Here is a 72,089-nt window from a genome sequence, read left to right as displayed (position 1 = left end):
TTTCTCACAAAATAAAATTTTTGTCGCGAAAGACATTTATAGGGGAAAGGCTAACATTTTAAAAGTAATTTTGAATATATTTATATCATTGAACTCAGAATTTAATTCTCTATCCAAAACCGCTTAGATGTATTTTTAATTTCCGGTTCACAAAATAAATATTTTGTCGCGAAAGACATTTATAGGGGAAAAGCTAACATTTTAAAAATAATTTTGAATATATTTATATCATTGAACTCAGAATTTAATTCTCTATCCAAAACCGCTTAGATGTATTTTTTTACGTTTTCTCACAAAATAAAATTTTTGTCGCGAAAGACATTTATAGGGGAAAGGCTAACATTTTAAAAGTAATTTTGAATATATTTATATCATTGAACTCAGAATTTAATTCTCTATCCAAAACCGCTTAGATGTATTTTTTTACGTTTCCGGTTCACAAAATATATTTTTTGTCGCGAAAGACATTTATATGGGAAAGGCTAACATTTTAAAAGTAATTTTGAATATTTTTATATCATTGAACTCAGAATTTAATTCTCTATCCAAAACCTCTTAGATGTATTTTATAACGTTTCCGGTTCACAAAATAAATATTTTGTCGCGAAAGACATTTATAGGGGATTGAATATATTTATATCAATGAACTCAGAATTTAATTCTCTATCCAAAACCGCTTAGATGTATTTTTAATTTCCGGTTCACAAAATAAATATTTTGTCGCGAAAGACATTTATAGGGGAAAGGCTAACATTTTAAAAGTAATTTTGAATATATTTATATCATTGAACTCAGAATTTAATTCTCTATCCAAAACCGCTTAGATGTATTTTTAATTTCTGGTTCACAAAATTATTTTGTCGCGAAAGACATTTATAGGGGGAAAGGCTAACATTTTAAAAGTAATTTTGAATATATTTATATCACTGAACTCAGAATTTAATTCTCTATACAATACCGCTTAGATGTATTTTATAACGTTTCCGGTTCACAAAATAAATTTTTTGTCGCGAAAGACATTTATAGGGGAAAGGCTAACATTTTAAAAATAATTTTGAATATATTTATATCATTGAACTCAGAATTTAATTCTCTATCCAAAACCGCTTAGTTGTATTTTTAATTTCCGGTTCACAAAATAAATATTTTGTCGCGAAAGACATTTATAGGGGAAAGGCTAACATTTTAAAAGTAATTTTGAATATATTTATATCATTGAACTCAGAATTTAATTCTCTATCCAAAACCGCTTAGATGTATTTTTTTACGTTTCCGGTTCACAAAATAAATTTTTTGTCGCGAAAGACATTTATATGGGAAAGGCTAGCATTTTAAAAGTAATTTTGAATATATTTATATCATTGAACTCAGAATTTAATTCTCTATCCAAAACCGCTTAGATGTATTTTTAATTTCCGGTTCACAAAATAAATATTTTGTCGCGAAAGACATTTATAGGGAAAAGGCTAACATTTTAAATGTAATTTTGAATATATTTATATCATTGAACTCAGAATTTAATTCTCTATCCAAAACCGCTTAGATGTATTTTTTTACGTTTCCGGTTCACAAAAGAAATCTTTTGTCGCGAAAGACATTTATAGGGGAAAGGCTAACATTTTAAAAGTAATTTTGAATATATTTATATCATTGAACTCAGAATTTAATTCTCTATCCAAAAGAGGTTAGATGTATTTTATTACGTTTCCGGTTCACAAAATAAATTTTTTGTCGCGAAAGACATTTATATGGGAAAGGCTAGCATTTTAAAAGTAATTTTGAATATATTTATATCATTGAACTCAGAATTTAATTCTCTATCCAAAACCGCTTAGATGTATTTTTAATTTCCGGTTCACAAAATAAATATTTTGTCGCGAAAGACATTTATAGGGAAAAGGCTAACATTTTAAATGTAATTTTGAATATATTTATATCATTGAACTCAGAATTTGATTCTCTATCCAAAACCGCTTAGATGTATTTTTTTACGTTTCCGGTTCACAAAATAAATATTTTGTCGCGAAAGACATTTATAGGGGAAAGGCTAACATTTTAAAAGTAATTTTAAATATATATATATCATTGAACTCAGAATTTAATTCTCTATCCAAAACCGCTTAGATATATTTTTAATTTCCGGTTTACAAAATAAATATTTTGTCGCGAAAGACATTTATAGGGGAAAGGCTAACATTTTAAACATAATTTTGAATATATTTATATCATTGAACTCAGAATTTAATTCTCTATCCACTACCGCTTAGATGTTATTTTTTACGTTTTCGGTTCACAAAATAAATCTTTTGTCGCGAAAGACATTTATAGGGGAAAGGCTAACATTTTAAAAGTAATTTTGAATATATATATATCATTGAACTCAGAATTTAATTCTCTATCCAAAACCGCTTAGATGTATTTTTAATTTCCGGTTCACAAAATAAATATTTTGTCGCGAAAGACATTTATAGGGGAAAGGCTAACATTTTAAAAGTAATTTTGAATATATTTATATCATTGAACTCAGAATTTAATTCTCTATCCAAAACCGCTTAGATGTATTTTTAATTTCCGGTCCACAAAATAAATATTTTGTCGCGAAAGACATTTATAGGGGAAAGGCTAACATTTTAAAAATAATTTTGAATATATTTATATCATTGAACTCAGAATTTAATTCTCTATCCAAAACCGCTTAGATGTATTTTTTTACGTTTTCTCACAAAATAAAATTTTTGTCGCGAAAGACATTTATAGGGGAAAGGCTAACATTTTAAAAGTAATTTTGAATATATTTATATCATTGAACTCAGAATTTAATTCTCTATCCAAAACCGCTTAGATGTATTTTTTTACGTTTCCGGTTCACAAAATATATTTTTTGTCGCGAAAGACATTTATATGGGAAAGGCTAACATTTTAAAAGTAATTTTGAATATATTTATATCATTGAACTCAGAATTTAATTCTCTATCCAAAACCTCTTAGATGTATTTTATAACGTTTCCGGTTCACAAAATAAATATTTTGTCGCGAAAGACATTTATAGGGGATTGAATATATTTATATCAATGAACTCAGAATTTAATTCTCTATCCAAAACCGCTTAGATGTATTTTTAATTTCCGGTTCACAAAATAAATATTTTGTCGCGAAAGACATTTATAGGGGAAAGGCTAACATTTTAAAAGTAATTTTGAATATATTTATATCATTGAACTCAGAATTTAATTCTCTATCCAAAACCGCTTAGATGTATTTTTAATTTCTGGTTCACAAAATTATTTTGTCGCGAAAGACATTTATAGGGGGAAAGGCTAACATTTTAAAAGTAATTTTGAATATATTTATATCATTGAACTCAGAATTTAATTCTCTATCCAAAACCGCTTAGATGTATTTTTTTACGTTTCCGGTTCACAAAATAAATCTTTTGTGGCGAAAGACATTTATAGGGGAAAGGCTAACATTTTAAAAGTAATTTTGAATATATTTATATCACTGAACTCAGAATTTAATTCTCTATCCAATACCGCTTAGATGTATTTTATAACGTTTCCGGTTCACAAAATAAATTTTTTGTCGCGAAAGACATTTATATAGGAAAGGCTAACATTTTAAAAGTAATTTTGAATATATTTATATCATTGAACTCAGAATTTAATTCTCTATCCAAAACCGCTTAGATGTATTTTTTTAAGTTTTCGGTTCACAAAATAAATTTTTTGTCGCGAAAGACATTTATATGGGAAAGGCTAGCATTTTAAAAGTAATTTTGAATATATTTATATCATTGAACTCAGAATTTAATTCTCTATCCAAAACCGCTTAGATGTATTTTTAATTTCCGGTTCACAAAATAAATATTTTGTCGCGAAAGACATTTATAGGGAAAAGGCTAACATTTTAAATGTAATTTTGAATATATTTATATCATTGAACTCAGAATTTAATTCTCTATCCAAAACCGCTTAGATGTATTTTTTTACGTTTCCGGTTCACAAAATAAATATTTTGTCGCGAAAGACATTTATAGGGGAAAGGCTAACATTTTAAAAGTAATTTTGAATATATATATCATTGAACTCAGAATTTAATTCTCTATCCAAAACCGCTTAGATATATTTTTAATTTCCGGTTTACAAAATAAATATTTTTTCGCGAAAGACATTTATAGGGGAAAGGCTAACATTTTAAACATAATTTTGAATATATTTATATCATTGAACTCAGAATTTAATTCTCTATCCAATACCGCTTAGATGTTATTTTTTACGTTTTCGGTTCACAAAATAAATCTTTTGTCGCGAAAGACATTTATAGGGGAAAGGCTAACATTTTAAAAGTAATTTTGAATATATATATATCATTGAACTCAGAATTTAATTCTCTATCCAAAACCGCTTAGATGTATTTTTAATTTCCGCTTCACAAAATAAATATTTTGTCGCGAAAGACATTTATAGGGGAAAGGCTAACATTTTAAAAGTAATTTTGAATATATTTATATCATTGAACTCAGAATTTAATTCTCTATCCAAAACCGCTTAGATGTATTTTTAATTTCCGGTTCACAAAATAAATATTTTGTCGCGAAAGACATTTATAGGGAAAAGGCTAACATTTTAAAAATAATTTTGAATATATTTATATCATTGAACTCAGAATTTAATTCTCTATCCAAAACCGCTTAGATGTATTTTTTTACGTTTTCTCACAAAATAAAATTTTTGTCGCGAAAGACATTTATAGGGGAAAGGCTAACATTTTAAAAGTAATTTTGAATATATTTATATCATTGAACTCAGAATTTAATTCTCTATCCAAAACCGCTTAGATGTATTTTTAATTTCAGGTTCACAAAATAAATATTTTGTCGCGAAAGACATTTATAGGGGAAAAGCTAACATTTTAAAAATAATTTTGAATATATTTATATCATTGAACTCAGAATTTAATTCTCTATCCAAAACCGCTTAGATGTATTTTTTTGCGTTTTCTCACAAAATAAAATTTTTGTCGCGAAAGACATTTATAGGGGAAAGGCTAACATTTTAAAAGTAATTTTGAATATATTTATATCATTGAACTCAGAATTTAATTCTCTATCCAAAACCGCTTAGATGTATTTTTTACGTTTCCGGTTCACAAAATATATTTTTTGTCGCGAAAGACATTTATATGGGAAAGGCTAACATTTTAAAAGTAATTTTGAATATTTTTATATCATTGAACTCAGAATTTAATTCTCTATCCAAAACCTCTTAGATGTATTTTATAACGTTTCCGGTTCACAAAATAAATATTTTGTCGCGAAAGACATTTATAGGGGATTGAATATATTTATATCAATGAACTCAGAATTTAATTCTCTATCCAAAACCGCTTAGATGTATTTTTAATTTCCGGTTCACAAAATAAATATTTTGTCGCGAAAGACATTTATAGGGGAAAGGCTAACATTTTAAAAGTAATTTTGAATATATTTATATCATTGAACTCTGAATTTAATTCTCTATCCAAAACCGCTTAGATGTATTTTTAATTTCTGGTTCACAAAATTATTTTGTCGCGAAAGACATTTATAGGGGGAAAGGCTAACATTTTAAAAGTAATTTTGAATATATTTATATCACTGAACTCAGAATTTAATTCTCTATACAATACCGCTTAGATGTATTTTATAACGTTTCCGGTTCACAAAATAAATTTTTTGTCGCGAAAGACATTTATAGGGGAAAGGCTAACATTTTAAAAATAATTTTGAATATATTTATATCATTGAACTCAGAATTTAATTCTCTATCCAAAACCGCTTAGTTGTATTTTTAATTTCCGGTTCACAAAATAAATATTTTGTCGCGAAAGACATTTATAGGGGAAAGGCTAACATTTTAAAAGTAATTTTGAATATATTATATCATTGAACTCAGAATTTAATTCTCTATCCAAAACCGCTTAGATGTATTTTTTTACGTTTCCGGTTCACAAAATAAATTTTTTGTCGCGAAAGACATTTATATGGGAAAGGCTAGCATTTTAAAAGTAATTTTGAATATATTTATATCATTGAACTCAGAATTTAATTCTCTATCCAAAACCGCTTATATGTATTTTTAATTTCCGGTTCACAAAATAAATATTTTGTCGCGAAAGACATTTATAGGGAAAAGGCTAACATTTTAAATGTAATTTTGAATATATTTATATCATTGAACTCAGAATTTAATTCTCTATCCAAAACCGCTTAGATGTATTTTTTTACGTTTCCGGTTCACAAAAGAAATCTTTTGTCGCGAAAGACATTTATAAAGGCTAACATTTTAAAAGTAATTTTGAATATATTTATATCATTGAACTCAGAATTTAATTCTCTATCCAAAAGAGGTTAGATGTATTTTATTACGTTTCCGGTTCACAAAATAAATTTTTTGTCGCGAAAGACATTTATATGGGAAAGGCTAGCATTTTAAAAGTAATTTTGAATATATTTATATCATTGAACTCAGAATTTAATTCTCTATCCAAAACCGCTTAGATGTATTTTTAATTTCCGGTTCACAAAATAAATATTTTGTCGCGAAAGACATTTATAGGGAAAAGGCTAACATTTTAAATGTAATTTTGAATATATTTATATCATTGAACTCAGAATTTGATTCTCTATCCAAAACCGCTTAGATGTATTTTTTTACGTTTCCGGTTCACAAAATAAATATTTTGTCGCGAAAGACATTTATAGGGGAAAGGCTAACATTTTAAAAGTAATTTTGAATATATATATATCATTGAACTCAGAATTTAATTCTCTATCCAAAACCGCTTAGATATATTTTTAATTTCCGGTTTACAAAATAAATATTTTGTCGCGAAAGACATTTATAGGGGAAAGGCTAACATTTTAAACATAATTTTGAATATATTTATATCATTGAACTCAGAATTTAATTCTCTATCCAATACCGCTTAGATGTTATTTTTTACGTTTTCGGTTCACAAAATAAATCTTTTGTCGCGAAAGACATTTATAGGGGAAAGGCTAACATTTTAAAAGTAATTTTGAATATATTTATATCATTGAACTCAGAATTTAATTCTCTATCCAAAACCGCTTAGATGTATTTTTAATTTCCGGTTCACAAAATAAATATTTTGTCGCGAAAGACATTTATAGGGGAAAGGCTAACATTTTAAAAGTAATTTTGAATATATTTATATCATTGAACTCAGAATTTAATTCTCTATCCAAAACCGCTTAGATGTATTTTTAATTTCCGGTTCACAAAATAAATATTTTGTCGCGAAAGACATTTATAGGGAAAAGGCTAACATTTTAAAAATAATTTTGAATATATTTATATCATTGAACTCAGAATTTAATTCTCTATCCAAAACCGCTTAGATGTATTTTTTTACGTTTTCTCACAAAATAAAATTTTTGTCGCGAAAGACATTTATAGGGGAAAGGCTAACATTTTAAAAGTAATTTTGAATATATTTATATCATTGAACTCAGAATTTAATTCTCTATCCAAAACCGCTTAGATGTATTTTTTTACGTTTTCTCACAAAATAAAATTTTTGTCGCGAAAGACATTTATAGGGGAAAGGCTAACATTTTAAAAGTAATTTTGAATATATTTATATCATTGAACTCAGAATTTAATTCTCTATCCAAAACCGCTTAGATGTATTTTTTACGTTTCCGGTTCACAAAATATATTTTTTGTCGCGAAAGACATTTATATGGGAAAGGCTATCATTTTAAAAGTAATTTTGAATATTTTTATATCATTGAACTCAGAATTTAATTCTCTATCCAAAACCTCTTAGATGTATTTTATAACGTTTCCGGTTCACAAAATAAATATTTTGTCGCGAAAGTCATTTATAGGGGATTGAATATATTTATATCAATGAACTCAGAATTTAATTCTCTATCCAAAACCGCTTAGATGTATTTTTAATTTCCGGTTCACAAAATAAATATTTTGTCGCGAAAGACATTTATAGGGGAAAGGCTAACATTTTAAAAGTAATTTTGAATATATTTATATCATTGAACTCTGAATTTAATTCTCTATCCAAAACCGCTTAGATGTATTTTTAATTTCTGGTTCACAAAATTATTTTGTCGCGAAAGACATTTATAGGGGGAAAGGCTAACATTTTAAAAGTAATTTTGAATATATTTATATCACTGAACTCAGAATTTAATTCTCTATACAATACCGCTTAGATGTATTTTATAACGTTTCCGGTTCACAAAATAAATTTTTTGTCGCGAAAGACATTTATAGGGGAAAGGCTAACATTTTAAAAATAATTTTGAATATATTTATATCATTGAACTCAGAATTTAATTCTCTATCCAAAACCGCTTAGTTGTATTTTTAATTTCCGGTTCACAAAATAAATATTTTGTCGCGAAAGACATTTATAGGGGAAAGGCTAACATTTTAAAAGTAATTTTGAATATATTATATCATTGAACTCAGAATTTAATTCTCTATCCAAAACCGCTTAGATGTATTTTTTTACGTTTCCGGTTCACAAAATAAATTTTTTGTCGCGAAAGACATTTATATGGGAAAGGCTAGCATTTTAAAAGTAATTTTGAATATATTTATATCATTGAACTCAGAATTTAATTCTCTATCCAAAACCGCTTATATGTATTTTTAATTTCCGGTTCACAAAATAAATATTTTGTCGCGAAAGACATTTATAGGGAAAAGGCTAACATTTTAAATGTAATTTTGAATATATTTATATCATTGAACTCAGAATTTAATTCTCTATCCAAAACCGCTTAGATGTATTTTTTTACGTTTCCGGTTCACAAAAGAAATCTTTTGTCGCGAAAGACATTTATAAAGGCTAACATTTTAAAAGTAATTTTGAATATATTTATATCATTGAACTCAGAATTTAATTCTCTATCCAAAAGAGGTTAGATGTATTTTATTACGTTTCCGGTTCACAAAATAAATTTTTTGTCGCGAAAGACATTTATATGGGAAAGGCTAGCATTTTAAAAGTAATTTTGAATATATTTATATCATTGAACTCAGAATTTAATTCTCTATCCAAAACCGCTTAGATGTATTTTTAATTTCCGGTTCACAAAATAAATATTTTGTCGCGAAAGACATTTATAGGGAAAAGGCTAACATTTTAAATGTAATTTTGAATATATTTATATCATTGAACTCAGAATTTGATTCTCTATCCAAAACCGCTTAGATGTATTTTTTTACGTTTCCGGTTCACAAAATAAATATTTTGTCGCGAAAGACATTTATAGGGGAAAGGCTAACATTTTAAAAGTAATTTTGAATATATATATATCATTGAACTCAGAATTTAATTCTCTATCCAAAACCGCTTAGATATATTTTTAATTTCCGGTTTACAAAATAAATATTTTGTCGCGAAAGACATTTATAGGGGAAAGGCTAACATTTTAAACATAATTTTGAATATATTTATATCATTGAACTCAGAATTTAATTCTCTATCCAATACCGCTTAGATGTTATTTTTTACGTTTTCGGTTCACAAAATAAATCTTTTGTCGCGAAAGACATTTATAGGGGAAAGGCTAACATTTTAAAAGTAATTTTGAATATATTTATATCATTGAACTCAGAATTTAATTCTCTATCCAAAACCGCTTAGATGTATTTTTAATTTCCGGTTCACAAAATAAATATTTTGTCGCGAAAGACATTTATAGGGGAAAGGCTAACATTTTAAAAGTAATTTTGAATATATTTATATCATTGAACTCAGAATTTAATTCTCTATCCAAAACCGCTTAGATGTATTTTTAATTTCCGGTTCACAAAATAAATATTTTGTCGCGAAAGACATTTATAGGGAAAAGGCTAACATTTTAAAAATAATTTTGAATATATTTATATCATTGAACTCAGAATTTAATTCTCTATCCAAAACCGCTTAGATGTATTTTTTTACGTTTTCTCACAAAATAAAATTTTTGTCGCGAAAGACATTTATAGGGGAAAGGCTAACATTTTAAAAGTAATTTTGAATATATTTATATCATTGAACTCAGAATTTAATTCTCTATCCAAAACCGCTTAGATGTATTTTTTTACGTTTTCTCACAAAATAAAATTTTTGTCGCGAAAGACATTTATAGGGGAAAGGCTAACATTTTAAAAGTAATTTTGAATATATTTATATCATTGAACTCAGAATTTAATTCTCTATCCAAAACCGCTTAGATGTATTTTTTACGTTTCCGGTTCACAAAATATATTTTTTGTCGCGAAAGACATTTATATGGGAAAGGCTATCATTTTAAAAGTAATTTTGAATATTTTTATATCATTGAACTCAGAATTTAATTCTCTATCCAAAACCTCTTAGATGTATTTTATAACGTTTCCGGTTCACAAAATAAATATTTTGTCGCGAAAGTCATTTATAGGGGATTGAATATATTTATATCAATGAACTCAGAATTTAATTCTCTATCCAAAACCGCTTAGATGTATTTTTAATTTCCGGTTCACAAAATAAATATTTTGTCGCGAAAGACATTTATAGGGGAAAGGCTAACATTTTAAAAGTAATTTTGAATATATTTATATCATTGAACTCTGAATTTAATTCTCTATCCAAAACCGCTTAGATGTATTTTTAATTTCTGGTTCACAAAATTATTTTGTCGCGAAAGACATTTATAGGGGGAAAGGCTAACATTTTAAAAGTAATTTTGAATATATTTATATCACTGAACTCAGAATTTAATTCTCTATACAATACCGCTTAGATGTATTTTATAACGTTTCCGGTTCACAAAATAAATTTTTTGTCGCGAAAGACATTTATAGGGGAAAGGCTAACATTTTAAAAATAATTTTGAATATATTTATATCATTGAACTCAGAATTTAATTCTCTATCCAAAACCGCTTAGTTGTATTTTTAATTTCCGGTTCACAAAATAAATATTTTGTCGCGAAAGACATTTATAGGGGAAAGGCTAACATTTTAAAAGTAATTTTGAATATATTTATATCATTGAACTCAGAATTTAATTCTCTATCCAAAACCGCTTAGATGTATTTTTTTACGTTTCCGGTTCACAAAATAAATTTTTTGTCGCGAAAGACATTTATATGGGAAAGGCTAGCATTTTAAAAGTAATTTTGAATATATTTATATCATTGAACTCAGAATTTAATTCTCTATCCAAAACCGCTTAGATGTATTTTTAATTTCCGGTTCACAAAATAAATATTTTGTCGCGAAAGACATTTATAGGGAAAAGGCTAACATTTTAAATGTAATTTTGAATATATTTATATCATTGAACTCAGAATTTAATTCTCTATCCAAAACCGCTTAGATGTATTTTTTTACGTTTCCGGTTCACAAAAGAAATCTTTTGTCGCGAAAGACATTTATAGGGGAAAGGCTAACATTTTAAAAGTAATTTTGAATATATTTATATCATTGAACTCAGAATTTAATTCTCTATCCAAAAGAGGTTAGATGTATTTTATTACGTTTCCGGTTCACAAAATAAATTTTTTGTCGCGAAAGACATTTATATGGGAAAGGCTAGCATTTTAAAAGTAATTTTGAATATATTTATATCATTGAACTCAGAATTTAATTCTCTATCCAAAACCTAGATGTATTTTTAATTTCCGGTTCACAAAATAAATATTTTGTCGCGAAAGACATTTATAGGGAAAAGGCTAACATTTTAAATGTAATTTTGAATATATTTATATCATTGAACTCAGAATTTGATTCTCTATCCAAAACCGCTTAGATGTATTTTTTTACGTTTCCGGTTCACAAAATAAATATTTTGTCGCGAAAGACATTTATAGGGGAAAGGCTAACATTTTAAAAGTAATTTTGAATATATATATATCATTGAACTCAGAATTTAATTCTCTATCCAAAACCGCTTAGATATATTTTTAATTTCCGGTTTACAAAATAAATATTTTGTCGCGAAAGACATTTATAGGGGAAAGGCTAACATTTTAAACATAATTTTGAATATATTTATATCATTGAACTCAGAATTTAATTCTCTATCCAATACCGCTTAGATGTTATTTTTTACGTTTTCGGTTCACAAAATAAATCTTTTGTCGCGAAAGACATTTATAGGGGAAAGGCTAACATTTTAAAAGTAATTTTGAATATATTTATATCATTGAACTCAGAATTTAATTCTCTATCCAAAACCGCTTAGATGTATTTTTAATTTCCGGTTCACAAAATAAATATTTTGTCGCGAAAGACATTTATAGGGGAAAGGCTAACATTTTAAAAGTAATTTTGAATATATTTATATCATTGAACTCAGAATTTAATTCTCTATCCAAAACCGCTTAGATGTATTTTTAATTTCCGGTCCACAAAATAAATATTTTGTCGCGAAAGACATTTATAGGGGAAAGGCTAACATTTTAAAAATAATTTTGAATATATTTATATCATTGAACTCAGAATTTAATTCTCTATCCAAAACCGCTTAGATGTATTTTTTTACGTTTTCTCACAAAATAAAATTTTTGTCGCGAAAGACATTTATAGGGGAAAGGCTAACATTTTAAAAGTAATTTTGAATATATTTATATCATTGAACTCAGAATTTAATTCTCTATCCAAAACCGCTTAGATGTATTTTTTTACGTTTCCGGTTCACAAAATATATTTTTTGTCGCGAAAGACATTTATATGGGAAAGGCTAACATTTTAAAAGTAATTTTGAATATATTTATATCATTGAACTCAGAATTTAATTCTCTATCCAAAACCTCTTAGATGTATTTTATAACGTTTCCGGTTCACAAAATAAATATTTTGTCGCGAAAGACATTTATAGGGGATTGAATATATTTATATCAATGAACTCAGAATTTAATTCTCTATCCAAAACCGCTTAGATGTATTTTTAATTTCCGGTTCACAAAATAAATATTTTGTCGCGAAAGACATTTATAGGGGAAAGGCTAACATTTTAAAAGTAATTTTGAATATATTTATATCATTGAACTCAGAATTTAATTCTCTATCCAAAACCGCTTAGATGTATTTTTAATTTCTGGTTCACAAAATTATTTTGTCGCGAAAGACATTTATAGGGGGAAAGGCTAACATTTTAAAAGTAATTTTGAATATATTTATATCATTGAACTCAGAATTTAATTCTCTATCCAAAACCGCTTAGATGTATTTTTTTACGTTTCCGGTTCACAAAATAAATCTTTTGTGGCGAAAGACATTTATAGGGGAAAGGCTAACATTTTAAAAGTAATTTTGAATATATTTATATCACTGAACTCAGAATTTTATTCTCTATCCAATACCGCTTAGATGTATTTTATAACGTTTCCGGTTCACAAAATAAATTTTTTGTCGCGAAAGACATTTATATAGGAAAGGCTAACATTTTAAAAGTAATTTTGAATATATTTATATCATTGAACTCAGAATTTAATTCTCTATCCAAAACCGCTTAGATGTATTTTTTTAAGTTTTCGGTTCACAAAATAAAATTTTTGTCGCGAAAGACATTTATAGGGAAAAGGCTAACATTTTAAAAGTAATTTTGAATATATTTATATCATTGAACTCAGAATTTAATTCTCTATCCAAAACCGCTTAGATGTATTTTTTTAAGTTTTCGGTTCACAAAATAAAATTTTTGTCGCGAAAGACATTTATAGGGGAAAGGCTAACATTTTAAAAGTAATTTTGAATATATTTATATCACTGAACTCAGAATTTAATTCTCTATCCAAAACCGCTTAGATGTATTTTTTTACGTTTCCGGTTCACAAAATAAATTTTTTGTCGCGAAAGACATTTATAGGGAAAAGGCTAACATTTTAAAAGTAATTTTGAATATATTTATATCATTGAACTCAGAATTTAATTCTCTATCCAAAACCGCTTAGATGTATTTTTTTACGTTTCCGGTTCACAAAATAAATCTTTTGTCGCGAAAGACATTTATAGGGAAAAGGCGTACATTTTAAAAGTAATTTTGAATATATTTATATCATTGAACTCAGAATTTAATTCTCTATCCAAAACCGCTTAGATGTATTTTTAATTTCCGGTTCACAAAATAAATATTTTGTCGCGAAAGACATTTATAGGGGAAAGGCTAACATTTTAAAAATAATTTTGAATATATTTATATCATTGAACTCAGAATTTAATTCTCTATCCAATACCGCTTAGATGTATTTTTTTACGTTTTCGGTTCACAAAATAAAATTTTTATCGCGAAAGACATTTATAGGGGAAAGGCTAACATTTTAAAAGTAATTTTGAATATATATATATCATTGAACTCAGAATTTAATTCTCTATCCAAAACCGCTTAGATGTATTTTTAATTTCCGGTTCACAAAATAAATATTTTGTCGCGAAAGACATTTATAGGGAAAAGGCTAACATTTTAAAAGTAATTTTGAATATATTTATATCATTGAACTCAGAATTTAATTCTCTATCCAAAACCGCTTAGATGTATTTTTAATTTCCGGTTTACAAAATAAATATTTTGTCGCGAAAGACATTTATAGGGGAAAGGCTAACATTTTAAAAGTAATTTTGAATATATTTATATCATTGAACTAAGAATTTAATTCTCTATCCAAAACCGCTTAGATGTATTTTTAATTTCCGGTTCACAAAATAAATATTTTGTCGCGAAAGACATTTATAGAGGAAAGGCTAACATTTTAAAAATTTTGAATATATTTATATCATTGAACTCAGATTTTAATTCTCTATCCAATACCGCTTAGATGTATTTTTTTACGTTTTCGGTTCACAAAATAAAATTTTTGTCGCGAAAGACATTTATAGGGGAAAGGCTAACATTTTAAAAGTAATTTTGAATATATATATATCATTGAACTCAGAATTTAATTCTCTATCCAAAACCGCTTAGATGTATTTTTAATTTCCGGTTCACAAAATAAATCTTTTGTCGCGAAAGACATTTATAGGGGAAAGGCTAACATTTTAAAAGTAATTTTGAATATATTAATATCATTGAACTCAGAATTTAATTCTCTATCCAAAACCGCTTAGATGTATTTTTTTACGTTTTCGGTTCACAAAATAAAATTTTTGTCGCGAAAGACATTTATAGGGGAAAGGTTAACATTTTAAAAGTAATTTTGAATATATTTATATCATTGAACTCAGAATTTAATTCTCTATCCAAAACCGCTTAGATGTATTTTTAATTTCCGGTTTAATAAATATTTTGTCGCGAAAGACATTTATAGGGGAAAGGCTAACATTTTAAAAGTAATTTTGAATATATTTATATCATTGAACTCAGAATTTAATTCTCTATCCAAAACCGCTTAGATGTATTTTTAATTTCCGGTTCACAAAATAAATCTTTTGTCGCGAAAGACATTTATAGGGGAAAGGCTAACATTTTAAAAGTAATTTTGAATATATTTATATCATTGAACTCAGAATTTAATTCTCTATCCAAAACCGTTTAGATGTATTTTTAATTTCCGGTTTAATAAATATTTTGTCGCGAAAGACATTTATAGGGGAAAGGCTAACATTTTAAAAGTAATTTTGAATATATTTATATCATTGAACTAAGAATTTAATTCTCTATCCAAAACCGCTTAGATGTATTTTTTTACGTTTTCGGTTCACAAAATAAAATTTTTGTCGCGAAAGACATTTATAGGGGAAAGGCTAACATTTTAAAAGTAATTTTGAATATATATATATCATTGAACTCAGAATTTAATTCTCTATCCAAAACCGCTTAGATATATTTTTAATTTCCGGTTTACAAAATAAATATTTTGTCGCGAAAGACATTTATAGGGGAAAGGCTAACATTTTAAAAATAATTTTGAATATATTTATATCATTGAACTCAGAATTTAATTCTCTATCCAATACCGCTTAGATGTATTTTTTTACGTTTTCGGTTCACAAAATAAAATTTTTGTCGCGAAAGACATTTATAGGGGAAAGGCTAACATTTTAAAAATAATTTTGAATATATTTATATCATTGAACTCAGAATTTAATTCTCTATCCAAAACCGCTTAGATGTATTTTTAATTTCCGGTTCACAAAATAAATATTTTGTCGCGAAAGACATTTATAGGGAAAAGGCTAACATTTTAAAAGTAATTTTGAATATATTTATATCATTGAACTCAGAATTTAATTCTCTATCCAAAACCGCTTAGATGTATTTTTTTACGTTTCCGGTTCACAAAATAAATCTTTTGTCGCGAAAGACATTTATAGGGGAAAGGCTAACATTTTAAAAGTAATTTTGAATATATATATATCATTGAACTCAGAATTTAATTCTCTATCCAAAACCGCTTAGATGTATTTTTAATTTCCGGTTCACAAAATAAATATTTTGTCGCGAAAGACATTTATAGGGTAAAGGCTAACATTTTAAAAGTAATTTTGAATATATTATATCATTGAACTCAGAATTTAATTCTCTATCCAAAACCGCTTAGATGTATTTTTTTACGTTTCCGGTTCACAAAAGAAATCTTTTGTCGCGAAAGACATTTATAAGGGAAAGGCTAAGATTTTAAAAGTAATTTTGAATATATTTATATCATTGAACTCAGAATTTAATTCTCTATCCAAAACCGCTTAGTTGTATTTTTAATTTCCGGTTCACAAAATAAATATTTTGTCGCGAAAGACATTTATAGGGGAAAGGCTAACATTTTAAAAGTAATTTTGAATATATTTATATCATTGAACTCAGAATTTAATTCTCTATCCAAAAGAGGTTAGATGTATTTTATTACGTTTCCGGTTCACAAAATAAATTTTTTGTCGCGAAAGACATTTATATGGGAAAGGCTAGCATTTTAAAAGTAATTTTGAATATATTTATATCATTGAACTCAGAATTTAATTCTCTATCCAAAACCGCTTAGATGTATTTTTAATTTCCGGTTCACAAAATAAATATTTTGTCGCGAAAGACATTTATAGGGAAAAGGCTAACATTTTAAATGTAATTTTGAATATATTTATATCATTGAACTCAGAATTTAATTCTCTATCCAAAATGGCTTAGATGTATTTTTTTACGTTTCCGGTTCACAAAAGAAATCTTTTGTCGCGAAAGACATTTATAGGGGAAAGGCTAACATTTTAAAAGTAATTTTGAATATATTTATATCATTGAACTCAGAATTTAATTCTCTATCCAAAAGAGGTTAGATGTATTTTATTATGTTTCCGGTTCACAAAATAAATTTTTTGTCGCGAAAGACATTTATAGGGAAAAGGCTAGCATTTTAAAAGTAATTTTGAATATATTTATATCATTGAACTCAGAATTTAATTCTCTATCCAAAACCGCTTAGATGTATTTTATTACGTTTCCGGTTCACAAAATAAATTTTTTGTCGCGAAAGACATTTATATGGGAAAGGCTAACATTTTAAAAGTAATTTTGAATATATTTATATCATTGAACTCAGAATTTAATTCTCTATCCAAAACCGCTTAGATGTATTTTTAATTTCCGGTTCACAAAATAAATATTTTGTCGCGAAAGACATTTATAGGGGAAAGGCTAACATTTTAAAAATAATTTTGAATATATTTATATCATTGAACTCAGAATTTAATTCTCTATCCAAAACCGCTTAGATGTATTTTTAATTTCCGGTTCACAAAATAAATATTTTGTCGCGAAAGACATTTATAGGGGAAAGGCTAACATTTTAAAAGTAATTTTGAATATATTTATATCATTGAACTCAGAATTTAATTCTCTATCCAAAACCGCTTAGATGTATTTTTAATTTCCGGTTCACAAAATAAATATTTTGTCGCGAAAGACATTTATAGGGAAAAGGCTAACATTTTAAATGTAATTTTGAATATATTTATATCATTGAACTCAGAATTTAATTCTCTATCCAAAACCGCTTAGATGTATTTTTTTACGTTTCCGGTTCACAAAAGAAATCTTTTGTCGCGAAAGACATTTATAGGGGAAAGGCTAACATTTTAAAAGTAATTTTGAATATATTTATATCATTGAACTCAGAATTTAATTCTCTATCCAAAAGAGGTTAGATGTATTTTATTATGTTTCCGGTTCACAAAATAAATTTTTTGTCGCGAAAGACATTTATAGGGAAAAGGCTAGCATTTTAAAAGTAATTTTGAATATATTTATATCATTGAACTCAGAATTTAATTCTCTATCCAAAACCGCTTAGATGTATTTTATTACGTTTCCGGTTCACAAAATAAATTTTTTGTCGCGAAAGACATTTATATGGGAAAGGCTAGCATTTTAAAAGTAATTTTGAATATATTTATATCATTGAACTCAGAATTTAATTCTCTATCCAAAACCGCTTAGATGTATTTTTAATTTCCGGTTCACAAAATAAATATTTTGTCGCGAAAGACATTTATAGGGAAAAGGCTAACATTTTAAACATAATTTTGAATATATTTATATCATTGAACTCAGAATTTAATTCTCTATCCAATACCGCTTAGATGTTATTTTTTACGTTTTCGGTTCACAAAATAAATCTTTTGTCGCGAAAGACATTTATAGGGGAAAGGCTAACATTTTAAAAGTAATTTTGAATATATATATATCATTGAACTCAGAATTTAATTCTCTATCCAAAACCGCTTAGATGTATTTTTAATTTCCGGTTCACAAAATAAATATTTTGTCGCGAAAGACATTTATAGGGGAAAGGCTAACATTTTAAAAGTAATTTTGAATATATTTATATCATTGAACTCAGAATTTAATTCTCTATCCAAAACCGCTTAGATGTATTTTTAATTTCCGGTTCACAAAATAAATATTTTGTCGCGAAAAACATTTATAGGGGAAAGGCTAACATTTTAAAAATAATTTTGAATATATTTATATCATTGAACTCAGAATTTAATTCTCTATCCAAAACCGCTTAGATGTATTTTTTTACGTTTTCTCACAAAATAAAATTTTTGTCGCGAAAGACATTTATAGGGGAAAGGCTAACATTTTAAAAGTAATTTTGAATATATTTATATCATTGAACTCAGAATTTAATTCTCTATCCAAAACCGCTTAGATGTATTTTTTTACGTTTCCGGTTCACAAAAGAAATCTTTTGTCGCGAAAGACATTTATAAGGGAAAGGCTAAGATTTTAAAAGTAATTTTGAATATATTTATATCATTGAACTCAGAATTTAATTCTCTATCCAAAACCGCTTAGTTGTATTTTTAATTTCCGGTTCACAAAATAAATATTTTGTCGCGAAAGACATTTATAGGGGAAAGGCTAACATTTTAAAAGTAATTTTGAATATATTTATATCATTGAACTCAGAATTTAATTCTCTATCCAAAAGAGGTTAGATGTATTTTATTACGTTTCCGGTTCACAAAATAAATTTTTTGTCGCGAAAGACATTTATAGGGGAAAGGTTAACATTTTAAAAGTAATTTTGAATATATTTATATCATTGAACTCAGAATTTAATTCTCTATCCAAAACCGCTTAGATGTATTTTTAATTTCCGGTTTAATAAATATTTTGTCGCGAAAGACATTTATAGGGGAAAGGCTAACATTTTAAAAGTAATTTTGAATATATTTATATCATTGAACTCAGAATTTAATTCTCTATCCAAAACCGCTTAGATGTATTTTTAATTTCCGGTTCACAAAATAAATCTTTTGTCGCGAAAGACATTTATAGGGGAAAGGCTAACATTTTAAAAGTAATTTTGAATATATTTATATCATTGAACTCAGAATTTAATTCTCTATCCAAAACCGTTTAGATGTATTTTTAATTTCCGGTTTAATAAATATTTTGTCGCGAAAGACATTTATAGGGGAAAGGCTAACATTTTAAAAGTAATTTTGAATATATTTATATCATTGAACTAAGAATTTAATTCTCTATCCAAAACCGCTTAGATGTATTTTTTTACGTTTTCGGTTCACAAAATAAAATTTTTGTCGCGAAAGACATTTATAGGGGAAAGGCTAACATTTTAAAAGTAATTTTGAATATATATATATCATTGAACTCAGAATTTAATTCTCTATCCAAAACCGCTTAGATATATTTTTAATTTCCGGTTTACAAAATAAATATTTTGTCGCGAAAGACATTTATAGGGGAAAGGCTAACATTTTAAAAATAATTTTGAATATATTTATATCATTGAACTCAGAATTTAATTCTCTATCCAATACCGCTTAGATGTATTTTTTTACGTTTTCGGTTCACAAAATAAAATTTTTGTCGCGAAAGACATTTATAGGGGAAAGGCTAACATTTTAAAAATAATTTTGAATATATTTATATCATTGAACTCAGAATTTAATTCTCTATCCAAAACCGCTTAGATGTATTTTTAATTTCCGGTTCACAAAATAAATATTTTGTCGCGAAAGACATTTATAGGGAAAAGGCTAACATTTTAAAAGTAATTTTGAATATATTTATATCATTGAACTCAGAATTTAATTCTCTATCCAAAACCGCTTAGATGTATTTTTTTACGTTTCCGGTTCACAAAATAAATCTTTTGTCGCGAAAGACATTTATAGGGGAAAGGCTAACATTTTAAAAGTAATTTTGAATATATATATATCATTGAACTCAGAATTTAATTCTCTATCCAAAACCGCTTAGATGTATTTTTAATTTCCGGTTCACAAAATAAATATTTTGTCGCGAAAGACATTTATAGGGTAAAGGCTAACATTTTAAAAGTAATTTTGAATATATTATATCATTGAACTCAGAATTTAATTCTCTATCCAAAACCGCTTAGATGTATTTTTTTACGTTTCCGGTTCACAAAAGAAATCTTTTGTCGCGAAAGACATTTATAAGGGAAAGGCTAAGATTTTAAAAGTAATTTTGAATATATTTATATCATTGAACTCAGAATTTAATTCTCTATCCAAAACCGCTTAGTTGTATTTTTAATTTCCGGTTCACAAAATAAATATTTTGTCGCGAAAGACATTTATAGGGGAAAGGCTAACATTTTAAAAGTAATTTTGAATATATTTATATCATTGAACTCAGAATTTAATTCTCTATCCAAAAGAGGTTAGATGTATTTTATTACGTTTCCGGTTCACAAAATAAATTTTTTGTCGCGAAAGACATTTATATGGGAAAGGCTAGCATTTTAAAAGTAATTTTGAATATATTTATATCATTGAACTCAGAATTTAATTCTCTATCCAAAACCGCTTAGATGTATTTTTAATTTCCGGTTCACAAAATAAATATTTTGTCGCGAAAGACATTTATAGGGAAAAGGCTAACATTTTAAATGTAATTTTGAATATATTTATATCATTGAACTCAGAATTTAATTCTCTATCCAAAACCGCTTAGATGTATTTTTTTACGTTTCCGGTTCACAAAAGAAATCTTTTGTCGCGAAAGACATTTATAGGGGAAAGGCTAACATTTTAAAAGTAATTTTGAATATATTTATATCATTGAACTCAGAATTTAATTCTCTATCCAAAAGAGGTTAGATGTATTTTATTATGTTTCCGGTTCACAAAATAAATTTTTTGTCGCGAAAGACATTTATAGGGAAAAGGCTAGCATTTTAAAAGTAATTTTGAATATATTTATATCATTGAACTCAGAATTTAATTCTCTATCCAAAACCGCTTAGATGTATTTTATTACGTTTCCGGTTCACAAAATAAATTTTTTGTCGCGAAAGACATTTATATGGGAAAGGCTAACATTTTAAAAGTAATTTTGAATATATTTATATCATTGAACTCAGAATTTAATTCTCTATCCAAAACCGCTTAGATGTATTTTTAATTTCCGGTTCACAAAATAAATATTTTGTCGCGAAAGACATTTATAGGGGAAAGGCTAACATTTTAAAAATAATTTTGAATATATTTATATCATTGAACTCAGAATTTAATTCTCTATCCAAAACCGCTTAGATGTATTTTTAATTTCCGGTTCACAAAATAAATATTTTGTCGCGAAAGACATTTATAGGGGAAAGGCTAACATTTTAAAAGTAATTTTGAATATATTTATATCATTGAACTCAGAATTTAATTCTCTATCCAAAACCGCTTAGATGTATTTTTAATTTCCGGTTCACAAAATAAATATTTTGTCGCGAAAGACATTTATAGGGAAAAGGCTAACATTTTAAATGTAATTTTGAATATATTTATATCATTGAACTCAGAATTTAATTCTCTATCCAAAACCGCTTAGATGTATTTTTTTACGTTTCCGGTTCACAAAAGAAATCTTTTGTCGCGAAAGACATTTATAGGGGAAAGGCTAACATTTTAAAAGTAATTTTGAATATATTTATATCATTGAACTCAGAATTTAATTCTCTATCCAAAAGAGGTTAGATGTATTTTATTATGTTTCCGGTTCACAAAATAAATTTTTTGTCGCGAAAGACATTTATAGGGAAAAGGCTAGCATTTTAAAAGTAATTTTGAATATATTTATATCATTGAACTCAGAATTTAATTCTCTATCCAAAACCGCTTAGATGTATTTTATTACGTTTCCGGTTCACAAAATAAATTTTTTGTCGCGAAAGACATTTATATGGGAAAGGCTAGCATTTTAAAAGTAATTTTGAATATATTTATATCATTGAACTCAGAATTTAATTCTCTATCCAAAACCGCTTAGATGTATTTTTAATTTCCGGTTCACAAAATAAATATTTTGTCGCGAAAGACATTTATAGGGAAAAGGCTAACATTTTAAACATAATTTTGAATATATTTATATCATTGAACTCAGAATTTAATTCTCTATCCAATACCGCTTAGATGTTATTTTTTACGTTTTCGGTTCACAAAATAAATCTTTTGTCGCGAAAGACATTTATAGGGGAAAGGCTAACATTTTAAAAGTAATTTTGAATATATATATATCATTGAACTCAGAATTTAATTCTCTATCCAAAACCGCTTAGATGTATTTTTAATTTCCGGTTCACAAAATAAATATTTTGTCGCGAAAGACATTTATAGGGGAAAGGCTAACATTTTAAAAGTAATTTTGAATATATTTATATCATTGAACTCAGAATTTAATTCTCTATCCAAAACCGCTTAGATGTATTTTTAATTTCCGGTTCACAAAATAAATATTTTGTCGCGAAAAACATTTATAGGGGAAAGGCTAACATTTTAAAAATAATTTTGAATATATTTATATCATTGAACTCAGAATTTAATTCTCTATCCAAAACCGCTTAGATGTATTTTTTTACGTTTTCTCACAAAATAAAATTTTTGTCGCGAAAGACATTTATAGGGGAAAGGCTAACATTTTAAAAGTAATTTTGAATATATTTATATCATTGAACTCAGAATTTAATTCTCTATCCAAAACCGCTTAGATGTATTTTTTTACGTTTCCGGTTCACAAAATATATTTTTTGTCGCGAAAGACATTTATATGGGAAAGGCTAACATTTTAAAAGTAATTTTGAATATATTTATATCATTGAACTCAGAATTTAATTCTCTATCCAAAACCTCTTAGATGTATTTTATAACGTTTCCGGTTCACAAAAAAAATATTTTGTCGCGAAAGACATTTATAGGGGATTGAATATATTTATATCAATGAACTCAGAATTTAATTCTCTATCCAAAACCGCTTAGATGTATTTTTAATTTCCGGTTCACAAAATAAATATTTTGTCGCGAAAGACATTTATAGGGGAAAGGCTAACATTTTAAAAGTAATATTGAATATATTTATATCATTGAACTCAGAATTTAATTCTCTATCCAAAACCGCTTAGATGTATTTTATTACGTTTCCGGTTCACAAAATAAATTTTTTGTCGCGAAAGACATTTATATGGGAAAGGCTAACATTTTAAAAGTAATTTTGAATATATTTATATCATTGAACTCAGAATTTAATTCTCTATCCAAAACCGCTTAGATGTATTTTTAATTTCCGGTTCACAAAATAAATATTTTGTCGCGAAAGACATTTATAGGGGAAAGGCTAACATTTTAAAAATAATTTTGAATATATTTATATCATTGAACTCAGAATTTAATTCTCTATCCAAAACCGCTTAGATGTATTTTTAATTTCCGGTTCACAAAATAAATATTTTGTCGCAAAAGACATTTATAGGGGCAAGGCTAACATTTTAAAAGTAATTTTGAATATATTTATATCATTGAACTCAGAATTTAATTCTCTATCCAAAAGAGGTTAGATGTATTTTATTACGTTTCCGGTTCACAAAATAAATTTTTTGTCGCGAAAGACATTTATATGGGAAAGGCTAGCATTTTAAAAGTTATTTTGAATATATTTATATCATTGAACTCAGAATTTAATTCTCTATCCAAAACCGCTTAGATGTATTTTTAATTTCCGGTTCACAAAATAAATATTTTGTCGCGAAAGACATTTATAGGGAAAAGGCTAACATTTTAAATGTAATTTTGAATATATTTATATCATTGAACTCAGAATTTGATTCTCTATCCAAAACCGCTTAGATGTATTTTTTTACGTTTCCGGTTCACAAAATAAATATTTTGTCGCGAAAGACATTTATAGGGGAAAGGCTAACATTTTAAAAGTAATTTTGAATATATATATATCATTGAACTCAGAATTTAATTCTCTATCCAAAACCGCTTAGATATATTTTTAATTTCCGGTTTACAAAATAAATATTTTGTCGCGAAAGACATTTATAGGGGAAAGGCTAACATTTTAAACATAATTTTGAATATATTTATATCATTGAACTCAGAATTTAATTCTCTATCCAATACCGCTTAGATGTTATTTTTTACGTTTTCGGTTCACAAAATAAATCTTTTGTCGCGAAAGACATTTATAGTTGAAAGGCTAACATTTTAAAAGTAATTTTGAATATATATATATCATTGAACTCAGAATTTAATTCTCTATCCAAAACCGCTTAGATGTATTTTTAATTTCCGGTTCACAAAATAAATATTTTGTCGCGAAAGACATTTATAGGGGAAAGGCTAACATTTTAAAAGTAATTTTGAATATATTTATATCATTGAACTCAGAATTTAATTCTCTATCCAAAACCGCTTAGATGTATTTTTAATTTCCGGTTCACAAAATAAATATTTTGTCGCGAAAGACATTTATAGGGGAAGGGCTAACATTTTAAAAATAATTTTGAATATATTTATATCATTGAACTCAGAATTTAATTCTCTATCCAAAACCGCTTAGATGTATTTTTTTACGTTTTCTCACAAAATAAAATTTTTGTCGCGAAAGACATTTATAGGGGAAAGGCTAACATTTTAAAAGTAATTTTGAATATATTTATATCATTGAACTCAGAATTTAATTCTCTATCCAAAACCGCTTAGATGTATTTTTTTACGTTTTCTCACAAAATAAAATTTTTGTCGCGAAAGACATTTATAGGGGAAAGGCTAACATTTTAAAAGTAATTTTGAATATATTTATATCATTGAACTCAGAATTTAATTCTCTATCCAAAACCGCTTAGATGTATTTTTTTACGTTTCCGGTTCACAAAATATATTTTTTGTCGCGAAAGACATTTATATGGGAAAGGCTAACATTTTAAAAGTAATTTTGAATATATTTATATCATTGAACTCAGAATTTAATTCTCTATCCAAAACCTCTTAGATGTATTTTATAACGTTTCCGGTTCACAAAAAAAATATTTTGTCGCGAAAGACATTTATAGGGGATTGAATATATTTATATCAATGAACTCAGAATTTAATTCTCTATCCAAAACCGCTTAGATGTATTTTTAATTTCCGGTTCACAAAATAAATATTTTGTCGCGAAAGACATTTATAGGGGAAAGGCTAACATTTTAAAAGTAATTTTGAATATATTTATATCATTGAACTCAGAATTTAATTCTCTATCCAAAACCGCTTAGATGTATTTTATTACGTTTCCGGTTCACAAAATAAATTTTTTGTCGCGAAAGACATTTATATGGGAAAGGCTAACATTTTAAAAGTAATTTTGAATATATTTATATCATTGAACTCAGAATTTAATTCTCTATCCAAAACCGCTTAGATGTATTTTTAATTTCCGGTTCACAAAATAAATATTTTGTCGCGAAAGACATTTATAGGGGAAAGGCTAACATTTTAAAAATAATTTTGAATATATTTATATCATTGAACTCAGAATTTAATTCTCTATCCAAAACCGCTTAGATGTATTTTTAATTTCCGGTTCACAAAATAAATATTTTGTCGCAAAAGACATTTATAGGGGCAAGGCTAACATTTTAAAAGTAATTTTGAATATATTTATATCATTGAACTCAGAATTTAATTCTCTATCCAAAAGAGGTTAGATGTATTTTATTACGTTTCCGGTTCACAAAATAAATTTTTTGTCGCGAAAGACATTTATATGGGAAAGGCTAGCATTTTAAAAGTAATTTTGAATATATTTATATCATTGAACTCAGAATTTAATTCTCTATCCAAAACCGCTTAGATGTATTTTTAATTTCCTGTTCACAAAATAAATATTTTGTCGCGAAAGACATTTATAGGGAAAAGGCTAACATTTTAAATGTAATTTTGAATATATTTATATCATTGAACTCAGAATTTGATTCTCTATCCAAAACCGCTTAGATGTATTTTTTTACGTTTCCGGTTCACAAAATAAATATTTTGTCGCGAAAGACATTTATAGGGGAAAGGCTAACATTTTAAAAGTAATTTTGAATATATATATATCATTGAACTCAGAATTTAATTCTCTATCCAAAACCGCTTAGATATATTTTTAATTTCCGGTTTACAAAATAAATATTTTGTCGCGAAAGACATTTATAGGGGAAAGGCTAACATTTTAAACATAATTTTGAATATATTTATATCATTGAACTCAGAATTTAATTCTCTATCCAATACCGCTTAGATGTTATTTTTTACGTTTTCGGTTCACAAAATAAATCTTTTGTCGCGAAAGACATTTATAGGGGAAAGGCTAACATTTTAAAAGTAATTTTGAATATATATATATCATTGAACTCAGAATTTAATTCTCTATCCAAAACCGCTTAGATGTATTTTTAATTTCCGGTTCACAAAATAAATATTTTGTCGCGAAAGACATTTATAGGGGAAAGGCTAACATTTTAAAAGTAATTTTGAATATATTTATATCATTGAACTCAGAATTTAATTCTCTATCCAAAACCGCTTAGATGTATTTTTAATTTCCGGTTCACAAAATAAATATTTTGTCGCGAAAGACATTTATAGGGGAAAGGCTAACATTTTAAAAATAATTTTGAATATATTTATATCATTGAACTCAGAATTTAATTCTCTATCCAAAACCGCTTAGATGTATTTTTTTACGTTTTCTCACAAAATAAAATTTTTGTCGCGAAAGACATTTATAGGGGAAAGGCTAACATTTTAAAAGTAATTTTGAATATATTTATATCATTGAACTCAGAATTTAATTCTCTATCCAAAACCGCTTAGATGTATTTTTTTACGTTTCCGGTTCACAAAATATATTTTTTGTCGCGAAAGACATTTATATGGGAAAGGCTAACATTTTAAAAGTAATTTTGAATATATTTATATCATTGAACTCAGAATTTAATTCTCTATCCAAAACCTCTTAGATGTATTTTATAACGTTTCCGGTTCACAAAAAAAATATTTTGTCGCGAAAGACATTTATAGGGGATTGAATATATTTATATCAATGAACTCAGAATTTAATTCTCTATCCAAAACCGCTTAGATGTATTTTTAATTTCCGGTTCACAAAATAAATATTTTGTCGCGAAAGACATTTATAGGGGAAAGGCTAACATTTTAAAAGTAATTTTGAATATATTTATATCATTGAACTCAGAATTTAATTCTCTATCCAAAACCGCTTAGATGTATTTTTAATTTCTGGTTCACAAAATTATTTTGTCGCGAAAGACATTTATAGGGGGAAAGGCTAACATTTTAAAAGTAATTTTGAATATATTTATATCATTGAACTCAGAATTTAATTCTCTATCCAAAACCGCTTAGATGTATTTTTTTACGTTTCCGGTTCACAAAATAAATCTTTTGTGGCGAAAGACATTTATAGGGGAAAGGCTAACATTTTAAAAGTAATTTTGAATATATTTATATCACTGAACTCAGAATTTAATTCTCTATACAATACCGCTTAGATGTATTTTATAACGTTTCCGGTTCACAAAATAAATTTTTTGTCGCGAAAGACATTTATAGGGGAAAGGCTAACATTTTAAAAATAATTTTGAATATATTTATATAATGGAACTCAGAATTTAATTCTCTATCCAAAACCGCTTAGATGTATTTTTAATTTCCGGTTCACAAAATAAATATTTTGTCGCGAAAGACATTTATAGGGAAAAGGCTAACATTTTAAAAGTAATTTTGAATATATTTATATCATTGAACTCAGAATTTAATTCTCTATCCAAAACCGCTTAGATGTATTTTTTTACGTTTTCTCACAAAATAAAATTTTTGTCGCGAAAGACATTTATAGGGGAAAGGCTAACATTTTAAAAGTAATTTTGAATATATTTATATCATTGAACTCAGAATTTAATTCTCTATCCAAAACCGCTTAGATGTATTTTTTTACGTTTCCGGTTCACAAAATATATTTTTTGTCGCGAAAGACATTTATATGGGAAAGGCTAACATTTTAAAAGTAATTTTGAATATATTTATATCATTGAACTCAGAATTTAATTCTCTATCCAAAACCTCTTAGATGTATTTTATAACGTTTCCGGTTCACAAAAAAAATATTTTGTCGCGAAAGACATTTATAGGGGATTGAATATATTTATATCAATGAACTCAGAATTTAATTCTCTATCCAAAACCGCTTAGATGTATTTTTAATTTCCGGTTCACAAAATAAATCTTTTGTCGCGAAAGACATTTATAGGGGAAAGGCTAACATTTTAAAAGTAATTTTGAATATATATATATCATTGAACTCAGAATTTAATTCTCTATCCAAAACCGCTTAGATGTATTTTTAATTTCCGGTTCACAAAATAAATATTTTGTCGCGAAAGACATTTATAGGGAAAAGGCTAACATTTTAAAAGTAATTTTGAATATATTTATATCATTGAACTCAGAATTTAATTCTCTATCCAAAACCGCTTAGATGTATTTTTTTACGTTTCCGGTTCACAAAATAAATCTTTTGTCGCGAAAGACATTTATAAGGGAAAGGCTAAGATTTTAAAAGTAATTTTGAATATATTTATATCATTGAACTCAGAATTTAATTCTCTATCCAAAACCGCTTAGTTGTATTTTTAATTTCCGGTTCACAAAATAAATATTTTGTCGCGAAAGACATTTATAGGGGAAAGGCTAACATTTTAAAAGTAATTTTGAATATATTTATATCATTGAACTCAGAATTTAATTCTCTATCCAAAAGAGGTTAGATGTATTTTATTACGTTTCCGGTTCACAAAATAAATTTTTTGTCGCGAAAGACATTTATATGGGAAAGGCTAGCATTTTAAAAGTAATTTTGAATATATTTATATCATTGAACTCAGAATTTAATTCTCTATCCAAAACCGCTTAGATGTATTTTTAATTTCCGGTTCACAAAATAAATATTTTGTCGCGAAAGACATTTATAGGGAAAAGGCTAACATTTTAAAAGTAATTTTGAATATATTTATATCATTGAACTCAGAATTTAATTCTCTATCCAATACCGCTTAGATGTTATTTTTTACGTTTTCGGTTCACAAAATAAATCTTTTGTCGCGAAAGACATTTATAGGGGAAAGGCTAACATTTTAAAAGTAATTTTGAATATATATATATCATTGAACTCAGAATTTAATTCTCTATCCAAAACCGCTTAGATGTATTTTTAATTTCCGGTTCACAAAATAAATATTTTGTCGCGAAAGACATTTATAGGGGAAAGGCTAACATTTTAAAAGTAATTTTGAATATATTTATATCATTGAACTCAGAATTTAATTCTCTATCCAAAACCGCTTAGATGTATTTTTTTACGTTTTCTCACAAAATAAAATTTTTGTCGCGAAAGACATTTATAGGGGAAAGGCTAACATTTTAAAAGTAATTTTGAATATATTTATATCATTGAACTCAGAATTTAATTCTCTATCCAAAACCGCTTAGATGTATTTTTTTACGTTTCCGGTTCACAAAATATATTTTTTGTCGCGAAAGACATTTATATGGGAAAGGCTAACATTTTAAAAGTAATTTTGAATATATTTATATCATTGAACTCAGAATTTAATTCTCTATCCAAAACCTCTTAGATGTATTTTATAACGTTTCCGGTTCACAAAAAAAATATTTTGTCGCGAAAGACATTTATAGGGGATTGAATATATTTATATCAATGAACTCAGAATTTAATTCTCTATCCAAAACCGCTTAGATGTATTTTTAATTTCCGGTTCACAAAATAAATATTTTGTCGCGAAAGACATTTATAGGGGAAAGGATAACATTTTAAAAGTAATTTTGAATATATTTATATCATTGAACTCAGAATTTAATTCTCTATCCAAAACCGCTTAGATGTATTTTATTACGTTTCCGGTTCACAAAATAAATTTTTTGTCGCGAAAGACATTTATATGGGAAAGGCTAACATTTTAAAAGTAATTTTGAATATATTTATATCATTGAACTCAGAATTTAATTCTCTATCCAAAACCGCTTAGATGTATTTTTAATTTCCGGTTCACAAAATAAATATTTTGTCGCGAAAGACATTTATAGGGGAAAGGCTAACATTTTAAAAATAATTTTGAATATATTTATATCATTGAACTCAGAATTTAATTCTCTATCCAAAACCGCTTAGATGTATTTTTAATTTCCGGTTCACAAAATAAATATTTTGTCGCAAAAGACATTTATAGGGGCAAGGCTAACATTTTAAAAGTATTTTTGAATATATTTATATCATTGAACTCAGAATTTAATTCTCTATCCAAAAGAGGTTAGATGTATTTTATTACGTTTCCGGTTCACAAAATAAATATTTTGTCGCGAAAGACATTTATAGGGAAAAGGCTAACATTTTAAATGTAATTTTGAATATATTTATATCATTGAACTCAGAATTTGATTCTCTATCCAAAACCGCTTAGATGTATTTTTTTACGTTTCCGGTTCACAAAATAAATATTTTGTCGCGAAAGACATTTATAGGGGAAAGGCTAACATTTTAAATGTAATTTTGAATATATTTATATCATTGAACTCAGAATTTGATTCTCTATCCAAAACCGCTTAGATGTATTTTTTTACGTTTCCGGTTCACAAAATAAATATTTTGTCGCGAAAGACATTTATAGGGGAAAGGCTAACATTTTAAAAGTAATTTTGAATATATATATATCATTGAACTCAGAATTTAATTCTCTATCCAAAACCGCTTAGATATATTTTTAATTTCCGGTTTACAAAATAAATATTTTGTCGCGAAAGACATTTATAGGGGAAAGGCTAACATTTTAAACATAATTTTGAATATATTTATATCATTGAACTCAGAATTTAATTCTCTATCCAATACCGCTTAGATGTTATTTTTTACGTTTTCGGTTCACAAAATAAATCTTTTGTCGCGAAAGACATTTATAGGGGAAAGGCTAACATTTTAAAAGTAATTTTGAATATATTTATATCATTGAACTCAGAATTTAATTCTCTATCCAAAACCGCTTAGATGTATTTTTAATTTCCGGTTCACAAAATAAATATTTTGTCGCGAAAGACATTTATAGGGGAAAGGCTAACATTTTAAACATAATTTTGAATATATTTATATCATTGAACTCAGAATTTAATTCTCTATCCAATACCGCTTAGATGTTATTTTTTACGTTTTCGGTTCACAAAATAAATCTTTTGTCGCGAAAGACATTTATAGGGGAAAGGCTAACATTTTAAAAGTAATTTTGAATATATATATATCATTGAACTCAGAATTTAATTCTCTATCCAAAACCGCTTAGATGTATTTTTAATTTCCGGTTCACAAAATAAATATTTTGTCGCGAAAGACATTTATAGGGGAAAGGCTAACATTTTAAAAGTAATTTTGAATATATTTATATCATTGAACTCAGAATTTAATTCTCTATCCAAAACCGCTTAGATGTATTTTTTTACGTTTTCTCACAAAATAAAATTTTTGTCGCGAAAGACATTTATAGGGGAAAGGCTAACATTTTAAAAGTAATTTTGAATATATTTATATCATTGAACTCAGAATTTAATTCTCTATCCAAAACCGCTTAGATGTATTTTTTTACGTTTCCGGTTCACAAAATATATTTTTTGTCGCGAAAGACATTTATATGGGAAAGGCTAACATTTTAAAAGTAATTTTGAATATATTTATATCATTGAACTCAGAATTTAATTCTCTATCCAAAACCTCTTAGATGTATTTTATAACGTTTCCGGTTCACAAAAAAAATATTTTGTCGCGAAAGACATTTATAGGGGATTGAATATATTTATATCAATGAACTCAGAATTTAATTCTCTATCCAAAACCGCTTAGATGTATTTTTAATTTCCGGTTCACAAAATAAATATTTTGTCGCGAAAGACATTTATAGGGGAAAGGCTAACATTTTAAAAGTAATTTTGAATATATTTATATCATTGAACTCAGAATTTAATTCTCTATCCAAAACCGCTTAGATGTATTTTATTACGTTTCCGGTTCACAAAATAAATATTTTGTCGCGAAAGACATTTATAGGGAAAAGGCTAACATTTTAAATGTAATTTTGAATATATTTATATCATTGAACTCAGAATTTGATTCTCTATCCAAAACCGCTTAGATGTATTTTTTTACGTTTCCGGTTCACAAAATAAATATTTTGTCGCGAAAGACATTTATAGGGGAAAGGCTAACATTTTAAAAGTAATTTTGAATATATATATATCATTGAACTCAGAATTTAATTCTCTATCCAAAACCGCTTAGATATATTTTTAATTTCCGGTTTACAAAATAAATATTTTGTCGCGAAAGACATTTATAGGGGAAAGGCTAACATTTTAAACATAATTTTGAATATATTTATATCATTGAACTCAGAATTTAATTCTCTATCCAATACCGCTTAGATGTTATTTTTTACGTTTTCGGTTCACAAAATAAATCTTTTGTCGCGAAAGACATTTATAGGGGAAAGGCTAACATTTTAAAAGTAATTTTGAATATATTTATATCATTGAACTCAGAATTTAATTCTCTATCCAAAACCGCTTAGATGTATTTTTAATTTCCGGTTCACAAAATAAATATTTTGTCGCGAAAGACATTTATAGGGGAAAGGCTAACATTTTAAAAGTAATTTTGAATATATTTATATCATTGAACTCAGAATTTAATTCTCTATCCAAAACCGCTTAGATGTATTTTTAATTTCCGGTTCACAAAATAAATATTTTGTCGCGAAAGACATTTATAGGGAAAAGGCTAACATTTTAAAAATAATTTTGAATATATTTATATCATTGAACTCAGAATTTAATTCTCTATCCAAAACCGCTTAGATGTATTTTTTTACGTTTTCTCACAAAATAAAATTTTTGTCGCGAAAGACATTTATAGGGGAAAGGCTAACATTTTAAAAGTAATTTTGAATATATTTATATCATTGAACTCAGAATTTAATTCTCTATCCAAAACCGCTTAGATGTATTTTTAATTTCCGGTTCACAAAATAAATATTTTGTCGCGAAAGACATTTATAGGGGAAAAGCTAACATTTTAAAAATAATTTTGAATATATTTATATCATTGAACTCAGAATTTAATTCTCTATCCAAAACCGCTTAGATGTATTTTTTTACGTTTTCTCACAAAATAAAATTTTTGTCGCGAAAGACATTTATAGGGGAAAGGCTAACATTTTAAAAGTAATTTTGAATATATTTATATCATTGAACTCAGAATTTAATTCTCTATCCAAAACCGCTTAGATGTATTTTTTACGTTTCCGGTTCACAAAATATATTTTTTGTCGCGAAAGACATTTATATGGGAAAGGCTATCATTTTAAAAGTAATTTTGAATATTTTTATATCATTGAACTCAGAATTTAATTCTCTATCCAAAACCTCTTAGATGTATTTTATAACGTTTCCGGTTCACAAAATAAATATTTTGTCGCGAAAGACATTTATAGGGGATTGAATATATTTATATCAATGAACTCAGAATTTAATTCTCTATCCAAAACCGCTTAGATGTATTTTTAATTTCCGGTTCACAAAATAAATATTTTGTCGCGAAAGACATTTATAGGGGAAAGGCTAACATTTTAAAAGTAATTTTGAATATATTTATATCATTGAACTCTGAATTTAATTCTCTATCCAAAACCGCTTAGATGTATTTTTAATTTCTGGTTCACAAAATTATTTTGTCGCGAAAGACATTTATAGGGGGAAAGGCTAACATTTTAAAAGTAATTTTGAATATATTTATATCACTGAACTCAGAATTTAATTCTCTATACAATACCGCTTAGATGTATTTTATAACGTTTCCGGTTCACAAAATAAATTTTTTGTCGCGAAAGACATTTATAGGGGAAAGGCTAACATTTTAAAAATAATTTTGAATATATTTATATCATTGAACTCAGAATTTAATTCTCTATCCAAAACCGCTTAGTTGTATTTTTAATTTCCGGTTCACAAAATAAATATTTTGTCGCGAAAGACATTTATAGGGGAAAGGCTAACATTTTAAAAGTAATTTTGAATATATTTATATCATTGAACTCAGAATTTAATTCTCTATCCAAAACCGCTTAGATGTATTTTTTTACGTTTCCGGTTCACAAAATAAATTTTTTGTCGCGAAAGACATTTATATGGGAAAGGCTAGCATTTTAAAAGTAATTTTGAATATATTTATATCATTGAACTCAGAATTTAATTCTCTATCCAAAACCGCTTAGATGTATTTTTAATTTCCGGTTCACAAAATAAATATTTTGTCGCGAAAGACATTTATAGGGAAAAGGCTAACATTTTAAATGTAATTTTGAATATATTTATATCATTGAACTCAGAATTTAATTCTCTATCCAAAACCGCTTAGATGTATTTTTTTACGTTTCCGGTTCACAAAAGAAATCTTTTGTCGCGAAAGACATTTATAGGGGAAAGGCTAACATTTTAAAAGTAATTTTGAATATATTTATATCATTGAACTCAGAATTTAATTCTCTATCCAAAAGAGGTTAGATGTATTTTATTACGTTTCCGGTTCACAAAATAAATTTTTTGTCGCGAAAGACATTTATATGGGAAAGGCTAGCATTTTAAAAGTAATTTTGAATATATTTATATCATTGAACTCAGAATTTAATTCTCTATCCAAAACCGCTTAGATGTATTTTTAATTTCCGGTTCACAAAATAAATATTTTGTCGCGAAAGACATTTATAGGGAAAAGGCTAACATTTTAAATGTAATTTTGAATATATTTATATCATTGAACTCAGAATTTGATTCTCTATCCAAAACCGCTTAGATGTATTTTTTTACGTTTCCGGTTCACAAAATAAATATTTTGTCGCGAAAGACATTTATAGGGGAAAGGCTAACATTTTAAAAGTAATTTTGAATATATATATATCATTGAACTCAGAATTTAATTCTCTATCCAAAACCGCTTAGATATATTTTTAATTTCCGGTTTACAAAATAAATATTTTGTCGCGAAAGACATTTATAGGGGAAAGGCTAACATTTTAAACATAATTTTGAATATATTTATATCATTGAACTCAGAATTTAATTCTCTATCCAATACCGCTTAGATGTTATTTTTTACGTTTTCGGTTCACAAAATAAATCTTTTGTCGCGAAAGACATTTATAGGGGAAAGGCTAACATTTTAAAAGTAATTTTGAATATATTTATATCATTGAACTCAGAATTTAATTCTCTATCCAAAACCGCTTAGATGTATTTTTAATTTCCGGTTCACAAAATAAATATTTTGTCGCGAAAGACATTTATAGGGGAAAGGCTAACATTTTAAAAGTAATTTTGAATATATTTATATCATTGAACTCAGAATTTAATTCTCTATCCAAAACCGCTTAGATGTATTTTTAATTTCCGGTCCACAAAATAAATATTTTGTCGCGAAAGACATTTATAGGGGAAAGGCTAACATTTTAAAAATAATTTTGAATATATTTATATCATTGAACTCAGAATTTAATTCTCTATCCAAAACCGCTTAGATGTATTTTTTTACGTTTTCTCACAAAATAAAATTTTTGTCGCGAAAGACATTTATAGGGGAAAGGCTAACATTTTAAAAGTAATTTTGAATATATTTATATCATTGAACTCAGAATTTAATTCTCTATCCAAAACCGCTTAGATGTATTTTTTTACGTTTCCGGTTCACAAAATATATTTTTTGTCGCGAAAGACATTTATATGGGAAAGGCTAACATTTTAAAAGTAATTTTGATCATATTTATATCATTGAACTCAGAATTTAATTCTCTATCCAAAACCTCTTAGATGTATTTTATAACGTTTCCGGTTCACAAAATAAATATTTTGTCGCGAAAGACATTTATAGGGGATTGAATATATTTATATCAATGAACTCAGAATTTAATTCTCTATCCAAAACCGCTTAGATGTATTTTTAATTTCCGGTTCACAAAATAAATATTTTGTCGCGAAAGACATTTATAGGGGAAAGGCTAACATTTTAAAAGTAATTTTGAATATATTTATATCATTGAACTCAGAATTTAATTCTCTATCCAAAACCGCTTAGATGTATTTTATTACGTTTCCGGTTCACAAAATAAATATTTTGTCGCGAAAGACATTTATAGGGAAAAGGCTAACATTTTAAATGTAATTTTGAATATATTTATATCATTGAACTCAGAATTTGATTCTCTATCCAAAACCGCTTAGATGTATTTTTTTACGTTTCCGGTTCACAAAATAAATATTTTGTCGCGAAAGACATTTATAGGGGAAAGGCTAACATTTTAAAAGTAATTTTGAATATATATATATCATTGAACTCAGAATTTAATTCTCTATCCAAAACCGCTTAGATATATTTTTAATTTCCGGTTTACAAAATAAATATTTTGTCGCGAAAGACATTTATAGGGGAAAGGCTAACATTTTAAACATAATTTTGAATATATTTATATCATTGAACTCAGAATTTAATTCTCTATCCAATACCGCTTAGATGTTATTTTTTACGTTTTCGGTTCACAAAATAAATCTTTTGTCGCGAAAGACATTTATAGGGGAAAGGCTAACATTTTAAAAGTAATTTTGAATATATTTATATCATTGAACTCAGAATTTAATTCTCTATCCAAAACCGCTTAGATGTATTTTTAATTTCCGGTTCACAAAATAAATATTTTGTCGCGAAAGACATTTATAGGGGAAAGGCTAACATTTTAAAAGTAATTTTGAATATATTTATATCATTGAACTCAGAATTTAATTCTCTATCCAAAACCGCTTAGATGTATTTTTAATTTCCGGTTCACAAAATAAATATTTTGTCGCGAAAGACATTTATAGGGAAAAGGCTAACATTTTAAAAATAATTTTGAATATATTTATATCATTGAACTCAGAATTTAATTCTCTATCCAAAACCGCTTAGATGTATTTTTTTACGTTTTCTCACAAAATAAAATTTTTGTCGCGAAAGACATTTATAGGGGAAAGGCTAACATTTTAAAAGTAATTTTGAATATATTTATATCATTGAACTCAGAATTTAATTCTCTATCCAAAACCGCTTAGATGTATTTTTAATTTCCGGTTCACAAAATAAATATTTTGTCGCGAAAGACATTTATAGGGGAAAAGCTAACATTTTAAAAATAATTTTGAATATATTTATATCATTGAACTCAGAATTTAATTCTCTATCCAAAACCGCTTAGATGTATTTTTTTACGTTTTCTCACAAAATAAAATTTTTGTCGCGAAAGACATTTATAGGGGAAAGGCTAACATTTTAAAAGTAATTTTGAATATATTTATATCATTGAACTCAGAATTTAATTCTCTATCCAAAACCGCTTAGATGTATTTTTTACGTTTCCGGTTCACAAAATATATTTTTTGTCGCGAAAGACATTTATATGGGAAAGGCTATCATTTTAAAAGTAATTTTGAATATTTTTATATCATTGAACTCAGAATTTAATTCTCTATCCAAAACCTCTTAGATGTATTTTATAACGTTTCCGGTTCACAAAATAAATATTTTGTCGCGAAAGACATTTATAGGGGATTGAATATATTTATATCAATGAACTCAGAATTTAATTCTCTATCCAAAACCGCTTAGATGTATTTTTAATTTCCGGTTCACAAAATAAATATTTTGTCGCGAAAGACATTTATAGGGGAAAGGCTAACATTTTAAAAGTAATTTTGAATATATTTATATCATTGAACTCTGAATTTAATTCTCTATCCAAAACCGCTTAGATGTATTTTTAATTTCTGGTTCACAAAATTATTTTGTCGCGAAAGACATTTATAGGGGGAAAGGCTAACATTTTAAAAGTAATTTTGAATATATTTATATCACTGAACTCAGAATTTAATTCTCTATACAATACCGCTTAGATGTATTTTATAACGTTTCCGGTTCACAAAATAAATTTTTTGTCGCGAAAGACATTTATAGGGGAAAGGCTAACATTTTAAAAATAATTTTGAATATATTTATATCATTGAACTCAGAATTTAATTCTCTATCCAAAACCGCTTAGTTGTATTTTTAATTTCCGGTTCACAAAATAAATATTTTGTCGCGAAAGACATTTATAGGGGAAAGGCTAACATTTTAAAAGTAATTTTGAATATATTTATATCATTGAACTCAGAATTTAATTCTCTATCCAAAACCGCTTAGATGTATTTTTTTACGTTTCCGGTTCACAAAATAAATTTTTTGTCGCGAAAGACATTTATATGGGAAAGGCTAGCATTTTAAAAGTAATTTTGAATATATTTATATCATTGAACTCAGAATTTAATTCTCTATCCAAAACCGCTTAGATGTATTTTTAATTTCCGGTTCACAAAATAAATATTTTGTCGCGAAAGACATTTATAGGGAAAAGGCTAACATTTTAAATGTAATTTTGAATATATTTATATCATTGAACTCAGAATTTAATTCTCTATCCAAAACCGCTTAGATGTATTTTTTTACGTTTCCGGTTCACAAAAGAAATCTTTTGTCGCGAAAGACATTTATAGGGGAAAGGCTAACATTTTAAAAGTAATTTTGAATATATTTATATCATTGAACTCAGAATTTAATTCTCTATCCAAAAGAGGTTAGATGTATTTTATTACGTTTCCGGTTCACAAAATAAATTTTTTGTCGCGAAAGACATTTATATGGGAAAGGCTAGCATTTTAAAAGTAATTTTGAATATATTTATATCATTGAACTCAGAATTTAATTCTCTATCCAAAACCGCTTAGATGTATTTTTAATTTCCGGTTCACAAAATAAATATTTTGTCGCGAAAGACATTTATAGGGAAAAGGCTAACATTTTAAATGTAATTTTGAATATATTTATATCATTGAACTCAGAATTTGATTCTCTATCCAAAACCGCTTAGATGTATTTTTTTACGTTTCCGGTTCACAAAATAAATATTTTGTCGCGAAAGACATTTATAGGGGAAAGGCTAACATTTTAAAAGTAATTTTGAATATATATATATCATTGAACTCAGAATTTAATTCTCTATCCAAAACCGCTTAGATATATTTTTAATTTCCGGTTTACAAAATAAATATTTTGTCGCGAAAGACATTTATAGGGGAAAGGCTAACATTTTAAACATAATTTTGAATATATTTATATCATTGAACTCAGAATTTAATTCTCTATCCAATACCGCTTAGATGTTATTTTTTACGTTTTCGGTTCACAAAATAAATCTTTTGTCGCGAAAGACATTTATAGGGGAAAGGCTAACATTTTAAAAGTAATTTTGAATATATTTATATCATTGAACTCAGAATTTAATTCTCTATCCAAAACCGCTTAGATGTATTTTTAATTTCCGGTTCACAAAATAAATATTTTGTCGCGAAAGACATTTATAGGGGAAAGGCTAACATTTTAAAAGTAATTTTGAATATATTTATATCATTGAACTCAGAATTTAATTCTCTATCCAAAACCGCTTAGATGTATTTTTAATTTCCGGTCCACAAAATAAATATTTTGTCGCGAAAGACATTTATAGGGGAAAGGCTAACATTTTAAAAATAATTTTGAATATATTTATATCATTGAACTCAGAATTTAATTCTCTATCCAAAACCGCTTAGATGTATTTTTTTACGTTTTCTCACAAAATAAAATTTTTGTCGCGAAAGACATTTATAGGGGAAAGGCTAACATTTTAAAAGTAATTTTGAATATATTTATATCATTGAACTCAGAATTTAATTCTCTATCCAAAACCGCTTAGATGTATTTTTTTACGTTTCCGGTTCACAAAATATATTTTTTGTCGCGAAAGACATTTATATGGGAAAGGCTAACATTTTAAAAGTAATTTTGATCATATTTATATCATTGAACTCAGAATTTAATTCTCTATCCAAAACCTCTTAGATGTATTTTATAACGTTTCCGGTTCACAAAATAAATATTTTGTCGCGAAAGACATTTATAGGGGATTGAATATATTTATATCAATGAACTCAGAATTTAATTCTCTATCCAAAACCGCTTAGATGTATTTTTAATTTCCGGTTCACAAAATAAATATTTTGTCGCGAAAGACATTTATAGGGGAAAGGCTAACATTTTAAAAGTAATTTTGAATATATTTATATCATTGAACTCAGAATTTAATTCTCTATCCAAAACCGCTTAGATGTATTTTTAATTTCTGGTTCACAAAATTATTTTGTCGCGAAAGACATTTATAGGGGGAAAGGCTAACATTTTAAAAGTAATTTTGAATATATTTATATCATTGAACTCAGAATTTAATTCTCTATCCAAAACCGCTTAGATGTATTTTTTTACGTTTCCGGTTCACAAAATAAATCTTTTGTGGCGAAAGACATTTATAGGGGAAAGGCTAACATTTTAAAAGTAATTTTGAATATATTTATATCACTGAACTCAGAATTTAATTCTCTATCCAATACCGCTTAGATGTATTTTATAACGTTTCCGGTTCACAAAATAAATTTTTTGTCGCGAAAGACATTTATATAGGAAAGGCTAACATTTTAAAAGTAATTTTGAATATATTTATATCATTGAACTCAGAATTTAATTCTCTATCCAAAACCGCTTAGATGTATTTTTTTAAGTTTTCGGTTCACAAAATAAAATTTTTGTCGCGAAAGACATTTATAGGGAAAAGGCTAACATTTTAAAAGTAATTTTGAATATATTTATATCATTGAACTCAGAATTTAATTCTCTATCCAAAACCGCTTAGATGTATTTTTTTAAGTTTTCGGTTCACAAAATAAAATTTTTGTCGCGAAAGACATTTATAGGGGAAAGGCTAACATTTTAAAAGTAATTTTGAATATATTTATATCACTGAACTCAGAATTTAATTCTCTATCCAAAACCGCTTAGATGTATTTTTTTACGTTTCCGGTTCACAAAATAAATTTTTTGTCGCGAAAGACATTTATAGGGAAAAGGCTAACATTTTAAAAGTAATTTTGAATATATTTATATCATTGAACTCAGAATTTAATTCTCTATCCAAAACCGCTTAGATGTATTTTTTTACGTTTTCGGTTCACAAAATAAATCTTTTGTCGCGAAAGACATTTATAGGGAAAAGGCGTACATTTTAAAAGTAATTTTGAATATATTTATATCATTGAACTCAGAATTTAATTCTCTATCCAAAACCGCTTAGATGTATTTTTAATTTCCGGTTCACAAAATAAATATTTTGTCGCGAAAGACATTTATAGGGGAAAGGCTAACATTTTAAAAATAATTTTGAATATATTTATATCATTGAACTCAGAATTTAATTCTCTATCCAATACCGCTTAGATGTATTTTTTTACGTTTTCGGTTCACAAAATAAAATTTTTATCGCGAAAGACATTTATAGGGGAAAGGCTAACATTTTAAAAGTAATTTTGAATATATATATATCATTGAACTCAGAATTTAATTCTCTATCCAAAACCGCTTAGATGTATTTTTAATTTCCGGTTCACAAAATAAATATTTTGTCGCGAAAGACATTTATAGGGAAAAGGCTAACATTTTAAAAGTAATTTTGAATATATTTATATCATTGAACTCAGAATTTAATTCTCTATCCAAAACCGCTTAGATGTATTTTTAATTTCCGGTTTACAAAATAAATATTTTGTCGCGAAAGACATTTATAGGGGAAAGGCTAACATTTTAAAAGTAATTTTGAATATATTTATATCATTGAACTAAGAATTTAATTCTCTATCCAAAACCGCTTAGATGTATTTTTAATTTCCGGTTCACAAAATAAATATTTTGTCGCGAAAGACATTTATAGAGGAAAGGCTAACATTTTAAAAATTTTGAATATATTTATATCATTGAACTCAGATTTTAATTCTCTATCCAATACCGCTTAGATGTATTTTTTTACGTTTTCGGTTCACAAAATAAAATTTTTGTCGCGAAAGACATTTATAGGGGAAAGGCTAACATTTTAAAAGTAATTTTGAATATATATATATCATTGAACTCAGAATTTAATTCTCTATCCAAAACCGCTTAGATGTATTTTTAATTTCCGGTTCACAAAATAAATCTTTTGTCGCGAAAGACATTTATAGGGGAAAGGCTAACATTTTAAAAGTAATTTTGAATATATTTATATCATTGAACTCAGAATTTAATTCTCTATCCAAAACCGCTTAGATGTATTTTTTTACGTTTTCGGTTCACAAAAATTTTTGTCGCGAAAGACATTTATAGGGGAAAGGTTAACATTTTAAAAGTAATTTTGAATATATTTATATCATTGAACTCAGAATTTAATTCTCTATCCAAAACCGCTTAGATGTATTTTTAATTTCCGGTTTAATAAATATTTTGTCGCGAAAGACATTTATAGGGGAAAGGCTAACATTTTAAAAGTAATTTTGAATATATTTATATCATTGAACTAAGAATTTAATTCTCTATCCAAAACCGCTTAGATGTATTTTTTTACGTTTTCGGTTCACAAAATAAAATTTTTGTCGCGAAAGACATTTATAGGGGAAAGGCTAACATTTTAAAAGTAATTTTGAATATATATATATCATTGAACTCAGAATTTAATTCTCTATCCAAAACCGCTTAGATGTATTTTTAATTTCCGGTTCACAAAATAAATCTTTTGTCGCGAAAGACATTTATAGGGGAAAGGCTAACATTTTAAAAGTAATTTTGAATATATTTATATCATTGAACTCAGAATTTAATTCTCTATCCAAAACCGTTTAGATGTATTTTTAATTTCCGGTTTAATAAATATTTTGTCGTGAAAGACATTTATAGGGGAAAGGCTAACATTTTAAAAGTAATTTTGAATATATTTATATCATTGAACTAAGAATTTAATTCTCTATCCAAAACCGCTTAGATGTATTTTTTTACGTTTTCGGTTCACAAAATAAAATTTTTGTCGCGAAAGACATTTATAGGGGAAAGGCTAACATTTTAAAAGTAATTTTGAATATATATATATCATTGAACTCAGAATTTAATTCTCTATCCAAAACCGCTTAGATATATTTTTAATTTCCGGTTTACAAAATAAATATTTTGTCGCGAAAGACATTTATAGGGGAAAGGCTAACATTTTAAAAATAATTTTGAATATATTTATATCATTGAACTCAGAATTTAATTCTCTATCCAATACCGCTTAGATGTATTTTTTTACGTTTTCGGTTCACAAAATAAAATTTTTGTCGCGAAAGACATTTATAGGGGAAAGGCTAACATTTTAAAAATAATTTTGAATATATTTATATCATTGAACTCAGAATTTAATTCTCTATCCAAAACCGCTTAGATGTATTTTTAATTTCCGGTTCACAAAATAAATATTTTGTCGCGAAAGACATTTATAGGGAAAAGGCTAACATTTTAAAAGTAATTTTGAATATATTTATATCATTGAACTCAGAATTTAATTCTCTATCCAAAACCGCTTAGATGTATTTTTTTACGTTTCCGGTTCACAAAATAAATCTTTTGTCGCGAAAGACATTTATAGGGGAAAGGCTAACATTTTAAAAGTAATTTTGAATATATATATATCATTGAACTCAGAATTTAATTCTCTATCCAAAACCGCTTAGATGTATTTTTAATTTCCGGTTCACAAAATAAATATTTTGTCGCGAAAGACATTTATAGGGTAAAGGCTAACATTTTAAAAGTAATTTTGAATATATTATATCATTGAACTCAGAATTTAATTCTCTATCCAAAACCGCTTAGATGTATTTTTTTACGTTTCACAAAAGAAATCTTTTGTCGCGAAAGACATTTATAAGGGAAAGGCTAAGATTTTAAAAGTAATTTTGAATATATTTATATCATTGAACTCAGAATTTAATTCTCTATCCAAAACCGCTTAGTTGTATTTTTAATTTCCGGTTCACAAAATAAATATTTTGTCGCGAAAGACATTTATAGGGGAAAGGCTAACATTTTAAAAGTAATTTTGAATATATTTATATCATTGAACTCAGAATTTAATTCTCTATCCAAAAGAGGTTAGATGTATTTTATTACGTTTCCGGTTCACAAAATAAATTTTTTGTCGCGAAAGACATTTATATGGGAAAGGCTAGCATTTTAAAAGTAATTTTGAATATATTTATATCATTGAACTCAGAATTTAATTCTCTATCCAAAACCGCTTAGATGTATTTTTAATTTCCGGTTCACAAAATAAATATTTTGTCGCGAAAGACATTTATAGGGAAAAGGCTAACATTTTAAATGTAATTTTGAATATATTTATATCATTGAACTCAGAATTTAATTCTCTATCCAAAACCGCTTAGATGTATTTTTTTACGTTTCCGGTTCACAAAAGAAATCTTTTGTCGCGAAAGACATTTATAGGGGAAAGGCTAACATTTTAAAAGTAATTTTGAATATATTTATATCATTGAACTCAGAATTTAATTCTCTATCCAAAAGAGGTTAGATGTATTTTATTATGTTTCCGGTTCACAAAATAAATTTTTTGTCGCGAAAGACATTTATAGGGAAAAGGCTAGCATTTTAAAAGTAATTTTGAATATATTTATATCATTGAACTCAGAATTTAATTCTCTATCCAAAACCGCTTAGATGTATTTTATTACGTTTCCGGTTCACAAAATAAATTTTTTGTCGCGAAAGACATTTATATGGGAAAGGCTAACATTTTAAAAGTAATTTTGAATATATTTATATCATTGAACTCAGAATTTAATTCTCTATCCAAAACCGCTTAGATGTATTTTTAATTTCCGGTTCACAAAATAAATATTTTGTCGCGAAAGACATTTATAGGGGAAAGGCTAACATTTTAAAAATAATTTTGAATATATTTATATCATTGAACTCAGAATTTAATTCTCTATCCAAAACCGCTTAGATGTATTTTTAATTTCCGGTTCACAAAATAAATATTTTGTCGCAAAAGACATTTATAGGGGCAAGGCTAACATTTTAAAAGTAATTTTGAATATATTTATATCATTGAACTCAGAATTTAATTCTCTATCCAAAAGAGGTTAGATGTATTTTATTACGTTTCCGGTTCACAAAATAAATTTTTTGTCGCGAAAGACATTTATATGGGAAAGGCTAGCATTTTAAAAGTAATTTTGAATATATTTATATCATTGAACTCAGAATTTAATTCTCTATCCAAAACCGCTTAGATGTATTTTTAATTTCCGGTTCACAAAATAAATATTTTGTCGCGAAAGACATTTATAGGGAAAAGGCTAACATTTTAAATGTAATTTTGAATATATTTATATCATTGAACTCAGAATTTGATTCTCTATCCAAAACCGCTTAGATGTATTTTTTTACGTTTCCGGTTCACAAAATAAATATTTTGTCGCGAAAGACATTTATAGGGGAAAGGCTAACATTTTAAAAGTAATTTTGAATATATATATATCATTGAACTCAGAATTTAATTCTCTATCCAAAACCGCTTAGATATATTTTTAATTTCCGGTTTACAAAATAAATATTTTGTCGCGAAAGACATTTATAGGGGAAAGGCTAACATTTTAAACATAATTTTGAATATATTTATATCATTGAACTCAGAATTTAATTCTCTATCCAATACCGCTTAGATGTTATTTTTTACGTTTTCGGTTCACAAAATAAATCTTTTGTCGCGAAAGACATTTATAGGGGAAAGGCTAACATTTTAAAAGTAATTTTGAATATATATATATCATTGAACTCAGAATTTAATTCTCTATCCAAAACCGCTTAGATGTATTTTTAATTTCCGGTTCACAAAATAAATATTTTGTCGCGAAAGACATTTATAGGGGAAAGGCTAACATTTTAAAAGTAATTTTGAATATATTTATATCATTGAACTCAGAATTTAATTCTCTATCCAAAACCGCTTAGATGTATTTTTAATTTCCGGTTCACAAAATAAATATTTTGTCGCGAAAAACATTTATAGGGGAAAGGCTAACATTTTAAAAATAATTTTGAATATATTTATATCATTGAACTCAGAATTTAATTCTCTATCCAAAACCGCTTAGATGTATTTTTTTACGTTTTCTCACAAAATAAAATTTTTGTCGCGAAAGACATTTATAGGGGAAAGGCTAACATTTTAAAAGTAATTTTGAATATATATATATCATTGAACTCAGAATTTAATTCTCTATCCAAAACCGCTTAGATGTATTTTTAATTTCCGGTTCACAAAATAAATATTTTGTCGCGAAAGACATTTATAGGGAAAAGGCTAACATTTTAAAAGTAATTTTGAATATATTTATATCATTGAACTCAGAATTTAATTCTCTATCCAAAACCGCTTAGATGTATTTTTTTACGTTTCCGGTTCACAAAATAAATCTTTTGTCGCGAAAGACATTTATAGGGGAAAGGCTAACATTTTAAAAGTAATTTTGAATATATATATATCATTGAACTCAGAATTTAATTCTCTATCCAAAACCGCTTAGATGTATTTTTAATTTCCGGTTCACAAAATAAATATTTTGTCGCAAAAGACATTTATAGGGGCAAGGCTAACATTTTAAAAGTAATTTTGAATATATTTATATCATTGAACTCAGAATTTAATTCTCTATCCAAAAGAGGTTAGATGTATTTTATTACGTTTCCGGTTCACAAAATAAATTTTTTGTCGCGAAAGACATTTATATGGGAAAGGCTAGCATTTTAAAAGTAATTTTGAATATATTTATATCATTGAACTCAGAATTTAATTCTCTATCCAAAACCGCTTAGATGTATTTTTAATTTCCGGTTCACAAAATAAATATTTTGTCGCGAAAGACATTTATAGGGGAAAGGCTAACATTTTAAACATAATTTTGAATATATTTATATCATTGAACTCAGAATTTAATTCTCTATCCAATACCGCTTAGATGTTATTTTTTACGTTTTCGGTTCACAAAATAAATCTTTTGTCGCGAAAGACATTTATAGGGGAAAGGCTAACATTTTAAAAGTAATTTTGAATATATATATATCATTGAACTCAGAATTTAATTCTCTATCCAAAACCGCTTAGATGTATTTTTAATTTCCGGTTCACAAAATAAATATTTTGTCGCGAAAGACATTTATAGGGGAAAGGCTAACATTTTAAAAGTAATTTTGAATATATTTATATCATTGAACTCAGAATTTAATTCTCTATCCAAAACCGCTTAGATGTATTTTTAATTTCCGGTTCACAAAATAAATATTTTGTCGCGAAAGACATTTATAGGGGAAAGGCTAACATTTTAAAAATAATTTTGAATATATTTATATCATTGAACTCAGAATTTAATTCTCTATCCAAAACCGCTTAGATGTATTTTTTTACGTTTTCTCACAAAATAAAATTTTTGTCGCGAAAGACATTTATAGGGGAAAGGCTAACATTTTAAAAGTAATTTTGAATATATTTATATCATTGAACTCAGAATTTAATTCTCTATCCAAAACCGCTTAGATGTATTTTTTTACGTTTCCGGTTCACAAAATATATTTTTTGTCGCGAAAGACATTTATATGGGAAAGGCTAACATTTTAAAAGTAATTTTGAATATATTTATATCATTGAACTCAGAATTTAATTCTCTATCCAAAACCTCTTAGATGTATTTTATAACGTTTCCGGTTCACAAAAAAAATATTTTGTCGCGAAAGACATTTATAGGGGATTGAATATATTTATATCAATGAACTCAGAATTTAATTCTCTATCCAAAACCGCTTAGATGTATTTTTAATTTCCGGTTCACAAAATAAATATTTTGTCGCGAAAGACATTTATAGGGGAAAGGCTAACATTTTAAAAGTAATTTTGAATATATTTATATCATTGAACTCAGAATTTAATTCTCTATCCAAAACCGCTTAGATGTATTTTTAATTTCTGGTTCACAAAATTATTTTGTCGCGAAAGACATTTATAGGGGGAAAGGCTAACATTTTAAAAGTAATTTTGAATATATTTATATCATTGAACTCAGAATTTAATTCTCTATCCAAAACCGCTTAGATGTATTTTTTTACGTTTCCGGTTCACAAAATAAATCTTTTGTGGCGAAAGACATTTATAGGGGAAAGGCTAACATTTTAAAAGTAATTTTGAATATATTTATATCACTGAACTCAGAATTTAATTCTCTATACAATACCGCTTAGATGTATTTTATAACGTTTCTGGTTCACAAAATAAATTTTTTGTCGCGAAAGACATTTATAGGGGAAAGGCTAACATTTTAAAAATAATTTTGAATATATTTATATAATGGAACTCAGAATTTAATTCTCTATCCAAAACCGCTTAGATGTATTTTTAATTTCCGGTTCACAAAATAAATATTTTGTCGCGAAAGACATTTATAGGGAAAAGGCTAACATTTTAAAAGTAATTTTGAATATATTTATATCATTGAACTCAGAATTTAATTCTCTATCCAAAACCGCTTAGATGTATTTTTTTACGTTTCCGGTTCACAAAATAAATCTTTTGTCGCGAAAGACATTTATAGGGGAAAGGCTAACATTTTAAAAGTAATTTTGAATATATATATATCATTGAACTCAGAATTTAATTCTCTATCCAAAACCGCTTAGATGTATTTTTAATTTCCGGTTCACAAAATAAATATTTTGTCGCGAAAGACATTTATAGGGAAAAGGCTAACATTTTAAAAGTAATTTTGAATATATTTATATCATTGAACTCAGAATTTAATTCTCTATCCAAAACCGCTTAGATGTATTTTTTTACGTTTCCGGTTCACAAAATAAATCTTTTGTCGCGAAAGACATTTATAAGGGAAAGGCTAAGATTTTAAAAGTAATTTTGAATATATTTATATCATTGAACTCAGAATTTAATTCTCTATCCAAAACCGCTTAGTTGTATTTTTAATTTCCGGTTCACAAAATAAATATTTTGTCGCGAAAGACATTTATAGGGGAAAGGCTAACATTTTAAAAGTAATTTTGAATATATTTATATCATTGAACTCAGAATTTAATTCTCTATCCAAAAGAGGTTAGATGTATTTTATTACGTTTCCGGTTCACAAAATAAATTTTTTGTCGCGAAAGACATTTATATGGGAAAGGCTAGCATTTTAAAAGTAATTTTGAATATATTTATATCATTGAACTCAGAATTTAATTCTCTATCCAAAATCGCTTAGATGTATTTTTAATTTCCGGTTCACAAAATAAATATTTTGTCGCGAAAGACATTTATAGGGAAAAGGCTAACATTTTAAAAGTAATTTTGAATATATTTATATCATTGAACTCAGAATTTAATTCTCTATCCAATACCGCTTAGATGTTATTTTTTACGTTTTCGGTTCACAAAATAAATCTTTTGTCGCGAAAGACATTTATAGGGGAAAGGCTAACATTTTAAAAGTAATTTTGAATATATATATATCATTGAACTCAGAATTTAATTCTCTATCCAAAACCGCTTAGATGTATTTTTAATTTCCGGTTCACAAAATAAATATTTTGTCGCGAAAGACATTTATAGGGGAAAGGCTAACATTTTAAAAGTAATTTTGAATATATTTATATCATTGAACTCAGAATTTAATTCTCTATCCAAAACCGCTTAGATGTATTTTTTTACGTTTTCTCACAAAATAAAATTTTTGTCGCGAAAGACATTTATAGGGGAAAGGCTAACATTTTAAAAGTAATTTTGAATATATTTATATCATTGAACTCAGAATTTAATTCTCTATCCAAAACCGCTTAGATGTATTTTTTTACGTTTCCGGTTCACAAAATATATTTTTTGTCGCGAAAGACATTTATATGGGAAAGGCTAACATTTTAAAAGTAATTTTGAATATATTTATATCATTGAACTCAGAATTTAATTCTCTATCCAAAACCTCTTAGATGTATTTTATAACGTTTCCGGTTCACAAAAAAAATATTTTGTCGCGAAAGACATTTATAGGGGATTGAATATATTTATATCAATGAACTCAGAATTTAATTCTCTATCCAAAACCGCTTAGATGTATTTTTAATTTCCGGTTCACAAAATAAATATTTTGTCGCGAAAGACATTTATAGGGGAAAGGCTAACATTTTAAAAGTAATTTTGAATATATTTATATCATTGAACTCAGAATTTAATTCTCTATCCAAAACCGCTTAGATGTATTTTATTACGTTTCCGGTTCACAAAATAAATTTTTTGTCGCGAAAGACATTTATATGGGAAAGGCTAACATTTTAAAAGTAATTTTGAATATATTTATATCATTGAACTCAGAATTTAATTCTCTATCCAAAACCGCTTAGATGTATTTTTAATTTCCGGTTCACAAAATAAATATTTTGTCGCGAAAGACATTTATAGGGGAAAGGCTAACATTTTAAAAATAATTTTGAATATATTTATATCATTGAACTCAGAATTTAATTCTCTATCCAAAACCGCTTAGATGTATTTTTAATTTCCGGTTCACAAAATAAATATTTTGTCGCAAAAGACATTTATAGGGGCAAGGCTAACATTTTAAAAGTAATTTTGAATATATTTATATCATTGAACTCAGAATTTAATTCTCTATCCAAAAGAGGTTAGATGTATTTTATTACGTTTCCGGTTCACAAAATAAATTTTTTGTCGCGAAAGACATTTATATGGGAAAGGCTAGCATTTTAAAAGTAATTTTGAATATATTTATATCATTGAACTCAGAATTTAATTCTCTATCCAAAACCGCTTAGATGTATTTTTAATTTCCGGTTCACAAAATAAATATTTTGTCGCGAAAGACATTTATAGGGAAAAGGCTAACATTTTAAATGTAATTTTGAATATATTTATATCATTGAACTCAGAATTTGATTCTCTATCCAAAACCGCTTAGATGTATTTTTTTACGTTTCCGGTTCACAAAATAAATATTTTGTCGCGAAAGACATTTATAGGGGAAAGGCTAACATTTTAAAAGTAATTTTGAATATATATATATCATTGAACTCAGAATTTAATTCTCTATCCAAAACCGCTTAGATATATTTTTAATTTCCGGTTTACAAAATAAATATTTTGTCGCGAAAGACATTTATAGGGGAAAGGCTAACATTTTAAACATAATTTTGAATATATTTATATCATTGAACTCAGAATTTAATTCTCTATCCAATACCGCTTAGATGTTATTTTTTACGTTTTCGGTTCACAAAATAAATCTTTTGTCGCGAAAGACATTTATAGGGGAAAGGCTAACATTTTAAAAGTAATTTTGAATATATATATATCATTGAACTCAGAATTTAATTCTCTATCCAAAACCGCTTAGATGTATTTTTAATTTCCGGTTCACAAAATAAATATTTTGTCGCGAAAGACATTTATAGGGGAAAGGCTAACATTTTAAAAGTAATTTTGAATATATTTATATCATTGAACTCAGAATTTAATTCTCTATCCAAAACCGCTTAGATGTATTTTTAATTTCCGGTTCACAAAATAAATATTTTGTCGCGAAAGACATTTATAGGGGAAAGGCTAACATTTTAAAAATAATTTTGAATATATTTATATCATTGAACTCAGAATTTAATTCTCTATCCAAAACCGCTTAGATGTATTTTTAATTTCTGGTTCACAAAATTATTTTGTCGCGAAAGACATTTATAGGGGGAAAGGCTAACATTTTAAAAGTAATTTTGAATATATTTATATCATTGAACTCAGAATTTAATTCTCTATCCAAAACCGCTTAGATGTATTTTTTTACGTTTCCGGTTCACAAAATAAATCTTTTGTCGCGAAAGACATTTATAGGGGAAAGGCTAACATTTTAAAAGTAATTTTGAATATATATATATCATTGAACTCAGAATTTAATTCTCTATCCAAAACCGCTTAGATGTATTTTTAATTTCCGGTTCACAAAATAAATATTTTGTCGCGAAAGACATTTATAGGGAAAAGGCTAACATTTTAAAAGTAATTTTGAATATATTTATATCATTGAACTCAGAATTTAATTCTCTATCCAAAACCGCTTAGATGTATTTTTTTACGTTTCCGGTTCACAAAATAAATCTTTTGTCGCGAAAGACATTTATAAGGGAAAGGCTAAGATTTTAAAAGTAATTTTGAATATATTTATATCATTGAACTCAGAATTTAATTCTCTATCCAAAACCGCTTAGTTGTATTTTTAATTTCCGGTTCACAAAATAAATATTTTGTCGCGAAAGACATTTATAGGGGAAAGGCTAACATTTTAAAAGTAATTTTGAATATATTTATATCACTGAACTCAGAATTTAATTCTCTATACAATACCGCTTAGATGTATTTTATAACGTTTCCGGTTCACAAAATAAATTTTTTGTCGCGAAAGACATTTATAGGGGAAAGGCTAACATTTTAAAAATAATTTTGAATATATTTATATAATGGAACTCAGAATTTAATTCTCTATCCAAAACCGCTTAGATGTATTTTTAATTTCCGGTTCACAAAATAAATATTTTGTCGCGAAAGACATTTATAGGGGAAAGGCTAACATTTTAAAAGTAATTTTGAATATATTTATATCATTGAACTCAGAATTTAATTCTCTATCCAAAACCGCTTAGATGTATTTTTTTACGTTTCCGGTTCACAAAATATATTTTTTGTCGCGAAAGACATTTATATGGGAAAGGCTAACATTTTAAAAGTAATTTTGAATATATTTATATCATTGAACTCAGAATTTAATTCTCTATCCAAAACCTCTTAGATGTATTTTATAACGTTTCCGGTTCACAAAAAAAATATTTTGTCGCGAAAGACATTTATAGGGGATTGAATATATTTATATCAATGAACTCAGAATTTAATTCTCTATCCAAAACCGCTTAGATGTATTTTTAATTTCCGGTTCACAAAATAAATATTTTGTCGCGAAAGACATTTATAGGGGAAAGGCTAACATTTTAAAAGTAATTTTGAATATATTTATATCATTGAACTCAGAATTTAATTCTCTATCCAAAACCGCTTAGATGTATTTTTAATTTCTGGTTCACAAAATTATTTTGTCGCGAAAGACATTTATAGGGGAAAGGCTAACATTTTAAACATAATTTTGAATATATTTATATCATTGAACTCAGAATTTAATTCTCTATCCAATACCGCTTAGATGTTATTTTTTACGTTTTCGGTTCACAAAATAAATCTTTTGTCGCGAAAGACATTTATAGGGGAAAGGCTAACATTTTAAAAGTAATTTTGAATATATATATATCATTGAACTCAGAATTTAATTCTCTATCCAAAACCGCTTAGATGTATTTTTAATTTCCGGTTCACAAAATAAATATTTTGTCGCGAAAGACATTTATAGGGGAAAGGCTAACATTTTAAAAGTAATTTTGAATATATTTATATCATTGAACTCAGAATTTAATTCTCTATCCAAAACCGCTTAGATGTATTTTTAATTTCCGGTTCACAAAATAAATATTTTGTCGCGAAAGACATTTATAGGGGAAAGGCTAACATTTTAAAAATAATTTTGAATATATTTATATCATTGAACTCAGAATTTAATTCTCTATCCAAAACCGCTTAGATGTATTTTTTTACGTTTTCTCACAAAATAAAATTTTTGTCGCGAAAGACATTTATAGGGGAAAGGCTAACATTTTAAAAGAAATTTTGAATATATTTATATCATTGAACTCAGAATTTAATTCTCTATCCAAAACCGCTTAGATGTATTTTTTTACGTTTCCGGTTCACAAAATATATTTTTTGTCGCGAAAGACATTTATATGGGAAAGGCTAACATTTTAAAAGTAATTTTGAATATATTTATATCATTGAACTCAGAATTTAATTCTCTATCCAAAACCTCTTAGATGTATTTTATAACGTTTCCGGTTCACAAAAAAAATATTTTGTCGCGAAAGACATTTATAGGGGATTGAATATATTTATATCAATGAACTCAGAATTTAATTCTCTATCCAAAACCGCTTAGATGTATTTTTAATTTCCGGTTCACAAAATAAATATTTTGTCGCGAAAGACATTTATAGGGGAAAGGCTAACATTTTAAAAGTAATTTTGAATATATTTATATCATTGAACTCAGAATTTAATTCTCTATCCAAAACCGCTTAGATGTATTTTTAATTTCTGGTTCACAAAATTATTTTGTCGCGAAAGACATTTATAGGGGGAAAGGCTAACATTTTAAAAGTAATTTTGAATATATTTATATCATTGAACTCAGAATTTAATTCTCTATGCAAAACCGCTTAGATGTATTTTTTTACGTTTCCGGTTCACAAAATAAATCTTTTGTCGCGAAAGACATTTATAGGGGAAAGGCTAACATTTTAAAAGTAATTTTGAATATATATATATCATTGAACTCAGAATTTAATTCTCTATCCAAAACCGCTTAGATGTATTTTTAATTTCCGGTTCACAAAATAAATATTTTGTCGCGAAAGACATTTATAGGGAAAAGGCTAACATTTTAAAAGTAATTTTGAATATATTTATATCATTGAACTCAGAATTTAATTCTCTATCCAAAACCGCTTAGATGTATTTTTTTACGTTTCCGGTTCACAAAATAAATCTTTTGTCGCGAAAGACATTTATAAGGGAAAGGCTAAGATTTTAAAAGTAATTTTGAATATATTTATATCATTGAACTCAGAATTTAATTCTCTATCCAAAACCGCTTAGTTGTATTTTTAATTTCCGGTTCACAAAATAAATATTTTGTCGCGAAAGACATTTATAGGGGAAAGGCTAACATTTTAAAAGTAATTTTGAATATATTTATATCATTGAACTCAGAATTTAATTCTCTATCCAAAAGAGGTTAGATGTATTTTATTACGTTTCCGGTTCACAAAATAAATTTTTTGTCGCGAAAGACATTTATATGGGAAAGGCTAGCATTTTAAAAGTAATTTTGAATATATTTATATCATTGAACTCAGAATTTAATTCTCTATCCAAAACCGCTTAGATGTATTTTTAATTTCCAGTTCACAAAATAAATATTTTGTCGCGAAAGACATTTATAGGGAAAAGGCTAACATTTTAAATGTAATTTTGAATATATTTATATCATTGAACTCAGAATTTAATTCTCTATCCAAAAGAGGTTAGATGTATTTTATTACGTTTCCGGTTCACAAAATAAATTTTTTGTCGCGAAAGACATTTATAGGGAAAAGGCTAGCATTTTAAAAGTAATTTTGAATATATTTATATCATTGAACTCAGAATTTAATTCTCTATCCAAAACCGCTTAGATGTATTTTATTACGTTTCCGGTTCACAAAATAAATTTTTTGTCGCGAAAGACATTTATATGGGAAAGGCTAACATTTTAAAAGTAATTTTGAATATATTTATAACATTGAACTCAGAATTTAATTCTCTATCCAAAACCGCTTAGATGTATTTTTAATTTCCGGTTCACAAAATAAATATTTTGTCGCGAAAGACATTTATAGGGGAAAGGCTAACATTTTAAAAATAATTTTGAATATATTTATATCATTGAACTCAGAATTTAATTCTCTATCCAAAACCGCTTAGATGTATTTTTAATTTCCGGTTCACAAAATAAATATTTTGTCGCAAAAGACATTTATAGGGGCAAGGCTAACATTTTAAAAGTAATTTTGAATATATTTATATCATTGAACTCAGAATTTAATTCTCTATCCAAAAGAGGTTAGATGTATTTTATTACGTTTCCGGTTCACAAAATAAATTTTTTGTCGCGAAAGACATTTATATGGGAAAGGCTAGCATTTTAAAAGTAATTTTGAATATATTTATATCATTGAACTCAGAATTTAATTCTCTATCCAAAACCGCTTTGATGTATTTTTAATTTCCGGTTCACAAAATAAATATTTTGTCGCGAAAGACATTTATAGGGAAAAGGCTAACATTTTTAATGTAATTTTGAATATATTTATATCATTGAACTCAGAATTTGATTCTCTATCCAAAACCGCTTAGATGTATTTTTTTACGTTTCCGGTTCACAAAATAAATATTTTGTCGCGAAAGACATTTATAGGGGAAAGGCTAACATTTTAAAAGTAATTTTGAATATATATATATCATTGAATTCAGAATTTAATTCTCTATCCAAAACCGCTTAGATATATTTTTAATTTCCGGTTTACAAAATAAATATTTTGTCGCGAAAGACATTTATAGGGGAAAGGCTAACATTTTAAACATAATTTTGAATATATTTATATCATTGAACTCAGAATTTAATTCTCTATCCAATACCGCTTAGATGTTATTTTTTACGTTTTCGGTTCACAAAATAAATCTTTTGTCGCGAAAGACATTTATAGGGGAAAGGCTAACATTTTAAAAGTAATTTTGAATATATATATATCATTGAACTCAGAATTTAATTCTCTATCCAAAACCGCTTAGATGTATTTTTAATTTCCGGTTCACAAAATAAATATTTTGTCGCGAAAGACATTTATAGGGAAAAGGCTAACATTTTAAAAGTAATTTTGAATATATTTATATCATTGAACTCAGAATTTAATTCTCTATCCAAAACCGCTTAGATGTATTTTTTTACGTTTCCGGTTCACAAAATAAATCTTTTGTCGCGAAAGACATTTATAAGGGAAAGGCTAAGATTTTAAAAGTAATTTTGAATATATTTATATCATTGAACTCAGAATTTAATTCTCTATCCAAAACCGCTTAGTTGTATTTTTAATTTCCGGTTCACAAAATAAATATTTTGTCGCGAAAGACATTTATAGGGGAAAGGCTAACATTTTAAAAGTAATTTTGAATATATTTATATCATTGAACTCAGAATTTAATTCTCTATCCAAAAGAGGTTAGATGTATTTTATTACGTTTCCGGTTCACAAAATAAATTTTTTGTCGCGAAAGACATTTATATGGGAAAGGCTAGCATTTTAAAAGTAATTTTGAATATATTTATATCATTGAACTCAGAATTTAATTCTCTATCCAAAACCGCTTAGATGTATTTTTAATTTCCAGTTCACAAAATAAATATTTTGTCGCGAAAGACATTTATAGGGAAAAGGCTAACATTTTAAATGTAATTTTGAATATATTTATATCATTGAACTCAGAATTTAATTCTCTATCCAAAAGAGGTTAGATGTATTTTATTACGTTTCCGGTTCACAAAATAAATTTTTTGTCGCGAAAGACATTTATAGGGAAAAGGCTAGCATTTTAAAAGTAATTTTGAATATATTTATATCATTGAACTCAGAATTTAATTCTCTATCCAAAACCGCTTAGATGTATTTTATTACGTTTCCGGTTCACAAAATAAATTTTTTGTCGCGAAAGACATTTATATGGGAAAGGCTAACATTTTAAAAGTAATTTTGAATATATTTATAACATTGAACTCAGAATTTAATTCTCTATCCAAAACCGCTTAGATGTATTTTTAATTTCCGGTTCACAAAATAAATATTTTGTCGCGAAAGACATTTATAGGGGAAAGGCTAACATTTTAAAAATAATTTTGAATATATTTATATCATTGAACTCAGAATTTAATTCTCTATCCAAAACCGCTTAGATGTATTTTTAATTTCCGGTTCACAAAATAAATATTTTGTCGCAAAAGACATTTATAGGGGCAAGGCTAACATTTTAAAAGTAATTTTGAATATATTTATATCATTGAACTCAGAATTTAATTCTCTATCCAAAAGAGGTTAGATGTATTTTATTACGTTTCCGGTTCACAAAATAAATTTTTTGTCGCGAAAGACATTTATATGGGAAAGGCTAGCATTTTAAAAGTAATTTTGAATATATTTATATCATTGAACTCAGAATTTAATTCTCTATCCAAAACCGCTTTGATGTATTTTTAATTTCCGGTTCACAAAATAAATATTTTGTCGCGAAAGACATTTATAGGGAAAAGGCTAACATTTTTAATGTAATTTTGAATATATTTATATCATTGAACTCAGAATTTGATTCTCTATCCAAAACCGCTTAGATGTATTTTTTTACGTTTCCGGTTCACAAAATAAATATTTTGTCGCGAAAGACATTTATAGGGGAAAGGCTAACATTTTAAAAGTAATTTTGAATATATATATATCATTGAATTCAGAATTTAATTCTCTATCCAAAACCGCTTAGATATATTTTTAATTTCCGGTTTACAAAATAAATATTTTGTCGCGAAAGACATTTATAGGGGAAAGGCTAACATTTTAAACATAATTTTGAATATATTTATATCATTGAACTCAGAATTTAATTCTCTATCCAATACCGCTTAGATGTTATTTTTTACGTTTTCGGTTCACAAAATAAATCTTTTGTCGCGAAAGACATTTATAGGGGAAAGGCTAACATTTTAAAAGTAATTTTGAATATATATATATCATTGAACTCAGAATTTAATTCTCTATCCAAAACCGCTTAGATGTATTTTTAATTTCCGGTTCACAAAATAAATATTTTGTCGCGAAAGACATTTATAGGGGAAAGGCTAACATTTTAAAAGTAATTTTGAATATATTTATATCATTGAACTCAGAATTTAATTCTCTATCCAAAACCGCTTAGATGTATTTTTAATTTCCGGTTCACAAAATAAATATTTTGTCGCGAAAGACATTTATAGGAGAAAGGCTAACATTTTAAAAATAATTTTGAATATATTTATATCATTGAACTCAGAATTTAATTCTCTATCCAAAACCGCTTAGATGTATTTTTTTACGTTGTCTCACAAAATAAAATTTTTGTCGCGAAAGACATTTATAGGGGAAAGGCTAACATTTTAAAAGTAATTTTGAATATATTTATATCATTGAACTCAGAATTTAATTCTCTATCCAAAACCGGATGTATTTTTTTACGTTTCCGGTTCACAAAATATATTTTTTGTCGCGAAAGACATTTATATGGGAAAGGCTAACATTTTAAAAGTAATTTTGAATATATTTATATCATTGAACTCAGAATTTAATTCTCTATCCAAAACCTCTTAGATGTATTTTATAACGTTTCCGGTTCACAAAAAAAATATTTTGTCGCGAAAGACATTTATAGGGGATTGAATATATTTATATCAATGAACTCAGAATTTAATTCTCTATCCAAAACCGCTTAGATGTATTTTTAATTTCCGATTCACAAAATAAATATTTTGTCGCGATAGACATTTATAGGGGAAAGGCTAACATTTTTAAAGTAATTTTGAATATATTTATATCATTGAACTCAGAATTTAATTCTCTATCCAAAACCGCTTAGATGTATTTTTAATTTCTGGTTCACAAAATTATTTTGTCGCGAAAGACATTTATAGGGGGAAAGGCTAACATTTTAAAAGTAATTTTGAATATATTTATATCATTGAACTCAGAATTTAATTCTCTATCCAAAACCGCTTAGATGTATTTTTTTACGTTTCCGGTTCACAAAATAAATCTTTTGTGGCGAAAGACATTTATAGGGGAAAGGCTAACATTTTAAAAGTAATTTTGAATATATTTATATCACTGAACTCAGAATTTAATTCTCTATACAATACCGCTTAGATGTATTTTATAACGTTTCCGGTTCACAAAATAAATTTTTTGTCGCGAAAGACATTTATAGAGGAAAGGCTAACATTTTAAAAATAATTTTGAATATATTTATATCATTGAACTCAGAATTTAATTCTCTATCCAAAACCGCTTAGATGTATTTTTAATTTCCGGTTCACAAAATAAATATTTTGTCGCGAAAGACATTTATAGGGAAAAGGCTAACATTTTAAAAGTAATTTTGAATATATTTATATCATTGAAATCAGAATTTAATTCTCTATCCAAAACCGCTTAGATGTATTTTTTTACGTTTCCGGTTCACAAAATAAATCTTTTGTCGCGAAAGACATTTATAGGGGAAAGGCTAACATTTTAAAAGTAATTTTGAATATATATATATCATTGAACTCAGAATTTAATTCTCTATCCAAAACCGCTTAGATGTATTTTTAATTTCCGGTTCACAAAATAAATATTTTGTCGCGAAAGACATTTATAGGGAAAAGGCTAACATTTTAAAAGTAATTTTGAATATATTTATATCATTGAACTCAGAATTTAATTCTCTATCCAAAACCGCTTAGATGTATTTTTTTACGTTTCCGGTTCACAAAATAAATCTTTTGTCGCGAAAGACATTTATAAGGGAAAGGCTAAGATTTTAAAAGTAATTTTGAATATATTTATATCATTGAACTCAGAATTTAATTCTCTATCCAAAACCGCTTAGTTGTATTTTTAATTTCCGGTTCACAAAATAAATATTTTGTCGCGAAAGACATTTATAGGGGAAAGGCTAACATTTTAAAAGTAATTTTGAATATATTTATATCATTGAACTCAGAATTTAATTCTCTATCCAAAAGAGGTTAGATGTATTTTATTACGTTTCCGGTTCACAAAATAAATTTTTTGTCGCGAAAGACATTTATATGGGAAAGGCTAGCATTTTAAAAGTAATTTTGAATATATTTATATCATTGAACTCAGAATTTAATTCTCTATCCAAAACCGCTTAGATGTATTTTTAATTTCCGGTTCACAAAATAAATATTTTGTCGCGAAAGACATTTATAGGGAAAAGGCTAACATTTTAAATGTAATTTTGAATATATTTATATCATTGAACTCAGAATTTAATTCTCTATCCAAAACCGCTTAGATGTATTTTTTTACGTTTCCGGTTCACAAAAGAAATCTTTTGTCGCGAAAGACATTTATAGGGGAAAGGCTAACATTTTAAAAGTAATTTTGAATATATTTATATCATTGAACTCAGAATTTAATTCTCTATCCAAAAGAGGTTAGATGTATTTTATTACGTTTCCGGTTCACAAAATAAATTTTTTGTCGCGTAAGACATTTATAGGGAAAAGGCTAGCATTTTAAAAGTAATTTTGAATATATTTATATCATTGAACTCAGAATTTAATTCTCTATCCAAAACCGCTTAGATGTATTTTATTACGTTTCCGGTTCACAAAATAAATTTTTTGTCGCGAAAGACATTTATATGGGAAAGGCTAACATTTTAAAAGTAATTTTGAATATATTTATAACATTGAACTCAGAATTTAATTCTCTATCCAAAACCGCTTAGATGTATTTTTAATTTCCCGTTCACAAAATAAATATTTTGTCGCGAAACACATTTATAGGGGAAAGGCTAACATTTTAAAAATAATTTTGAATATATTTATATCATTGAACTCAGAATTTAATTCTCTATCCAAAACCGCTTAGATGTATTTTTAATTTCCGGTTCACAAAATAAATATTTTGTCGCAAAAGACATTTATAGGGGCAAGGCTAACATTTTAAAAGTAATTTTGAATATATTTATATCATTGAACTCAGAATTTAATTCTCTATCCAAAAGAGGTTAGATGTATTTTATTACGTTTCCGGTTCACAAAATAAATTTTTTGTCGCGAAAGACATTTATATGGGAAAGGCTAGCATTTTAAAAGTAATTTTGAATATATTTATATCATTGAACTCAGAATTTAATTCTCTATCCAAAACCGCTTAGATGTATTTTTAATTTCCGGTTCACAAAATAAATATTTTGTCGCGAAAGACATTTATAGGGAAAAGGCTAACATTTTAAATGTAATTTTGAATATATTTATATCATTGAACTCAGAATTTGATTCTCTATCCAAAACCGCTTAGATGTATTTTTTTACGTTTCCGGTTCACAAAATAAATATTTTGTCGCGAAAGACATTTATAGGGGAAAGGCTAACATTTTAAAAGTAATTTTGAATATATATATATCATTGAACTCAGAATTTAATTCTCTATCCAAAACCGCTTAGATATATTTTTAATTTCCGGTTTACAAAATAAATATTTTGTCGCGAAAGACATTTATAGGGGAAAGGCTAACATTTTAAACATAATTTTGAATATATTTATATCATTGAACTCAGAATTTAATTCTCTATCCAATACCGCTTAGATGTTATTTTTTACGTTTTCGGTTCACAAAATAAATCTTTTGTCGCGAAAGACATTTATAGGGGAAAGGCTAACATTTTAAAAGTAATTTTGAATATATATATATCATTGAACTCAGAATTTAATTCTCTATCCAAAACCGCTTAGATGTATTTTTAATTTCCGGTTCACAAAATAAATATTTTGTCGCGAAAGACATTTATAGGGGAAAGGCTAACATTTTAAAAGTAATTTTGAATATATTTATATCATTGAACTCAGAATTTAATTCTCTATCCAAAACCGCTTAGATGTATTTTTAATTTCCGGTTCACAAAATAAATATTTTGTCGCGAAAGACATTTATAGGGGAAAGGCTAACATTTTAAAAATAATTTTGAATATATTTATATCATTGAACTCAGAATTTAATTCTCTATCCAAAACCGCTTAGATGTATTTTTTTACGTTGTCTCACAAAATAAAATTTTTGTCGCGAAAGACATTTATAGGGGAAAGGCTAACATTTTAAAAGTAATTTTGAATATATTTATATCATTGAACTCAGAATTTAATTCTCTATCCAAAACCGGATGTATTTTTTTACGTTTCCGGTTCACAAAATATATTTTTTGTCGCGAAAGACATTTATATGGGAAAGGCTAACATTTTAAAAGTAATTTTGAATATATTTATATCATTGAACTCAGAATTTAATTCTCTATCCAAAACCTCTTAGATGTATTTTATAACGTTTCCGGTTCACAAAAAAAATATTTTGTCGCGAAAGACATTTATAGGGGATTGAATATATTTATATCAATGAACTCAGAATTTAATTCTCTATCCAAAACCGCTTAGATGTATTTTTAATTTCCGGTTCACAAAATAAATATTTTGTCGCGATAGACATTTATAGGGGAAAGGCTAACATTTTAAAAGTAATTTTGAATATATTTATATCATTGAACTCAGAATTTAATTCTCTATCCAAAACCGCTTAGATGTATTTTTAATTTCTGGTTCACAAAATTATTTTGTCGCGAAAGACATTTATAGGGGGAAAGGCTAACATTTTAAAAGTAATTTTGAATATATTTATATCATTGAACTCAGAATTTAATTCTCTATCCAAAACCGCTTAGATGTATTTTTTTACGTTTCCGGTTCACAAAATAAATCTTTTGTGGCGAAAGACATTTATAGGGGAAAGGCTAACATTTTAAAAGTAATTTTGAATATATTTATATCACTGAACTCAGAATTTAATTCTCTATACAATACCGCTTAGATGTATTTTATAACGTTTCCGGTTCACAAAATAAATTTTTTGTCGCGAAAGACATTTATAGGGGAAAGGCTAACATTTTAAAAATAATTTTGAATATATTTATATCATTGAACTCAGAATTTAATTCTCTATCCAAAACCGCTTAGATGTATTTTTAATTTCCGGTTCACAAAATAAATATTTTGTCGCGAAAGACATTTATAGGGAAAAGGCTAACATTTTAAAAGTAATTTTGAATATATTTATATCATTGAACTCAGAATTTAATTCTCTATCCAAAACCGCTTAGATGTATTTTTTTACGTTTCCGGTTCACAAAATAAATCTTTTGTCGCGAAAGACATTTATAGGGGAAAGGCTAACATTTTAAAAGTAATTTTGAATATATATATATCATTGAACTCAGAATTTAATTCTCTATCCAAAACCGCTTAGATGTATTTTTAATTTCCGGTTCACAAAATAAATATTTTGTCGCGAAAGACATTTATAGGGAAAAGGCTAACATTTTAAAAGTAATTTTGAATATATTTATATCATTGAACTCAGAATTTAATTCTCTATCCAAAACCGCTTAGATGTATTTTTTTACGTTTCCGGTTCACAAAATAAATCTTTTGTCGCGAAAGACATTTATAAGGGAAAGGCTAAGATTTTAAAAGTAATTTTGAATATATTTATATCATTGAACTCAGAATTTAATTCTCTATCCAAAACCGCTTAGATGTATTTTTAATTTCCGGTTCACAAAATAAATATTTTGTCGCGAAAGACATTTATAGGGGAAAGGCTAACATTTTAAAAATAATTTTGAATATATTTATATCATTGAACTCAGAATTTAATTCTCTATCCAAAACCGCTTAGATGTATTTTTTTACGTTGTCTCACAAAATAAAATTTTTGTCGCGAAAGACATTTATAGGGGAAAGGCTAACATTTTAAAAGTAATTTTGAATATATTTATATCATTGAACTCAGAATTTAATTCTCTATCCAAAACCGGATGTATTTTTTTACGTTTCCGGTTCACAAAATATATTTTTTGTCGCGAAAGACATTTATATGGGAAAGGCTAACATTTTAAAAGTAATTTTGAATATATTTATATCATTGAACTCAGAATTTAATTCTCTATCCAAAACCTCTTAGATGTATTTTATAACGTTTCCGGTTCACAAAAAAAATATTTTGTCGCGAAAGACATTTATAGGGGATTGAATATATTTATATCAATGAACTCAGAATTTAATTCTCTATCCAAAACCGCTTAGATGTATTTTTAATTTTCGGTTCACAAAATAAATATTTTGTCGCGATAGACATTTATAGGGGAAAGGCTAACATTTTAAAAGTAATTTTGAATATATTTATATCATTGAACTCAGAATTTAATTCTCTATCCAAAACCGCTTAGATGTATTTTTAATTTCTGGTTCACAAAATTATTTTGTCGCGAAAGACATTTATAGGGGGAAAGGCTAACATTTTAAAAGTAATTTTGAATATATTTATATCATTGAACTCAGAATTTAATTCTCTATCCAAAACCGCTTAGATGTATTTTTTTACGTTTCCGGTTCACAAAATAAATCTTTTGTGGCGAAAGACATTTATAGGGGAAAGGCTAACATTTTAAAAGTAATTTTGAATATATTTATATCACTGAACTCAGAATTTAATTCTCTATACAATACCGCTTAGATGTATTTTATAACGTTTCCGGTTCACAAAATAAATTTTTTGTCGCGAAAGACATTTATAGGGGAAAGGCTAACATTTTAAAAATAATTTTGAATATATTTATATCATTGAACTCAGAATTTAATTCTCTATCCAAAACCGCTTAGATGTATTTTTAATTTCCGGTTCACAAAATAAATATTTTGTCGCGAAAGACATTTATAGGGAAAAGGCTAACATTTTAAAAGTAATTTTGAATATATTTATATCATTGAACTCAGAATTTAATTCTCTATCCAAAACCGCTTAGATGTATTTTTTTACGTTTCCGGTTCACAAAATAAATCTTTTGTCGCGAAAGACATTTATAGGGGAAAGGCTAACATTTTAAAAGTAATTTTGAATATATATATATCATTGAACTCAAAATTTAATTCTCTATCCAAAACCGCTTAGATGTATTTTTAATTTCCGGTTCACAAAATAAATATTTTGTCGCGAAAGACATTTATAGGGAAAAGGCTAACATTTTAAAAGTAATTTTGAATATATTTATATCATTGAACTCAGAATTTAATTCTCTATCCAAAACCGCTTAGATGTATTTTTTTACGTTTCCGGTTCACAAAATAAATCTTTTGTCGCGAAAGACATTTATAAGGGAAAGGCTAAGATTTTAAAAGTAATTTTGAATATATTTATATCATTGAACTCAGAATTTAATTCTCTATCCAAAACCGCTTAGTTGTATTTTTAATTTCCGGTTCACAAAATAAATATTTTGTCGCGAAAGACATTTATAGGGGAAAGGCTAACATTTTAAAAGTAATTTTGAATATATTTATATCATTGAACTCAGAATTTAATTCTCTATCCAAAAGAGGTTAGATGTATTTTATTACGTTTCCGGTTCACAAAATAAATTTTTTGTCGCGAAAGACATTTATATGGGAAAGGCTAGCATTTTAAAAGTAATTTTGAATATATTTATATCATTGAACTCAGAATTTAATTCTCTATCCAAAACCGCTTAGATGTATTTTTAATTTCCGGTTCACAAAATAAATATTTTGTCGCGAAAGACATTTATAGGGAAAAGGCTAACATTTTAAATGTAATTTTGAATATATTTATATCATTGAACTCAGAATTTAATTCTCTATCCAAAACCGCTTAGATGTATTTTTTTACGTTTCCGGTTCACAAAAGAAATCTTTTGTCGCGAAAGACATTTATAGGGGAAAGGCTAACATTTTAAAAGTAATTTTGAATATATTTATATCATTGAACTCAGAATTTAATTCTCTATCCAAAAGAGGTTAGATGTATTTTATTACGTTTCCGGTTCACAAAATAAATTTTTTGTCGCGAAAGACATTTATAGGGAAAAGGCTAGCATTTTAAAAGTAATTTTGAATATATTTATATCATTGAACTCAGAATTTAATTCTCTATCCAAAACCGCTTAGATGTATTTTATTACGTTTCCGGTTCACAAAATAAATTTTTTGTCGCGAAAGACATTTATATGGGAAAGGCTAACATTTTAAAAGTAATTTTGAATATATTTATAACATTGAACTCAGAATTTAATTCTCTATCCAAAACCGCTTAGATGTATTTTTAATTTCCGGTTCACAAAATAAATATTTTGTCGCGAAAGACATTTATAGGGGAAAGGCTAACATTTTAAAAATAATTTTGAATATATTTATATCATTGAACTCAGAATTTAATTCTCTATCCAAAACCGCTTAGATGTATTTTTAATTTCCGGTTCACAAAATAAATATTTTGTCGCAAAAGACATTTATAGGGGCAAGGCTAACATTTTAAAAGTAATTTTGAATATATTTATATCATTGAACTCAGAATTTAATTCTCTATCCAAAAGAGGTTAGATGTATTTTATTACGTTTCCGGTTCACAAAATAAATTTTTTGTCGCGAAAGACATTTATATGGGAAAGGCTAGCATTTTAAAAGTAATTTTGAATATATTTATATCATTGAACTCAGAATTTAATTCTCTATCCAAAACCGCTTAGATGTATTTTTAATTTCCGGTTCACAAAATAAATATTTTGTCGCGAAAGACATTTATAGGGAAAAGGCTAACATTTTAAATGTAATTTTGAATATATTTATATCATTGAACTCAGAATTTGATTCTCTATCCAAAACCGCTTAGATGTATTTTTTTACGTTTCCGGTTCACAAAATAAATATTTTGTCGCGAAAGACATTTATAGGGGAAAGGCTAACATTTTAAAAGTAATTTTGAATATATATATATCATTGAACTCAGAATTTAATTCTCTATCCAAAACCGCTTAGATATATTTTTAATTTCCGGTTTACAAAATAAATATTTTGTCGCGAAAGACATTTATAGGGGATTGAATATATTTATATCAATGAACTCAGAATTTAATTCTCTATCCAAAACCGCTTAGATGTATTTTTAATTTCCGGTTCACAAAATAAATATTTTGTCGCGATAGACATTTATAGGGGAAAGGCTAACATTTTAAAAGTAATTTTGAATATATTTATATCATTGAACTCAGAATTTAATTCTCTATCCAAAACCGCTTAGATGTATTTTTAATTTCTGGTTCACAAAATTATTTTGTCGCGAAAGACATTTATAGGGGGAAAGGCTAACATTTTAAAAGTAATTTTGAATATATTTATATCATTGAACTCAGAATTTAATTCTCTATCCAAAACCGCTTAGATGTATTTTTTTACGTTTCCGGTTCACAAAATAAATCTTTTGTGGCGAAAGACATTTATAGGGGAAAGGCTAACATTTTAAAAGTAATTTTGAATATATTTATATCACTGAACTCAGAATTTAATTCTCTATACAATACCGCTTAGATGTATTTTATAACGTTTCCGGTTCACAAAATAAATTTTTTGTCGCGAAAGACATTTATAGGGGAAAGGCTAACATTTTAAAAATAATTTTGAATATATTTATATCATTGAACTCAGAATTTAATTCTCTATCCAAAACCGCTTAGATGTATTTTTAATTTCCGGTTCACAAAATAAATATTTTGTCGCGAAAGACATTTATAGGGAAAAGGCTAACATTTTAAAAGTAATTTTGAATATATTTATATCATTGAACTCAGAATTTAATTCTCTATCCAAAACCGCTTAGATGTATTTTTTTACGTTTCCGGTTCACAAAATAAATCTTTTGTCGCGAAAGACATTTATAGGGGAAAGGCTAACATTTTAAAAGTAATTTTGAATATATATATATCATTGAACTCAGAATTTAATTCTCTATCCAAAACCGCTTAGATGTATTTTTAATTTCCGGTTCACAAAATAAATATTTTGTCGCGAAAGACATTTATAGGGAAAAGGCTAACATTTTAAAAGTAATTTTGAATATATTTATATCATTGAACTCAGAATTTAATTCTCTATCCAAAACCGCTTAGATGTATTTTTTTACGTTTCCGGTTCACAAAATAAATCTTTTGTCGCGAAAGACATTTATAAGGGAAAGGCTAAGATTTTAAAAGTAATTTTGAATATATTTATATCATTGAACTCAGAATTTAATTCTCTATCCAAAACCGCTTAAATGTATTTTTAATTTCCGGTTCACAAAATAAATATTTTGTCGCGAAAGACATTTATAGGGGAAAGGCTAACATTTTAAAAATAATTTTGAATATATTTATATCATTGAACTCAGAATTTAATTCTCTATCCAAAACCGCTTAGATGTATTTTTTTACGTTGTCTCACAAAATAAAATTTTTGTCGCGAAAGACATTTATAGGGGAAAGGCTAACATTTTAAAAGTAATTTTGAATATATTTATATCATTGAACTCAGAATTTAATTCTCTATCCAAAACCGGATGTATTTTTTTACGTTTCCGGTTCACAAAATATATTTTTTGTCGCGAAAGACATTTATATGGGAAAGGCTAACATTTTAAAAGTAATTTTGAATATATTTATATCATTAAACTCAGAATTTAATTCTCTATCCAAAACCTCTTAGATGTATTTTATAACGTTTCCGGTTCACAAAAAAAATATTTTGTCGCGAAAGACATTTATAGGGGATTGAATATATTTATATCAATGAACTCAGAATTTAATTCTCTATCCAAAACCGCTTAGATGTATTTTTAATTTTCGGTTCACAAAATAAATATTTTGTCGCGATAGACATTTATAGGGGAAAGGCTAACATTTTAAAAGTAATTTTGAATATATTTATATCATTGAACTCAGAATTTAATTCTCTATCCAAAACCGCTTAGATGTATTTTTAATTTCTGGTTCACAAAATTATTTTGTCGCGAAAGACATTTATAGGGGGAAAGGCTAACATTTTAAAAGTAATTTTGAATATATTTATATCATTGAACTCAGAATTTAATTCTCTATCCAAAACCGCTTAGATGTATTTTTTTACGTTTCCGGTTCACAAAATAAATCTTTTGTGGCGAAAGACATTTATAGGGGAAAGGCTAACATTTTAAAAGTAATTTTGAATATATTTATATCACTGAACTCAGAATTTAATTCTCTATACAATACCGCTTAGATGTATTTTATAACGTTTCCGGTTCACAAAATAAATTTTTTGTCGCGAAAGACATTTATAGGGGAAAGGCTAACATTTTAAAAATAATTTTGAATATATTTATATCATTGAACTCAGAATTTAATTCTCTATCCAAAACCGCTTAGATGTATTTTTAATTTCCGGTTCACAAAATAAATATTTTGTCGCGAAAGACATTTATAGGGAAAAGGCTAACATTTTAAAAGTAATTTTGAATATATTTATATCATTGAACTCAGAATTTAATTCTCTATCCAAAACCGCTTAGATGTATTTTTTTACGTTTCCGGTTCACAAAATAAATCTTTTGTCGCGAAAGACATTTATAGGGGAAAGGCTAACATTTTAAAAGTAATTTTGAATATATATATATCATTGAACTCAAAATTTAATTCTCTATCCAAAACCGCTTAGATGTATTTTTAATTTCCGGTTCACAAAATAAATATTTTGTCGCGAAAGACATTTATAGGGAAAAGGCTAACATTTTAAAAGTAATTTTGAATATATTTATATCATTGAACTCAGAATTTAATTCTCTATCCAAAACCGCTTAGATGTATTTTTTTACGTTTCCGGTTCACAAAATAAATCTTTTGTCGCGAAAGACATTTATAAGGGAAAGGCTAAGATTTTAAAAGTAATTTTGAATATATTTATATCATTGAACTCAGAATTTAATTCTCTATCCAAAACCGCTTAGTTGTATTTTTAATTTCCGGTTCACAAAATAAATATTTTGTCGCGAAAGACATTTATAGGGGAAAGGCTAACATTTTAAAAGTAATTTTGAATATATTTATATCATTGAACTCAGAATTTAATTCTCTATCCAAAAGAGGTTAGATGTATTTTATTACGTTTCCGGTTCACAAAATAAATTTTTTGTCGCGAAAGACATTTATATGGGAAAGGCTAGCATTTTAAAAGTAATTTTGAATATATTTATATCATTGAACTCAGAATTTAATTCTCTATCCAAAACCGCTTAGATGTATTTTTAATTTCCGGTTCACAAAATAAATATTTTGTCGCGAAAGACATTTATAGGGAAAAGGCTAACATTTTAAATGTAATTTTGAATATATTTATATCATTGAACTCAGAATTTAATTCTCTATCCAAAACCGCTTAGATGTATTTTTTTACGTTTCCGGTTCACAAAAGAAATCTTTTGTCGCGAAAGACATTTATAGGGGAAAGGCTAACATTTTAAAAGTAATTTTGAATATATTTATATCATTGAACTCAGAATTTAATTCTCTATCCAAAAGAGGTTAGATGTATTTTATTACGTTTCCGGTTCACAAAATAAATTTTTTGTCGCGAAAGACATTTATAGGGAAAAGGCTAGCATTTTAAAAGTAATTTTGAATATATTTATATCATTGAACTCAGAATTTAATTCTCTATCCAAAACCGCTTAGATGTATTTTATTACGTTTCCGGTTCACAAAATAAATTTT

The sequence above is a fragment of the Gordionus sp. m RMFG-2023 genome, chromosome 1 (genome assembly GCF_954871325.1).
Source record: "Gordionus sp. m RMFG-2023 chromosome 1, tfGorSpeb1-WG-v2, whole genome shotgun sequence".
Lineage (NCBI taxonomy): Eukaryota > Metazoa > Nematomorpha > Gordioida > Chordodea > Parachordodidae > Gordionus > Gordionus sp. m RMFG-2023.
The sequence above is the reverse complement of the archived record's forward strand: the minus strand, read 5'-3'. Positions refer to the sequence as shown.